At 37.6% G+C, this 72,089-nt stretch overlaps 2 protein-coding genes across 4 annotated transcripts; both read left to right on the top strand.

The window, feature by feature from the left end:
* The first annotated feature begins 18,408 nt into the window (after positions 1 to 18,408).
* On the top strand, positions 18,409 to 26,655 carry LOC131329178 (serine/arginine-rich splicing factor SC35-like). 2 transcript variants are annotated; one of them, XR_009200663.1, is made up of 9 exons: positions 18,409 to 18,554; positions 18,661 to 18,739; positions 19,520 to 19,599; positions 19,729 to 19,795; positions 20,336 to 20,395; positions 25,220 to 25,420; positions 25,523 to 25,663; positions 26,092 to 26,224; positions 26,326 to 26,655. XR_009200663.1 is itself a non-coding variant. In XM_058362261.1 (8 exons), the coding sequence occupies exons 1-8, from the start codon at positions 18,479 to 18,481 to the stop codon at positions 25,728 to 25,730; spliced, it is 684 nt and encodes a 227-aa protein (XP_058218244.1). In that variant the 5' UTR covers positions 18,409 to 18,478; the 3' UTR covers positions 25,731 to 25,932. The 2 variants fall into 2 exon arrangements, 1 of the variants encoding a protein (XP_058218244.1); XM_058362261.1 differs by lacking the exons at positions 26,092 to 26,224; positions 26,326 to 26,655 and adding an exon at positions 25,725 to 25,932 and having other exon boundaries at positions 25,523 to 25,637.
* A 54-nt stretch (positions 26,656 to 26,709) lies between these two features.
* LOC131329177 (uncharacterized methyltransferase At1g78140, chloroplastic) lies at positions 26,710 to 55,565 on the top strand. Of its 2 annotated transcripts, none has more exons than XM_058362259.1 (9): positions 26,710 to 26,856; positions 30,105 to 30,332; positions 35,133 to 35,236; positions 35,432 to 35,572; positions 37,470 to 37,554; positions 38,441 to 38,634; positions 38,723 to 38,834; positions 46,267 to 46,374; positions 55,149 to 55,565. In XM_058362259.1, the coding sequence occupies exons 2-9, from the start codon at positions 30,144 to 30,146 to the stop codon at positions 55,287 to 55,289; spliced, it is 1,074 nt and encodes a 357-aa protein (XP_058218242.1). In that variant the 5' UTR covers positions 26,710 to 26,856; positions 30,105 to 30,143; the 3' UTR covers positions 55,290 to 55,565. The 2 variants fall into 2 exon arrangements, with proteins under 2 accessions (XP_058218242.1, XP_058218243.1); XM_058362260.1 differs by lacking the exon at positions 26,710 to 26,856 and adding an exon at positions 34,607 to 34,756 and having other exon boundaries at positions 30,196 to 30,332.
* Positions 55,566 to 72,089: the final 16,524 nt, after the last annotated feature.

A 72,089-nucleotide genomic window follows, 5' to 3' on the forward strand; every position in this document is an offset into this window, starting at 1 on the left:
ATGTCTCCGAAACCGCCCCGTATATATATACATACATACATATCATAATAAAAGGGTAATAAGGGTAATTCACGCATTGAAATGATGAAAACATAAGCATGCAAAGTAGAAGACATGAATTCTTATAAGGCATGGATAAAGAGGATGATTATTTAAATTTTCCTTACAAAAACTATAGAAAATAAGGATAATTGATATATACATTTTAGTTTACATTACAACTCTTAAATTTGTACTTTGTTAGACCTATTTTGTATTCTAAATAATCTTAATTTTAGTTATTTTTATGTTTGCAGGTATCAAATAAGGTTGCTTAATAAATTGGAATCTAGAGAGGAAATAATAAATAATAAACATGGAGTAATTTAGAGCATGTACTCTTGTAGCTCAAATGGCCAAAAACATGTTGGATAGATGGTACAGGGTCTAGAGTTCAAGACCTTGGAAGTGCATGTAAAAAGCTACACCGAGAAGCATTGGATAATTTCTCCTTATTGCATGAAGCGTGGAATAATTTTCCTGGTAGCATGGAGGGAGACATGGGTTTTCTGCTTGCTCTACAAATGGCAGACAATTTAATATGGGACACAATTTAATATGGGTCAGGATTGGATCCATTGGATGGATCAACAATTTCATTATCTAGACATTTGTTTATTTTACTTTTACATAGCTAGGGAGCTACGGCTCGACTCTATCTTTGTCTTCTGTTTCCTTTCCTTCTTTTGTATTGTAATTTCTATTTTGTTCACATTTGGAAGTAAGTTTGTTCTATTCAATCCCTCCAAGTAAGTTTTTTCTTATTTTCGTTGTTCTTTTAAATATGTTAGGCTAAATTAGTTGCTAGGGTTAAGATGAAATTACATGGATAAATATCTATTTTATTTATGTGACTTAATTTCTCTAAACAAAAGCATGGTTTAAATCGTTAAGAGTCCTTCTTGTTCACGTGCTTATTTTCATTGAACAATTAAAATTGGATTTTCATTGTGTTTTGTTGGATTCAATTTATGATTTGTGAAAATTGGATATAAATTGTATTTTGATGGATTCAATGAATGTTTTGATTTTATACATCTATTTGGCAAAAGAAGAACTAAAATAGTAAAAGTTAAGAAAAAGAGTTGTCTTGTATATTTTCCACAATAAAAGAGTTTTGCCGCCAACTTATTATGTAGAGAAATTAGAGAATTGAGAAACATAAATATTATAGATATGATGCATGTAATGGATTCCAATGCCCTAGTATTTTTATCATCACTTTTAGTACTTTTAATTCTTGTAAGTTTATTTTTTGTCAACCCAAACAAAATATTGTTGAAATAGATTAAGAAATTTAATTTGAGATTCTTAGAGTTATTCAACTGCGTTCTATCTGTAATAGTCCCTGTGGGTTTGACCTCTCACTTGCTAAACTATACTTTGGTACGTACGATTCATGCATTTGCGAGTACCATAAAATTTATCGCAACAATAACCGGCACCACAACCGGAAACAGATATCCCAACTTGGTTGGCACATAAGCTTCAGGACAATCATATGTCGTCCAGAACCCTAAGAGGGGAAAAAAAAGAAGAAGGAAGAGTTGGCCAAGAGCCAACCGTGGGATAGTTATTGGGACTAGTGGTGTTGGTCCAAAATCAACCCAAGAGGGAGGTGAATTGGGTTTCACACTGACTTTTAGCAAATTAAAAAACTAAATGAAAGATATAAACAAATCAACGCTGCAGCACACTTTGAGACAACTGAAGACAAAATCTACACAGTAAGCTTAGCAGATGGAGCTAGCTCAATATCAGAAAATACTGCAGCTATAGAAAACAATTCAACAGATTCTAAGACTACAATATAAGCACAAAATTAACTAATTATGCAGGCTAATTTATCCCAAGTCTGATTTCACAGACTTTTCAGTTTACTCGAGCAATTTAGATATGCAAAACCAAAAGTAAAAGAGTAAGGGAAAGAGAAACAAACACAATGATTTTATAGTGGTTTGGTCCACAACTTCAAGGCCTACTCCACTCCCCAAGTGTCTTACTTGGAAATTGCTGCACTATCTCTAATAGTCGTTACAAACCTCTAGCTTCGGGGGTGCTAAAGAACCTTACAACGAGCGATTACTCCGAATCCACTCCCAACTAGCTAAGACTCCGGCGCTAGTCACAAATCCCAAATGATTTTTTACCCAAAAACCACTCACAAATATGGTTTCAATCTCAGACAAGGGTGTGAAATCCCTTTTACAATATGGTTCAAAGAACAACACTCAAACTAGTGTAGATATTCAAGATGTAAGCCTAGAATTGAATGATCACTAGACAAATTTGCAAGTGAAAGCTCACTGGATTTTTCTTCAATAGTTGTAGATCAATTGTTTCCTCTATCTTCTCTTTTTAACCATGAAGACCCAATTGCAAGAAATCAGCCACAATCTTACCTTATTTGCTCCTTCATTCAATTTCTATATTCCCAGCAGATTTCTTCTGTCCTTACAAAGTTTTTCCGGCTGTTAAAAATTAGAAGGAGATTTTACTTAATCTCTCTCATTCTTTAATTTACTTGTCTATTGGAGATAGCAATTTGATGAAGAATATCCCTTCAATTTGAATCCTTGATTGATCCGAAAAACCCTTTGATTCTTCACCAGCCGAAAATCTCTTCCCTTTGATAGATTCCATTGCCGTTCTTGTTTTTATCGTAGAAGCCTAGGTCAGGAAAGTTATTCACTGTATCAATCTCACAGCTTGTACAACTTATACAAATGGGAATTGCTCATAAATCCCTTCAAAACCAATGAATAACATAATTAGCCCAATAAGAATATATCTCACCAATGAAGCCCAATTGACTAATGTAATTCTAATTAGGTCGTGTTTGTTATCATCAAAATCAAGAACCTTGAGGCTAACACATCGTATGTCATGTAGGAAAAAGTGAAAATTTGAGATTTCAACTTTGAATAATTATAGGAAATGGATGGATCCTCCTAAGTGCTCGCTTTGGATTGGACTGAAAAGTCCAAATCTTGACTGTTCATTTTTGCGAGTAATGGTTTGGATTTATTAATACTATGTTGTCAGTAATTTTTTTATCATTGATTGTCGATAGGAGCGGCCAAGATTTGTACTATTTCGTCCAGTCTAGAACTAGAGAGAATTTTTTAGTCTCACTTTACATGATGCGACAAACCAAAAACAAATTAGCTCTAAACAATGCGTCTTGGTCTAAGTCCAGAACTCATTTTAAGAACTTATTTTTGAAAAGGCAATTTCAAGCTCAAAAATAATGTATGTTAGTAATATGGATCTTATTTGATAGATCTCATTGAGATCTTTTGAATGGTACAAAAAAATCAAAAAATTATTTTTCATTTACGTTATTTTTGCAATTGAAAATGTAAAATAATTACTTATTTTTTAAGAAGGTGTTGTGGAATGGGCTCAAGGCCACAAAATAGCCACTTTTTATAATATTGGCCTGCATGCATGAAAAACGTTTTTAGTTTTTTTTTCTTTTTCTTTTTTGGTTGATGACCGAATCTCAATCACTTACCTTTAGGGAAAGTCTACAATTGTAATACCCGTCCCGAATATTAGAGTATTTAATTCATCTTTTAATTGAATTATATGTTTTTGGGGTTGATTTGTTTATGACGGAAGTTCGAGGGGCTTGTATGTGATTCATGGGTGGAGCATAAGTAAGTTCATGTTTCAATTGCATACAATAATTTTACCATAGCCTTTATCAAATATCCTGGGGGATATTTCTTCCCCTATTTTCTTCTTGTTCCTAACGTAGAGAGAGAGAGAGAGAGAGAGAGAGAGAGAGAGAGAGAGAGAGAGAGAGAGAGAGAGAGAGAGAGAGAGAGAGAGAGAGAAAGAGGAAGAAGAAGAAGAAGAAGAAGAAGAAGGAAAAGAAGAGAGGAGAGCTTGGAGGTTCTTGGTTGTCTAGGTTGTTAATAATCTAGGTAATTTCATATTTTAATTGTTGGATTTCATGTTTGGGTAAGTCTAATTTCATGCTTAAATAGTTGGGTTCATGCCTTAATTAGATGATGCAAGTTAACTTGGGTATGAGAAGAATACCTCTTGAATCTCTTGTGTTTTTATGTTTTAAGCTTCTTTGATTCATGGGGTTTGAGTTTCTTAAGTAGCTCTTTGATATACATGAGTTAAAGCATGATTTGGTGTGGTTTGAGGAGTTTTAGATGTGGTTTGAGTAGAGGAAAAGGTTAGAAATCGGAAGGAAATCATGCAGGATTTTCGCTGAAAAACCCAGTTGGTACCTGTACCACTTTTTGGTGGTACCTGTACCGACGGATCAGAGCTGAAACATTTGGGTCGATTTTGGGTGGGTACCTGTACTGAGTTTTGTGGTACCTGTACCTCTCGGATAACTTTTCAGCAATTGTTGTGGAACTTCGGACGATCATATCTTTTTCATTCGGACTCCATTTTGGGCAAATTATATATCAAAATTTGTGTACCAAAAGTGTACTTTCCATTGGTGGTGGTCTCAAGAGCTAGCTCTAGGCTAATAAGAAGTTATGGCCAAGATAAGACAAGTTGATCATAAGTTTTCAAACCGATTTCAAGAGTTATTTTATATTTGAACTTTATGCATGTTTTAGGACACTTCCAGGTGTTGACATGGACATAATTGTATTCGATAGTCATCGTTTAGCTTCTTGTTAGCTTTGTAACTTTGTGGCGAGTATTCGTGGAATTCGTAACTAATATGAGTTCACTTGTGGCTAGGTAAAGAGCCGGTCTTTCGGGAGGTGCCGAAATTTTAGTTTGGCATACTTTGGTCGATACGAAAGTGAGTGTGTTTGATATGATAAGGTACAATGAGATGTTACATGGTGGTAATTGTATATCATGCTATTTAGGATTTAGCTAATGATATATGTTTATTGGGTGTTGATTGTAACCACTAAAGGATTGTGGAGTGAGTCACACCATATCTTGTGCCATACCGTCTAATTAACGGTGAATGGGAATGTGGTGTGCGGGACACAATGCCTTGGTTACATGGGAATGTGGCAGACGTGCCATTGCGTGTGTGATGTTTATACATGTGGGTATATATATAATTGAATACTTATGTTGAGTTTGTGTGAATTACATTCTAGTGGGATATTCTTTCGGGTTGTGTGGTATTTTATTGAACGTATTCTAGATCTCACACACTCTGGTTTTCCTTTTTGGATTGCCAGGTCACAGGTGGCCGTAGAGTTGGTCCACTACCGGTCGACGTTTTTGGGACACTTGGATTAGTATCGAGTGTTGGTAGTTTTGGTTGTAATGGGTTAAACTCGTACATTTGCTAAACTCATTTTTGTGACTAATGTTGTCAAGTACTTTTTGACTTCAAGTTTGTAAATATGTTGGGTATCGTTTGTACAATGCAAGTTTGTAAATATCTTAGATACCTTGTTTTTATTATGTTAAGTCTTCCGCTGGGGTTTTACTCTATTCCTTTATTTGTTGTCGTTTAGTGTTAGTCTTTTGTGTCGATTGCCACGTGGCTGTGTCGGTTCGGGCCCACTCCGGGTGTCGTTCCGGGACGGGGCGTGACAACAATACACACTCCTTAAAAAGGTGTACCATATGTACCTATTTTATGGTTCATTCATAACGTTTTAGCGTGTTTCGTAACTGTTGTTCTATAATTTATAACTTTTCAGCAGTACGATTCGTAACATTTTTATTATGATTCATTACATTTTGGTGTATCTCATAATCTTCATACGATTTGTAACTTTTTAGCAATAGAATTTGTAACATTTTTCTCTATAATTCATAATATTTGGGGGGGGGGGGGGGGGGGGGGGGGGTATTGTAGTCTTTCCTTTTAGTCATTTAGTTTTGATGGTAAAATTTAGGGATGAGAAAGGAAAAAAAATGATGTTCCAGAAAACAGAAAGAGAGTAGAAAATATAGTTAAGTAAATGATACTTATAAGAAATGGATAGGATAAGTATATATCTATCCAAACAAATAGTTTCCCTTTGTTTGAAAATGGAATGATATAAGAAATTTTCGGTGCATATCAAAGATTCAACATAACGTGTATGAACTAAAGTCTTAATACAATTGACTTTCGCCAAGCAAAAAAAAAAAATAGCGTGAATAAACAAACCATACAAACGAAAAGAGATTGGTCCTCAGGATTAGTCAAGGTGTGCGAAAACTGACCCGAACATCTGAATTATAAAGTAAAAAAACTACTCCTATTATCATTAATTCGGCATGGTGATCAATTGCTATTGTCGGTGATAGTTGACAATATTAAACCTCTACGTTTGACCAAGACATAGCAACTCTCTTAAAAGAAAGAAGGATAGTGATAATGTCAAAACTGTTTTTGCTGATGTCAAAACTCCAGTGCATAAATGTCTTGTACACTGCACATAGTACAAGCCTTTTGTACACTAAAGTTTTGACACCAACAAAAACAATTTTGACATTATCATTTTCCTAAAAGAAAACCAAATAAGTCAAAGGATTAGAATTCTCTTTATATACCTTAAAGTTCCCTTCCAACAATCCAACTAGTGGGTACCAAAACCTAGTTGTTCTTTTGGTTTTGGAAACCATTACGAACTAATTGGCGTGTATATACCTATCCTATATTCCTATGGGCTTAGATTAGGGCTTGAATATTGAGTGCAATTGGAATTTTTTAAGGGCAAATTTCACTCAGACCCCCTGAGGTATCTAATAATGATTGACAGTACCCCTTAATTTTGAAAAATGACAAAGAGCGCCCTTGTTTCAAACTTCGGGTTTCCTTTATTAGTGAGAAAAGACGTGAGAGGGATGGAAAAGGACATGAGCTTATTCATTTGCTTCTACGGCTCTCTTAGGGCTCTCATCGAAAGTCATAAAGCCAAAAATTAATTATGACCTAGGATAAAAATGACAAAAAAAATAATATCTTCACACTGATTCAAACAGATTAAAAATTGGAGCACTTTTGTATCTGCTCTCCATTTAGTTTTACGGCTCTCTTAGGGTTTTTATTGAAAGCTCTAGAACCAAAAATTAATTATGACCCTTTAAGATAAAATGATCAAAAAAATAAAATCTTTGCATCGATTCAAACAAATTAAAAATTGAAGTACTTAAGTATCTATTTTCATATAGGTCTATGGCTCTCTTAGGGATCTTATTGAAAGTCCTAGAGTCAAAAGTTAATTATGACTCTTTATGATAAAATAATCAGAAAAATAAGATTTTCGTACTGATTCAAATGAATTAAATATTGGAACACTTAAATATCTAATTGTCATTTGTACAGCCTACCGTAGAACAAAATGAATAGCAAATACTCAAGTGCTCCAATTTTTAATCCGTTTGAATCAGTGCAAAGATGTTTTTTTTTTTTCATTTTATTCTAAAGGATCATAATTAGCTTTTGGCTTTAAGGCTTTCTATGAGAGCCCTAAGAACGTCGTAGAACTAAATTAAGAGCATATATTTAAGTGCTTCAATTTTGAATCTGTTTGAATCTGTGTGAAGATCTTATTTTTCTGATCATTTTATTCTAGAGGGTCATACTTAATTTTTGACTTTAAGACTTTCAATGATGGCCCTAAGAGAGTCGTAGAACTAAATGGAATTTAAGAGGTCGCCCACATCCTTTTCCATCCCTCTTACGCCTTTTTCGTCCCTTACGCCTTTTTCGTCCCTCTCACTAACGGAGGAAACCCAAAGTTTGAATCAAGGGAGGTCCCTGTCATTTTTCAAAACTGATGGGTACTGTTTGTCATTGTCAGATACCTCAGGGGTTTGAGTGAAATTTTCCCTTTTTAAAACCACTCGAATGTAAGTACTAAGACTGTGGGAGGGCAGTCCAAACCAAGATATTTGGCTCTTTCCCCAATAATAGAAAATTCTCACATATATTGCAACTGTAAATTTATCATACTCAAAAATTTTACACTTCTATTGTAAAATTCTTGTCCTTTTCCTAAGATTTGTCACTCTCATCATATAAAAATCTCACACAAGTAAGAGAAACGGTCAATATTGGCCCAAAAGGACTTACACGTTTATGAAAAATTAACTTGACCAGTAAAAATCTCAAACTTCCACTTCATAATTTTCACCCATTCACCATAAAATTTCACACATATACCCGGTCAACACAGTCCAAAACGGACTTATGCGTCCATGAAAAAATGCATGAGTAATACGCCCACAAATTAGGACGTGCAAGTAATGAAAAATGCATTTTCTCATATATCTTGTAACTAGATTTTCTATTTGAGCTAATCATTTGGGAACTATTATGTCTTTACTTATATATACTAGGTTTTTCGCCGTCGTGCAAGCACGAAGATTTCGTGCCCGTGGAATCTGTTAAAAAGGAGATTTTCTGAAAATATCGCATACAATGCACAATCTCCAATCACTGATCATTTTTGTGACAATTGCCTTATTAACGTCTATTTAGTTTCAATTCGGGCACGAATACCCTCAGGATACCTTTTGTCCAATTTCTATGTTCACGTAGCAATTCAAATTACAATAATATCACAAAATAAATATTCAGCCAAACAATTAATTACTACATTTAAAATTAAGTCTATTTCTCAGATTTAGAATTTATAAAACATTTTCACTATTTATCTATTTAACTACTATATTCTTATTCATAGATTTTAGAAACTAATTTTTATTCGAAAGTGCATATCACTAAATTTAGCATTTTCTTAATTATATTTTTTTAACAAAAAAATACAATAAATGTTTAATATTAAATCTTTATAATGAGTAATTTGGTCTAATCAATATTTATTAGGGTTAAATATTAACTAATATATAATCTAAAATAAATCTAATTAACTATACAATGAAATGAATAAAAATAAATAGTATATGAACAAATACTTGTGTTAATCCTCATATTTTTAAATAGATACTTTGTACAAATTTCATTGGTAAACATGTTTTTCTTTTTATAAAAAGTTCCTTCTACATTTCTTAATGCTATTTACTAATTAAAACCCCCCTTTTGTTTTTATATCATCTATTGATTCAATAAACCTGCACTTGTCCTCTTGCACACAATTCAACCACTTATCTCCGCCAGTGATTCACCATAATCTCGCGAATAATCAGCAATCTACGTATAAAAACATTTGCAGGCCTTACCACTGATTTTCTATCACAAACAGGACTAAATATTAATGAAAACAGGACTAACTAATAATTAATTAAATTCTGAAATTAAAAACAGGTTACCATCTTCAACAGGAATTAAGTTTTTGTCCAAACTCCATTAAAATACAAATTGAGTTACGGGTTTCCGGAAAACTACCTCAAATGCGACTCTAAGTCTGGTTAAGTGTTGCACGGTGTCTCTAGTTCGCTGTGGTGGTTTCGAAAACTTGAGGCGGTGTCCGGCGGAGCTTTGACGGGGCCCGCGGCGGCGGCGTAGGCATGAAACCCACTGTTTTTTTTTTTTTAGACCACCGGGGTGGAAACGGGTGGTGGTGAACGGAGGGGAGGGAGGTGGCTGCCGTGAGAGGTGGTGGTGATGGCAGGAGGTCGGGCCGAGGAGTGGCCGGCCGAGGTGGGGGCTCGGTGGGTCGGGCTCACGGTGGTGGATGGAGAACGTGGCCGGAGGAGGTGGAGGACGTGACTGGTGGTGCGGGGTGGAAGGAGCCGAAAACACCCCAAGCAGAACCACGGTTTAACGAAAACACCCCGCAGATTGAAAAGACCAAATTACCCATCATCACAAACCTGGCCAACCCCAATCCAGGGGCTTAATTGGAAAAATTGGACAAAAATGGCCAAACCCTTTTAACGTTCTTTTATTAACAGGTTAGATATATATATATATATATATATATATATATATATATATATATAACCTAGTAAATAATGGTTAGTTAAACACGTAATTTCACTAAATTAACTAATAGTCCCTTCTTAGGATTATGATTTTAAACCTGCATTTGGCTGGCAAGCATGAGCGGACTATAAAAATCAACGCTGACATTATCTACAATCTCGAGATCAAACTTTATAATTTGGGAGTGATTCGCTTCAAAAACTAAAAGGAAAAATACACCCTAATATATAGTACTTAGTAACTAAATGAAATGACACCAAGATTTTGACTCCGCAACTGTTTGTAGATCCACTCACATTGCATATGTGAGCTAGTATGCTGTGTGTGTGAAATTACACTACACTACATACTGACACTTCGTTTACAGTTGGGGGAAGGGCATGGAGTATAGATAGTGATGGCTTAATTGCTCTTTTACTACGCATTGTTGACCACCGCAATCCATTAACTAGTTATGTCGATTCCTTGAGAAGAAGGGTAAAATGGAGGGGATCTATCTATCCATCTACTCTATCTATTCTATTCTATTCTATTCTATCTATCAATATCCTATGGAAATGTGTTTAAACCTCTAAAGTCTCCAAACTTTAAAGGGAGCCTTGTTGATAAGGACACACTACAGGGTTCAACGTGCAATTAGTCCACCTAAACTTTTCATAGTAGTTCCGGTCCTTATATTGACACGTGTTCCAAAAATACCCAGCATACATGTGTTTCTGTCACCATCGCTGTCGTCATCATTGTAATGGAGTTTCTGCATGTGTTTACATTGTGATATTACTATCTCTTACTCTATCATTTGTTGTAAAATACAACCAGAAAATATTTTCAATGAGATAACATTATCTCTTTATTTAGTTTGTGAGATACCAACACTATTTATCTAAGATACTGTTATATCTTGCATTATTTTTGCCGATACACAATATTTTTGGCAAATAGAGTTGTCTCTTACTTTATTTGTGAATTGAATTGACTGAGATACTATTATCTCATCTGTTTTAACAGAAAAAATGACAAATAACATGTTAAATATTGTGTAATGAAGTATTTGCATGTGTTTACATTGTGATATTACTATCTCTTGTTTTATCCCTTGTTGTAAAATACAATTAGAAAATGTTTTCGATGAGATAACATTATCTCTGTATTAAGTTTGTGAGATACCAATACTTTTTATCTGAGATACTGTTATTTCTTTCTTCATTTTAGCTTATACACTATATTTTTGGCAGATAGAGTTATCTCTTAGTTTATTTGTGAATTGAATTAGCTGAGATACTATTATCTCATCTGTTTTAACGAGAAAAATGACAGAAAACATGTTAAATATTGTGAAATGGAGTTTTCGCATGTGTTTACATTGTGATATTACTATCTCTTGCTTTATCCCTAATTTTATTTGTGAATTGAATTGGTTCAGATACTGTTATCTCATCCGTTTTAATAGTATCTCAACCAATACATTTCAGCCAGTAAATTTCACAAAAATTAAAAGAGATAACGCTATCTCAAGAGGAATAACAACTAGAAGAGGAAGAAGAAAAAAAAAATGAGGAGGAAGAAGACGTAAAAGAGGTGAAGGAAGAGGATGTTAAACCAAAACATTTGCAGTACAGGTAACTACTTGGTGTGCCATTATACAAATTGTAGCACCACATTTGTGTTCTTTTTCAAGCTCGTTAATGAAAAAAATGATTTGATTTACCTAGAATTGCATGAACAAACCATTTACATTCATCTGCCTTAAAAGCACACTCACTGTCATTCTTGATTGGTCATTCTTCAAATACTTGAACCTAAATCCAACTTCAATTGCATACTTATACAAAAATAACCTAAAATCCTTAACACCACCTCTAAATTCTTGACCAACATGACTAATCAAATATGCCCAATCAGCAAAAAGTCTTTTGTCTCATGATGAGGACAAAACTTTTCAAGAGGATCCTCAACAATTTCAAAATGTGAACTACTAGTTACTCCACCATTTCCATTGCTACGACTGCTTTCACCGATGATCACAAACAGAATACAATAACCTCATTGATACCAAACCATTCCACTTGTTAGAAATACTTCCAATAATATCCTCAAATTGATAACCTTCTGTCTCCTTAACAACAAGACTATAGGATCCATATTTGCACAATAGAAGCATAGAAGAATCCATTTCAACTTCAAAAACCAGTTCAGTCTGCAAACAGATAACATTATATCAGAATAAACAAATCAGATACACGTATCTCAAAAAAGTAGTCTATCTATGAGAACAAAGCAATAGATAATGTTATCTCAATAAAAACAGTCTCAGTATCTACAAGAACAAAGAAATAAATATAATGTTATCTCAGCAAATAAACAAAAATAGAAAGAGATAACAGTATCTCAAAAAATACAGTTCACTGTGATACACATATCTCAGCAACGATAATTATTGTATCTACCAAAATAAATCAATAGATAATGTTATCTCAACAAAAAAACAATCTCAGTATCTACCAGAATAGAGCAATAGATAACGCTATCTCAGCAAATAAACTCTATAAACACAAAATAGAAGAACACAGCAAAAATCAAAACAAATACTGAGATAGAGAAGAACACAGCGACAGAGAAATATCAGCACAGAGATCGCGAACAGAAAACACTCTGAAGACAAAAGATCGTGATCCTGATCTGGAGAGATCGTCACAAAGGGAAACAAGATCGTGATCGCAATACAGAATCGAATTTGTGAAAGTGATCGTGATCTAGAACTGAGCTGTGATCGCAGGAAGAGAGAGAGAGAACTGAGCTGTGATTGCGGGAAGAGAGATAAACACAGAGAGAGAGAGAGAGAGAGAGAGAGAGAGAGAGAGAGGCGCACCAGAAACGAGCTCGAGCTCGTAATTGTGCTGCTCGAGAGCCAGAAATGGTGCCCTATCTAGTAATGACGCATTGGGTTGAAAGCAGCAGGGAACAAAATTAAAAAATAACACATTATGTATACACAAAGGCATTTTGGTCTAGAAACGGATTGTAAACCTAATAAATATTACAGTAATGGATCTTCACCACTATTACACATTGGGCTGGACTAAACACCCAAAAACACCTTCAAAACGGACTCTAGCCCAATTTACCGAACTTTAAATCCTAATTTTCTAGATTTTTGATTTTTTTTAAGAGAGAGAGAGAGAGAGAGAGAGAGAGAGAGAGAGAGAGAGAGTCCAAACTTTAAATCCTAATTTTCTAGATTTTTTATTTTTTATTTATAAAAAATAAAGAGAGAGAGAGAGAGAGAGAGAGAGAGTCTATCTATCTCCTATGGATATGTGTTTGAGCCTCCAAACTTTAAATCCTAATTTTCTAGATTTTTGATTTTTTATAAAAAAATCAAGAGAGAGAAATGGGGGATGGGGTACATGGGAGAGGGAGGGAAAGATTACTGGGGGTTGGATATGGAGGAAAAATTATTCTATGTCCCTGGAATACCGTCACGTGGTGTTTCAAAATTATTTTTCACACACGTCTTTCAATACATAGAATTAATGAGGGCAGTGCTACCGTGCATCTAACATGGGACCGGAAAAAATATGAAAATATCTTTTTTATCAACTAGCGTTGTGCCCGTTTGATACACAGGGATCAAGAACCACCAATGTGATTTTTTAAACCCGTGTATCGACCGGGCATAACCCTAGTATCCCATAATAGGAAAGGTGGCTTTAAACAAGGCTCCAATCGTTGGGCCAGCCCATTAACATATGTCCTTCCTGATTATTTTTTTTTCCCCCTTATTTTCATCCATCAATCATAGTGAGTTTTTTTTTTATCAGCTAGTCAGTCATAGTGAGTTGCTTCATGTATATTTATGCTGAGGATCGCAAGAGTTCAACCAATCTTTTATGAAGAAACTAGGCCTATGCAAAAAATCCATCCACTCGCGGACCCGACCCGATCCGAAGGGTTTCAAGCGGGGTCGAACATGTGATTCGGACGGATGCGGGTTCATTCTTTGTTAAAAATTAGATTTCGATTCGGGGCTCAAATTGATGCATTTTTTTACCCGACCCGACCAAAAGAATTGGGCTTGCGGACGGTTCTTACCACCTGTTTGATTTGGTTTCGGGCCTAAAATGTTGTTACCCGACCATGTTGGATTGGGTTCAGGTTCGGGGTCAAACCCGACCCCGCCCGACTCGTGCACATCCCTAAAAGAAACCATAAAGAGTTCATTAATATACTATAGCGCGTCGATTTTCCCAAATGACTTGCACTAATGATTTCAATTTTAGCTTCTCTATTTGGACTTTTTTTTTTTTCTCTCTCCAAAAAGGAGATAAAAAATAAGAGTGTGATGACATTTTTCTCTTTGTTTAGCTAGTGAACAATGGTTGTTAGATGTGTAATTTTTGTATTTAACAATCCCTTTGAGGATCATTATTTTAAAGTCTGCTTTTGGCTGGCACAAGCAGACTGTGAAAATTATTTTTGATAATATTTGTAAGTATAGGAAATAATTTAAGGAATATTTAAATATCCATCATTTTTATCTATGCCATGCAAGAATTCATTCCGCCCTTTTTTCATGCTTATGTTTTCATCCTCTTAGTGTGTGAATTACCTTTCTTACCATTTTCCCTATGATATACATATATTATGTTATATTGCTTTCCTAATCTAGTGGGATTGGTTGAATTGTTTCCCCAATTTAGTGGGATTGGATTGAATTATTTTCCTAATTCAGTGGGATTTGGTAAATTTAAATATGATTGATACTTTTCTTTTTCTTTTTTTATCATTGAATGTTTTTGAGGAATTAATTTTATTAGGAATATGACATGATAAGATAACCACATCTTTGCATGTTTTCTTCATTCTTCGAGTTGGCTAACCAGACAATAAAAAGTCATATTTTTCATTGATCTTATTACACGGAACATGGCTAAATTACCATAAAAAAAGAAATAACATGACATACTCAAATTGTTACATGGTTAAATTACCATGACATTACATGGTTAAATTACCATAACGATTACAACATATAAATATCCCATGATTCAAACAAAAATTTCATGGTAAATAATTCAAATATGGTTAAATTACCATCAAAACAGGTTATCGTGATTAGCGCTTCATGGTTAAATTACCATGTCGATTTCAACATTTCATGATGATTCATATAGCGACAGGAACCCAACTTCCAAAAAAATCCATCTTGTTACAAGGAAAACAAATAATGCCTATTTAATTTCCAAGAAAAGGAACTCAACATTTTTAATACCAATCGGAAACCCATCGAGTTCAGACTATGGCCATCGAGATCGAATTCGGACGTTTGACGTCGCCGTTGAGTTCGATCTTGGCAAACCCATCATCTTCTGCATCAATCCATCAAACCAACCATGGGTTGACGGAGCCGGTCAGGGATGGTGAGGCGAATGACAAGAAAAACGGAAGATGGGGACAACAGAGAATGGAAGATGGCGAGGATGGAGGATTGCAAGTTGATCCCATTCATGGCGAAGGAGGTGGAGCACCGATCCACTCCCGATTCTACAACAAGTGGGCCACCATTGCCAGGTTCCACAACGGCCGGTCGAACAACGTGATCAAGAATCACTAGAACTCTGTGCTCAAGCAGAAGCATGCGACGGCATCGATCGACGATGTCAAGGAGCGCGGCAGTCGGAGAAGCCGTTGTCTCCAAAATCTGCAAATATGGAAATGGGATTTGGGGGATGAGGGATGTTGTTTAATGAGTTTTCTAAAATTTATGGGATTTGTTAGGAGATCATTTTGAGATCTAAAATTTCTGGGATTAGAACGGAAATCGTGGGATTTGTTGGGATATGTTTTGGTCCCGCTCTTCCGGTGCTATATATATATATATATATATATATATATATATATATATATATATATTAATTATTTAGGGGCATTGTTGGTATTAAAAAAAACAGGGATGAAAACATAACAGTTCAAAAAGTGAAGGATGAATACTTAAGTTGGATGAGGAATGAGGATGGATTTTTAAGTCTCCCACAATTTAATTGGGTTGTTTTGATTGAGGGGCTAAAAAGGAAAGAACTTGATATTATTGGATTAGTTAGTCCCTGAGAGCTCAAAAATCTTTATTTCTACGCATTATGTGAATGGAAGATGATGATCTCTCACGTGGTTCCCCATGTGACGCAAAATAGAACCGATCACAGGCTCATTTGACGATCTAAATAGTTCATATTGTAAGTTTCAATATGTTTTAACGTCCTTGCAAGTCTCATATCTAGTTGAACGAATCATATTTGCCATAAATGAAATATTAGACGGTTAGAGTCTCACAGTTCTTGATGTGTTTTAATGTTCATTTTGTAAGTCTCATATCTAGTTGAATGAATCATATTTGCCATAAAAAATAGACGATTAGAGTCTCATTGTGTATTTCACTTTTGACAAAAATTAATGAACCAACCTTTACCGATCTCCAATCAACATTAGTTTTTGCATAGACGTTAAACACATCGAGACATATTAAATGAATGGTTCGGATCCCGAATTAGGAATGTAATGAGTCCCGTTTTGAATCACATCATGGGAGGCCTCCCAGCTAACTGCCTCCAATTATTTGCAAAAATAAAGAAATAATAATGGCTGCTAATCACTCTTGAATTGCTCTTTAGATTGCTTCCTCGTGGAGTTTAACTTGGTCTTCTTGGTGGTTATAATTTCCCCTTGATTCTAGTCCATCATCCCATAAGCATGTTGCAAGAATTTCGATACAGTGAACCAAAAATGCTACACACATAATTGTTGTGTCGGTTGTGCAATTAATTCTGACCATTCAGATGTGTTTGAACGGTGCAGATTAAAAATAATCTATTAATTATTTATAACCGATCATAAATAAAATGAACCCTGACCATAATTACAACAAATGGACGATCAGAAATTGATTGTGTAACGAGTTTTGCACAACCGTTGAGCGTGTAGCATTATTGTGAACTGTGTATTAAATTTGATTAACCCTTGTTGGACCACAATCAGCAATGAGATGTTTGACCTGGATTTCCTCAAATGCTGCCCCGTGTCTCATATAAAGCCATCTACCTTTTGGACCTAAAACAGCCTTACTTTCACCTGCCTTCCAACACAACGGGCTTGGCCCAACCACAATTAGTCCAATGACCCAAGTAAAATATAAAAAGGGAAAATGACGGTCCATGACGTATTTTGATAATTAATACCCTTCAAGGACATGCTAAGAACAATTGTTAATACTGAAAATATCATTGGCGGGTATTAATTATCAAAACATGTCATTGGCTGGGCCTCATGCAATATGGCCCAATAACCCAGCAATTCAGGGTCTTCTGGGTTGAGAAAATGCCAGGTTGATCATACTTTTCACTTTCATAGCCGACCAAGTTTTATGCACGATATGTGTGTTTCCTTACAGATCATGTGGGTGTAATTTTACAAATTTACCCCAATCCCTACCTCTATAAATACTTAAACCTAAACCTAATTATTTTCCTCTCCTCTTCCCAAAGATCTTCCTAGCCATCGTCGCAACCCTCTTGCTGCCGCAGCCCTTCCCTCTCGCCTGCGCCAATGACGGTGCTGCCACCATCCTCTCCTCTTGCTGCCGTCACCACCCTGATCTCCTCCTCCTCCTCCACCCCGATCTCCTCCGCAACCCGCGTCCCCGGCCTCGCCTCCGTCCGAATCTAGATCTCCATCACTGGCCATCGCCGCCATCCTCTCCTCTTATTGCCGCCCTCCTTATTTTTATTTATTTTTTGGTTTAGATCTGTGTTTTTGTATATGGAGCATGTGGTTTTTGTAAATTGAGCATGTGAATTAACAGTTAACACTGCTACTTAATAGTAAAAAAAATCAGCTTTTAGGGTTTGGGGATTGGAAACACTGGTAATTAAAAGTTAAAATTTAGCGTTATGGGCTAAAAACATAGCTAATTAACAATTACTACAAAATTAGCAGTGTTTTTAAGGAGCTAAATATGTAAATTTTGAATATATAAATTTAAATTAAAAAACTAAAAAACAAAAAGGGGAGAAAAAAAGAGAAGAGAGAGGATAGACAGAGATGAAAGGGTATTTTGGAAAAAATATATGGCCAGGACCTAGTCAGCTATGCATTCTTTTTACAACAATGTTACTGATACAACGATACAAATACAACAATTTACACAACTTCTCATATACATGTGGGGCCCACACATAGTAGTATATGTGAATCCCATATGTATGTGAGAAATTGTAATTGAATTATTATGTGAATATCATTTTTGTTCTTTTTAATTTGTGCGTTAGGACTTGACGAAAAAAAATCCACTCTCATCTCATGGGACCGGCTGGCCGGGAAGGACCGTCAAAAACGGGTACAAAGTACAAACAATACCCCAACCACTCCAAAGGATGGGAATATTAGAGTCAGAATCTATCCCAGGATTGGCTGTCCCTAGACATTCTATCCCACTCCTAGTCCTGGAATTATAACTTGGCTTTCAGATATCGTCCCCAAATCCAATGAACCCTAGCCTCTCCGAACCCTAGCAGGAAGTAGGAACTCTTTCTCTCTCTGAAGGAGAAGAAGATGTCGCACTTTGGAAGAGCTGGCCCTCCAGACATCAGTGACACCTATTCTCTCCTCGTCCTCAACATCTCCTTCCGTAAGTACCCCTAACTCTTCCCCTCAATTTCGTATTCGTTCTCGTTTCCATTAAATTACTTGCATCGACTATCCTGATAACTATTTGTTTGGTTTTGTTACAATAGGAACCAGCGCAGATGATTTGTTCCCTCTCTTCGACAAGTATGGCAAGGTCGTTGATGTCTTCATCCCCAGAGACCGAAGGTTTCATACTATAACCCGCCCACATACACAACTATAGTACAATGTAGTTGAATAAAAAATCCCCTGGAAAATGAAAACTTTCTAGTTTTTGAAGGGCTTCTCGGTTTTATTTTATTTTTTTCTAGATAGTTTTCTGAAATAAAAAAACAAATCCTATGGTTTTTATAAATTGTTTGTTGTACGATGAAAAAAGAAGTCTTTTTTTCTCTTCTCTTAAATTAAGGAAAAAACATTTTAACCAGAGAACTATACATGTCTCTAGATGTACAATAATTTATACCAATGAGGGGTTGGTTCAGTGGTGAAAACTTGGACTTGGTTGGTGGACAAGGCCCATGTTTGAGTCCCCATAGCACCTTATTGGCTAAACATATATCAACACCATCCATACATAGTGGGACCTTAGCTTTGGTCCCGCCGTAGGTGCGGTGGGGTCCTCTACAGATAGTGGTATGGTGAGAGGGGGCAATACTCTTGGTAGAGGTGACTGGTGCCGTACCAGCACTTCCATTTGTTGCACCGAAAAAGAGATTTATGCTAATATAATACTATGGGGGTCTTGCTTTAAAATTGGTATATTGTAGTTGTTTCTGACTTGTAATTTTGGAGGGCTGCTATATGTCTTTCTTGTCATTGCATCCGTGTCAATATGATTCACTTGATAGTTAGCTTGCTTGATTTTCATGAAACCAAATGGCAATTGCAAACAAGGCAAATGGTGATAAAAATCTTGTTCGATGTAGCACTTGTCAATGATTTCTATGAAATGTATTGATTCAGGACCAGTGATTCCCGAGGTTTTGCATTTGTTCGGTACAAGTATGCTGATGAGGCTCGGAAGGCGGTTGACAAGCTTGATGGTGGGTTCTGAAAGGGAAAAAAAGTCCCAAAAAACATCATCATCATTATCAGCAGTGTTTTGTTTGTAATAGCATTTAGGGATAAGTCTGGAGGTGGGTTGTTTATACATTGGTTTTTTTTTTTTTCAGGACGAGTTGTTGATGGCAGAGAGATAATGGTTCAATTTGCTAAGTATGGACCAAATGCTGAGCGAATGTGAGTCGGAATTGTAGTTAATATTATATTTCTCTTTGAGTATGTTTAAAAGACCTTATGGTTTATGGATTTCTGAGTCATGGGTCAAGGTGCTATAAATGTTGTGAGTTCCTTTTCTTCAAGAATTTTTGCATTTCGAAAGTGGAACAGCTGTGTTGCAGTTAAGTGATGAAGTTGTCTGTGGTTTGTTGGCTTCACTATGAATTCTACTTCGCAGGGGCTTATTTTCCCCATAGAGGACCATGTTACTTTTATTCCATTTACTTCAACATTGTATCTTTGTTTGTCACTTGTTATGGCAAAGTTTTCGACAAAGTTTTCTCGTGCTCTGTATTACTCCTACTGCACAATGAAGTTCACCAATCTCAGATGTGAATGAACATTACCCCCCACATTAAGGGAGAACCATGCTATTGCCTTAACTAACCTTCACCTTTACTTCTATAAATGCTTTGAAGTTGTATATTTCATGCTTATTGTGATTACATATGTTTTCTCTATTGAAACTCTTTGACCAAGTGACATAGTTTTGCTTTCCAGCCATAAAGGGAGGATAGTAGAACCAGTATCAAGGTCAAGAAGCCGGAGTCCCAGACCAAGGTATGAGTATATTTTTCTCGGGGGCTATGATCCTGATGATATGTGGGGAATTGCATCTCTTAACAAAATTGCCTGGTGCTTTTTTTTACATGGAAACAACCTTGGGTATGGTTGATTTTGCAGCAATAGCTGTGAACTAATATCTCTGAGGATAATAATTCCTAATATTAAACCCGGGGTAAGGGGGTACCTTGTCCTTACTATATTTTCCACCAATGTGGGGGGTACTTATCTGTCTTTCTTAATATTTTATGATGGCAACGATGTTTATCATTGTGCTAGCGAACTATGGATGCTTTTTTTATTCTTCATCCCTTGACACAAGGATGATTATAACTCCGACAGTTAGTTCCACAAACCAGTACTTCAACAGGTAGTTTGCACAAGTATTGTGGAAACATTACCTTTTATGTTAAAGATGTAAATTCAATGGATTCATCCTCTTATCTAACTTCTAAGCACTGCCCTCAACGATTGGATTACTCTCTCAAAAGCTTCCCACATCCTGTTTGACTGCCTCATCAAATAATTGGAATCTACATGGCAAATAGAGTGACCTGCCACTCCTTATCGGGCTACATACATTCTACGGGTCGTTTCTGTATTTTAGTTAATGAGAATTATTTTGAAGATAGTTCTCTCACTCTCTCTCTCTCTCTCTCTCTCTCTCTCTCTCTCTCTCTCTCTCTCATTAGTTGGTCTATCCCCAATTTCCTCCATAATCTTACCCACTTTTTGGATGTTGAAGTTGATATCATTTGATTCATTTGTGGTATATCCGTATATTTATAAATCTTCTTCTACATCTTAGCAAATATTTAATTATAAACTAATACGGTAGATGCCTTGAGGAGTGTTTTCCCTATGTTTTGTCTCCAGCTTTGAATTGTTATTTTTTCCTGCGCTAATTTTTGAACCAAGTAGTGGTCAGTTTATGGGTCTTGGCCTTTGGTATACTGCCTGCTTGTGAGAAAGATAAATTTCATTTCCCAACCTTCAACATACTTTGGATGTTAAGTTGACTGTTACAGAATTTGTTTTATCAGTTTCGTCCTTTAATTACTTTCCCAATTTGATTCAATTGCTAAGCTTTCCCAACCTTTTAGCGGTTCTGTCATGCCCGTCTAACTTGATTACACATGAAGCACATGTGATGTTGAATGGGTATTGTTGGGTTGTGGGTTTTTGGAAATGAAGAATATTGGGTCTTCGTTACGAATTTGGAGATTTTTCCCTTTGCTGACCCACAGTTAATCTACTATTATGAAAATTCAGGTTTTTGCATCTAAAGATTTTTTTAAAAGTTTTTGTTCATATTATCCTAGCTTGAGAGAGACATTTAGACAAGGACCACCTAAACTAGTTTAAAAAAATTAAACTTCGGAAAAGTTAATACTAAAAAAAAGCTTCTTATCTAGTGATTGAAAGGTCAATATCCACTTAGTTGGAGGAACATCCTATCTGAGTGGTGAAACAACCTCATAACCTCTCTCCCGTGCTTGCAAGTTAAAATCTCTTGGGAACTTCGTTCACATCGAGAAGCCCGCTTCCAACTAGGATAAAACCTCTCAACCATGTAAATCTCAAGTGAACCAAAAGAAAAAATATTAGGCAAGAAAAAATATGAAGTAATGGTAAAATACTACAATAACATTAACTCATATTTGTGCTAGTACTTGATGTAAACATGATTTGTAGTGATATTTATTTAGCACGGACACAAATACAGACATGAACATGGGACATGGTAATTCTAAAAAAATGGGGATACGGACACGACAGGGGGACACGCCACGTGTATAAATCAATAAAAAAATAAAGATATATAATTTTTTTTTATGAACCATTGTATATGAATAATTTCACAAAGGGTAAATTTCACTTACCTCCCTCTGAGGTTTTTGACAATTACAGACACCTCCCCAAGGTTTTGGAAATTGCACTTACCTCCCCTCTGGTTTAGTTGTTGGCTGCACATACCCCCTACCGTTAGTCAACTGTCACTAAAAGTGACAGAAATTGGTGAGGTCAGCCAAAAATGGAGATTCATTTCCCATTTTGCCCTCATCTCTTGTCTTTAGCCTTTTATACCCTTTTTTTATTTCAAAATATGCAATAAGCATATACCAAAACACCACACGTTCTACACCAACAATAGAGAATACATATTCAACATTTCCGGCTAACCAAAAGTGACTTTTTTGTAGTTTTTTGAGAAAATTTCAAAATAGCAGATGACCTTTTGCACAAATCACACACAGGCACCTGACCTTTTAAAATTATCAAAAAAACACCTGACCTATTTAAAAACTCATCAATTTTACACCCGCCGTTAACTTCCCATCCAAAACAAACGGAAATGCTGAAAATGTGCATTTTGGCATGAATATTGGCAAAACAAGATTAAGGCTCATTTTGGCAAAACACAATATTATACTCATAAACATGATTAAGGCTAGATTTGGCTTTCAAAGTCAATTAATAACTTAATTTTTTTCTTTATTCAAAAGAAAAAAAGTGCATTTGTTAGTTTTAAGCTTGACAAAAAACATAGAATAGTCATGGATAGGTGTGAAAAGTGACAAAGTCATGGGTATTTAATTACTAAATTAAGCTTGATGATTCTATATTTTTTGTTTTTGCCTTTTTCCTTTGTTTAATACAGAGTAATCTTATTTGGCTGCATAGTTATGGGTATTTAATTACTACATTAAGCTTGATTCCTTATTTAGGGTGGATTTGGATTGAAAAGTTAAGTAATTTTTGTGACTTATTGATAGTCTTGACGCAAACTAACAAATGCATTTTTTTTTCTTTTGAATAAAGACAAAAATTAAGTTATTAATTGACTTTTAAAGCCAAATCGAGCCTTAATCTTGTTTATGAGTATAATATTGTGTTTTGCCAAAATGAGTCTTAATCTTGTTTTGCCAATATTTGTGCCAAAATGCACATTTTCAACATTTCCGTTTGTTTTGGATTGGAAGTTAACGACGGGTGTAAAATTGATGGGTTTTTAAATAGGTCAGGTGGTTTTTTGATAATTTTAAAAGGTCAGGTGCCTGTATGTGATTTGTGCAAAAGGTCAAGTGCTATTTTGAAATTTTTCCTAGTTTTTTTTAAAACTTTTTTAAGTTTTGGGAAAAAAATTATTACTTTTTTATGGTTTCTCTACATAAGAGGAATCTAAGAAGTAGAAAATATGGACCAATTTGAAAATTTTAACTTAAAACAAAATAAATGAAATAAACAAGATAAACCAGCTTATTTTGATTATTTTGGGCTTTTTCTAAAGTTTAAAAAATATGGTCCATGGTGTTTTAATTTTTAATTTTACTTGTTGTGATGAACCTAAAAATTAAAAATAATTGCCTCAAAGTTTAAAAAGGTTCACTGCCGATGAGAAAAAAGCGAAGAAAAATAGTAAAGTTTTTAAATTTTTAGGGTCCATAGATTTGTAATAAGTGAATGGGTGGTTGGTTCTTAATTATTATTCAACTACTTATTTATTTTTTTGGTTCAGGCTACACATAAACATATATAAACTTGTGTATGAGTCTTTGGCATTTACGTGAAATTAAGCTTAGTTTGGTATGAATGAAAATTTATTTCTTTGTGTTTTCAGGGAAAAAAAAAAACTTGCTTGTATCCTCGACTTGTATAAATATAAATAAGTCTCCGTAAATAACCAAACATAACCCTTTTAAAACCCATCTTAAAAACTCATAAGTATTTAACTTGTTTAAGCCAACGAAAAAATAAAAATAATATTTGGCATCTCAAATTAATTTTTGCTTCAAAGACAAAAAAAAACTACTAGAAAAGGTTTTTAACTGTCCAAAATAATATTTGGCATCTCAAGTTTTTTATTTCTCTGTGTTAGGGAACTTTTATTATCTTCAGTTCAATTTTATACTTGTCCATTGAATGACTAAAGAAATTCGTAAAGAACTAGATAACAATAAATGAATATAAAAAGTTTCAAAAATTTATTTTTTTGAGATTCCATATAGAGGAGTGGTGACTGGTCAAATGTTAATGTGGTTAATTTTGTGTTTTTTGAGTTATTTATTTATTCAAATAGACTAACATTATAGTAAGAAATTTTTTGAAGGGGTAAAAAAGTAAAAAGCACAAATTCTGTTAGCAGAAGTTACCCGACAACTCTGACAGGGGAGGTAAGTGCAATTTTAGAAACGTGAGGGAGGGGGGGGGGGGGGGGGGGGGGGTGGGGTGTCAGAAACCTCAGGGGAGGTAAGTGAAATTTACTGTACAACTTTCTTTCAAAGGCATAATTACAGTTTAACCCAAATATTTTGAAAAATTTCATATTAACCCTCTAAAATTAAAAATGTTACATTTTGACCCCCAATCGTGTCCCCGGCGTGCCCCATATCAAAAAATAATAAAAATTATTGGACACACCACATGGCATGTTCAATACGTGTCCCCTCTGTGTCACCATGTCCAATACGTGGACACGGCGCCCTTTTGGAGTGTCGGTGCTTCATAGAATTTATTATTCACTGAAATAATGTTTAGTGGTATATGTTCCTGAGTAAAAATTTTGTGCAAAGTACTTCTATGTATGTTTCAGTTCATTTTGTTTCTTTGTAGTGAGGAGTAAGTATTAATTTTATTTCCCCAAACAAAGAGCTTCTATGATCCTCTGCTATCCACACCCCGACCCTACTCCCGCCCCCGCTTCCGCTTCATGCGACTAAAGCTCTTAAGAGCCCACCCCCACCTTAATAGTCCCAGATAAAAGATTCTGTTGGATATTTATCCATCACATGTTTAGTCACGCATCTATTTTGATAGCAGTTCTTGGTACAGGGATGAATACAGGGACAGGGATTACAGGAGGAGAAGTCGCAGCAGAAGTCGTGGTAGGTATGACAGGGGAAGAGAAAGAGATTATCATCGTCGAAGCCGGAGTCACAGTGGAAGCCCTGATTATCGCAAAAACCGTGGGTGGGGTGCATATGATGATGAGAAACGCAGTCGTAGTCTGTCTCCTGGAAGGTACTCTCTCTCTCTCTCTCTCACACACACACACACTCACACATATTGAACTGTTCGTTTATCTCAAACATATTTCTGATTTACTTCTGTTGCTCATCGTAGCCCTCGTGGAAGTGTTGATGGACGCAATCGCAAAGAGCGCTCACCTCTACCCAAAAGTGTTTCACCACGCGGCAGATCTGATTCACGAAGCCCCTCTCCACGTTCCGATGCTGATGTGAGCAATTAAACTCTTTTTTTAAGGTTGATTTCTTCTACGACTAGAAGTGTGGGTTTGATGGGTTATTGGGGCTTCCCTTTGTAGGAATAAGAGAGTGCTAGACCATGGAATGGATCTTCAGCTCATATTCTACACTCCATTCTACTGTTTTTAGGTGCAACTGTTGTGGAGAAGACATCTTGAGATTTTCTATGTTGTCAAAGATGCTAGAATCAATTGCCTGGGCTGATTTTTAAGGTTGACTATTTTGTTGTGGTGTGTCCTTAAGTTTGTTGGTGCTTCTGCTCTCTTATATCAGTGGTTGGCTGCATTAAACTTTGCTTACTTCTTTCAGTTTTAAGATCTAAATAATTTCGTTTGTGTGCTGGTTATATCTGTGCAGGTTACTGATTTTTTTTCTTTTTAACTTGTGATGGACCATGTACTGGCTGTCTATATTGTGTCCGGCAAGAGTGAATGTGGTTGATTGGCCGATGATGTAGCAGCTGTTGATGCTGTGTTTACCTTGCGGTTGGGTTGATAGCATTTCTTGATGGTTGCATAGTAAGATGGTTTTGCAATTTTCTGTGATGATGTCATCATTGGTAAGGTTAGAACTTGAATATTTCTGAAGTCCTATTGGGATTTGACTTTTCACCTGACGATCCTTACTTTTGTTTTTTACTCTAAACTTTGGGTTCGGAAGGGAGTCTTAGTAGCTGTGATGACTTAAAAGATGGTTGCTGTTCACATGCCTTAACAAGTAGCTGATGCGGTTAAAATGTTGAACCAGATATAACAACATAATCCTGATTCTAATATGAACCTGTGATTTGACAGGGTAACAGAGTGGTGTACAATATTCTGTTACTTGGGTTAGATTCTGTCTCATCTATTCTTGTCTATTAGATTGTTGCCCTATTGTTGTAGAATGTGCCAAGACATTTTGGTACAAGCACCAATGAATGTGGTTTTTGGCTGATTATTGTGCATGTTGTTTCAGCAATTGAGATCGTGACTTCAGCTTGAAGTGATAGCCAATATCTTTGTAGATCGGTTGTTGCTGCACTTTTTGCTGATAACTAATGACTCTGGTCTTACCATTATTCATGTTGATGAGTGATGCTTGGTTTGGTAGCTGTTTGCTGGCTGTGGTGTGTTTCACTGCCTACCAGTACATCTTGCAGATGCCAAATTTTAGGTTTGGATTCGATAATCCATTGCATTGCTTTGAGAAGTATTTATGCACTCATATCCAACTGTCCTTCCTATCACCTGGTTGCTTGTCTAATGAATCCTGAATTTAAAGATGCCCTCCCATGAAGAATCACTCTATGTTGCTCGGTGAAATTTTTTCTTTACTTCTCATCAAGGACTCTAGCTCAAGAAAATACTTTTCACTTGGTTAAGCCTTCACGTCTGTAGGCATAGTTGGCTTTTTGATTAGTCTATGTGCTCTCCTTTCCTTTCCTCCTAACATCTGTTGATGCAGAATTAAGTTCGACTCCTGCTTTTAAATTTTTCTTGGGCATTTACATTTGCCCACAGATACGGTTTAAGGTGGGGAACTCTTTAATTTCTGGATTGTGCTGAGCTAAAAAAATTTCTGGATTGCTGAACTAGTCTCTGGACTGCATGTGTCCAATCTTCTTTCATTATTGCTGATCTTCATTGCCATCTTGTTATTGGTCACTGTCATAATATTGGTCACTGCTGCAACTCTCTGGTGCTGATTGAGGAAAATAAGCAGAGCATCTTGTTAAATGGAGGGCAAACTATGGTTTGGATTCCCGGGAATCCCTATTGCTTAGTTTGATTGTGGGGGGGGGGGGGGGGGGGGGGGGGGGGGGTTAGAGCCTATTAAGATGGATACACTCACCCATCACCCATTGAAGGTGGTTTAGTATGGATATGTTGGATAAATCCATATGATTTGCTCAATCTTCTGCATTGTAAGAGATATCATCTCTTTCACTAGTCTTTTCAAGTATCGATGTGTCAATATGGTCAGTGGTACTTATGGTTTCAGGAACAAAAAGTCTAGGTACACAACAATCCAACCACAACACAATCCATAACCCCTCACATGCATGTGGGGCCTGCACGGTTTTTGCCTATTCATCACCGGCAAACCATATGTTGGTCCAATCCACCACTGCAGAATCAGAAGATTTGTTATGTAGAACTCTGTTGGTTGGTGACTTCATGAATTTCTGCCGTACCAAAAGAAAGAATCAGAAGATTAGAGTCATTAGACTACTGAATTCAGACAACTGTGAGCAGCTAGAGTGTTCGGGTCAACAAAATCTAACCATAGACTAATTCCAATACTTACTCCATGTTTTTGCAACTCCACTTAACTACAGCCTCCTTAAAAGTAAAGGAAATAAGGACCGAAATTGAGTTCTTACGAAAAAGGGACCTAAATCGAATTATTTTGAGTAGTTGCCAATTGTAAATGCCTGGGCGAGCGTTGAGGTTTTCGGGGTCCTAAACGAGTTTAGAAAATGGGCCCGTGTTTGTTTCCTTAACAAATTATTACACATAAAAAAGTTGACTTATTAAAGATAAAATTGTCATGAGAAGTAGATAGCATAAAACCATGTATTTGTTAATTCGCATTTAAATTATTTAATTTTTAAAATAGTTCTTAAAGTTTGGCTGGAGTAAATTTAGTAAATTTATTATAAAAAACTCATAAAAACGTATGTTTAAAGTTTATGTAGCATTTATATTATTAATCACACAATTGGCAAAGTCACAACTTTGAGATGAAACGTTGTCATCGGGTTATATTTATTATTCAGTGACCCTTTTTATAAGTCTTCAATGATAGAAAAAAGAACTTCAAAAAATATGAACTGTATATAAAGTCTTATTATTTATTCTGTTAAATATGAACCACTTTTTAAATATTTGAATTAACCTGGACCAATAGAAAAGGTTTTAAAAAAATTTAACTCCAAGATTAGAAATTATGAAATCATAAAAGTTGCTCCATTCTTGTAAACTTAATTTTCTTCTTCTTTGTGTGTTTTGTTCATTTTTTTTGAATTTTTGTTAGATTCACTTGATATTTTTTTGGACTAGTCAGCCGTCTCAATTAGAGGAATTTTAAAAGTACAAAATTATGAGCGAAAGCCAAAAAAGTTCACTAAAGATGGAAAAAGTATCAAACAATTATTTTATTTATCTAAAGTGTCCTCTTATTTGAATTTTTTTAACATCCCTCCACATTTTTATAGATGAATTAAAAAAGTATATAAATATGGACCGATGTTAAAAAAATTCAAATAAGATGATACTTTAAACAAATAAGACAGCTGCTTGACATGTTTTCCGTCTTTAGTAAATTTTTTTTGCTTTTGATCATAATTTTATACTCTTTAATCTTTAGACTCTTCTCGTCGATACAGATGATTAATTTAAAAAATATCATGCGAATCTAACAAAAATTCAAAAAAGACGAACAAAACACACAAAACGAAAAAGGAAAATAAGTTTACAAGAATGGAGTAGTCAAAGACTACCAACTTAAATTCTCTCTTAACGGTTGAGCGTGGCATATGATTGTCAAGGGGTAGGTGGCAACATAGTTGGGACTTGGGATATAGTCTCCTTCGTTGTGATGCTTTGTGCGCTTGTCATTTTTATCGTTGTAGTTTATTTCGATTACTAAGATTTTCTTTTGACGATAAAAACAAAGACACTACAAACTTAAAAGAGAAAAAGTCTAATAAGGCATAGTTTCTACCAAACTTTTTGCTCTACAATTTTTTTTCAAAAGTTAAGTTGCTTTCACTAATCTAAAACATTCAACACATTTGCTTCCATTGTACTTAATCATCCAATACATTTCTACAACTTTTAGTTTATTGAAAATAACTTAACTACAAATAACTATTTTACGGGATGCCACTAAAAATCTTGTTAAAAGATACCCAACTCTAACATTACATCATGCTTCTTGTCACATCGGATAGCCTCATTCAGCTTAATAACCAAATTGCTTATTTTTTTTTATCTTTATTCAATTTTTTTCGTATTTATTAGTTTTTCATCATTTTTTTTGAGGATTATTGGTTTGTCATGACGAGATGAATATAAAAAGTAAATAATTAACGATCGAAACTCTTTTTTAAAAAAAAAGATAAAAACATTGGTTTATTGACTTATTTTTGTTTTTATTAAAAAAATTGAGTTTTAATCGTAAATTTTATTTTTTAGATTTCTGATGAAGTAATAATATTTAAAAAATTGATAAAAAATTAACAAATGTAAAAAAAATTTGAATTAACAAAAAATTATTTGGCTTATTAAGCGGAATGAATAGTAATTATTTATCCAGGATTTTAAGAATCACAGATTTGACAAATTTTTTCTTGAAAGGGAAAGATTTGATTAAAAAAAAAAAAATGCTTGAATAAGTTTATGGACACAACTTACTGTTCGGATTCTTTCGTCCTTTTCTCGTGGACTTGCTAGTGGAGTTTGAGAGCGAAGGAGTTTGAGAGAGGAGTCTCCATGGCAACAGTCAACTTAAGCGGCTTCTCAGCAGCGGCGGTGTTGAAAACTGGTCCTAAAATCGGTCGAAACTTCAGAAGCTTTTTCTTCAAGCCCTTATTAACCTCTCCCTCAGCGTCTTCAACCGTGAAGACCACTTCCGGGGGAAAATTTCTTGCCTCTTCGACCGCCGCCATCGTAACAGAGCCGGTATTCTTCACCCTCTATCTCTGCAAAAATTACACGGATGAATTTGATGTTTTTGGTTTCCTTTTAGGAATTTGACGCGTTTGGTAATTAATGCTGTGTGTAAAGTCAGGCCATCTCTAGATATTGGGTCAAATTACTTTGAGTAAAAACTGCACTTCATACCTCTTCAAGGGGATAAAGAAAAGTTAACAATAGTTTCAGCGAACACTTGGTGCTTTTTAATTTTGGCTGATTTAAGCCTAATTGGGCGTATCAAGTATAACGAGGCTCAAACAAGAAAATGGCAGAGCACAATATTCAAAACAAGAAGCAGCTTTGACAAGGAATAGCATAAAAGAAAGAGCTATTAAAGCATCCAACTCAAAACTAATTGGCAATGAGTGGAGAGGCCGTCCAGACTCATATGCTAGTTTTAGACTAGTTTTGGAGGAGATAATTAACCAATGTGGGACAAACTCCAACACTTCCTGCACGTGCGACCCCCGACTTGCACATGGAGAGCTAAACAACGGATCCATAACGTATGGATCACAACAAATAATGGTGCACTTATGACATAAACATAGAGGAATAAAGTCTTTGAAACCCTAGCTCTGATACCATGTTAAAGCATGCAACTCAAAACCAATTGGTATTGAGTGGAGATGCTACCCAGGCTCATATACTAGTTTTAGAGGAGATAATTAACCAATGTGGGACAAACTCCAACAAGAGCAAATCTGAAAGCCTAGAGCTATTAAGCACAGGTACCGGTACGTATACGACTACTGGTACAATACGAGTATGTCGGTATCGCAAAGTTAAGAAAAGCAGGGTATGGTACGACTAGGGTGTGTCCTTGAATAAACACTTTTACACTTAGAAGAAAGGCATTATGTATAATAATAGAAAATTGAACCAAAAAATTTAGTTGAATAGCTTAATTGAATAGCATACAAATAAAGGTACAAATAAGAACTAAATCTCAATGTATATACAAACTACACTATAAAGCTTAATCCTTAGAGCATCCGTTGAGGAATAACCAAAACCATAAGGTTGCTAAGGTTAGCAACATTTGTTAAAAAAAGAGCTCACATTGGAATAACCAAACTTAGCAACCTCTTAGTAACTCATCAAATTTGGCCCTTGGATAATCAAAACTAACAACCTTTTGCCAATAACAAAATTTATTGGACCCCACACCTTCTCAATCAAGTACAACTATCATGGGAAAGTGAAACCCACTCTCCATAAAGCAAATGCTTTATTGGTAGGTGAAACTCACTCTCCACTTTGGCAAGTAGTTGTGCATTTAACAATATTGATCACTTTATGGATTTTAACAAATGCTCTCTACTTTTACTTATTTTACTAAAATGCCATTCAATGTAGACCATTAATTGAAAAGAAAAAAATTGACTGTTAGATTTGAATTTTTGCCAACTCTTTTTGATTTAGGGTAAAAAATAATCACTGTGAAACTTGACAATAATTGACATTGCTAACTTTAACAAACTCTAAATGGATAATAAAAATCTGATGTGACAAGTTTTGATTATTCACTTTTGCTCATTCCACTATGGATGCTCTAAAGCATGATAAGCATGACAATAAGCTCATCAAGCTAATTTGTATCGCAAAGAGTATTACTTTGAGTGGGTACGTCTCTGTTTTGTACTTGGTACCTTTGGGGGTATGGAAAATCTAAAAGGAAAAACATGTACACTTTACACATGTGGAAGTACCATGTCAAGTACTGGTACCCAACAAGTACCTTGTAAGCATATGCCTTGTTTTTTGCAGTACCCATATGTACTTCATAGGCCCTGAGACTAGGCCAAGAAAGAGAGGAAACAAACCCAAGAATACGGACCCAACACCACCTTCTACTTCTTAGAATAACGCCGTCAAGACTTTTTAGGTTAATAGGGAGGTTAGTTTTTCTCTAGCAAGCTTAGGATCAATATCGATAACTTATACCCATATTTATTCCGATACTACAGTATAGAACCCTTCACCTATGTAGCCTAACACTCCCATGGGACTCACCGACACTCCCATGAATAAGTTTGTGAAAAATGGAGGATACGACACAACACATAAACACATACTTGCAGAATCTTTATAAAAATGTGTGTTGGAATAAAAGAAGCAAAAGATACCAAATAAGGCGCTGTTGATAATAACAATACAATTCGTTTATGTATGCCATTATGTTATTCATTCACGAAGGTGTTCAATAAGGAATGCTTCATCATTCACAAGTGTCTTTATAATCCATTTGTGACCATAGTTGCAGGAATCACCTACTTAGAAGGCGGTCTTGACATTTCACGTGTTGGAGTAAGAAACAAGATGAGAGTGCGTTTCCCTTGAGACGGGATCGTGCTCATATGGGAGATGGGAGCATATGGAGACCTGCTGCTAGATGACTTTGACGGCAATCGATGTTGCTGTTGTTTGTTTCAACTCTAGGGTTACATTCTTTTGGACTTTGCCCTTTATTTTTAGATTTGGGTCTCTTATATGGGCTTGGGCCATCTTTATTGTTTAAGTTGGGACAAGAACTTTCAAAGCTTTGCTTTGTCAAAACTAATATTATCTAAAAAAATGACAAAATATATATTTTTGGTATAATATAAATAAAAACTTTAAAAACATATATAAAATAAAATATACATAGGCGCTCCCAATCTTAGGAGCTTTTGGGTACCTCTGTTCCCCCGCTCCCGCCCCCGCTTCATGCAACTAAGTTTGTGACATTTATCATCAAAAGTGGACATACCTATGAGCCTTCTGTCCTGAGCATGTTTTGGAGTGTTCAAATGAAAAAATTGAAAGCCTATCAGACACTATTGTTTGGAGTGTTGGGACAAGTGTCTGAAATCTCTAAAATCGCGGCGAAGTGTTCGTGCTTCATGTCCTACATGCTAGGGACTCATAAATGAGCACATATTTATGAAATGTGGAAATAAGCATTGTTTAGTTTTTATTTAATTATGTCAAAACATTAGAATTGAAGTTTTTGAGCTGTAGAAATATAGAAGGCCAATAACTCCCAAGGGGAGTTATGTGCTACAAAATAAAGTTTAGGTGGTCCGTCCGCACATCGACCAAACAACTGGGGTTCTATGTGCAGATTGTTGTTTGCCTAAAATAAAATAAGAATTCTAAAGAGATGGGCTATGTAGCACAAATACGCTCACGAACACGGACACAGATACGAGATGCGGAGTTTCTTTAAAAAATGGGGCCCGTACACGACAAGGACACGACAATAATAGATGAACTAATTAGTCATATTTATTCCAAACTAGTGAAAACATAGTTATATGTAGAAGCATGAAGCATCAATTTGTATGTACAAGCATCATATATGCACATCATATTGCCCAATTTTGATTGTGAAATTTTCCTTCGTCAATCAAATATATATACATCATATTACAGTTTTAACCCACAATATTTGAAGTAGTACACATTTACACCCAACCCATGCCGTGTCCCCATACGTGTTTTCCGTGTCTTGGCTTGCCCTGTGCCCCCAGTGTTGGACACGGATCTGGCAATCTCTTGGAGTTCATTGGAGAAGGGATCTCGTGTAATGCATTGTTCATTTTAGTGTCCTTTGAATGAGAGAGAGAGAGGGGTTCTGGTGTTCACATATTGTTAGGACTGTATATGGGTTGTTGGGTGATTGCTTGAGAGCATCTTGGAGTTCCCTTTTCTTTCTTTATGTTGTTTAAGGAATCTGGCTCTTTTGGGTTCATAAGTTTTTTTGTTTTTTAAACTCTGAACTCTTGGAGTTCCCTTTGTTCTTTCTCTATGTTGCTTAAGGAATTTGGTTCTTTTGGGTTCACAAGTTTTATTGTTTTTTAAACTCTGAATGTGTTTCACTTCTTTCTCTATGTTTAAGGAATCTGGCTCTTTTGGGTTCATAAGTTTTTTTTGTTTTTTAAACTCTGAATTCTTGGAGTTCCCTTTGTTCTTTCTCTATGTTGCTTAAGGAATCTGGTTCTTTTGGGTTCACAAGTGGCTTTGTTCGGTTAACCTTTTATTTTTAGTTTTAGTTTAGTTTTCAATCATTACCCTATTTTTTTCTCCAATCATTATCCTATTTCTCCAATTATTACTTTCTCATCTCTCTCTATCTCTCTCCAATCATTGCCCCTATCTTCAATTATTATTCTATATCTCTCTCCACCCACTACCAAAACTAAACTAAACTAAATTCCCAACCAAACAAAGCCAATTCGTTTTTTAAACTCTGAATGTGTTTCACATGTGTCTAGGTGATGGGCATGTGTGATCCCTAGTGTCTGAGCAGTGTCAAATTTTAAAATGACAATCTGATAGGACACATTTAAACAAGTTAAATGCCTATTGGAGGTGTCCACTCGGAGACGAACACGAACCTTCTTGGAAGTATCCCTGCTTCAAAGGTAACTATTTACGTGCAAATCGAAACATGGAGCTTCACCTAGATGAAGTTGTATAAGATGAAGTCTGGTCAATAACCTCTATTGGGATGAACTTGTAGGGAATCTCATTAGAATAAGTGATCACCTTTACAAATGAGAAAACGGCTATATCTTGTGGTTTATCACGCATGTTCACATGGACATGCATGTGCATGCAGTTGATGGAAGGGTTAATAATAGTTGAATTTGATTTCCTCTTTTACTCAGCTGACATAATTTTCTTGGTGGAAGGCCTTGGTTAATAGTTTTAGCACAATTTGTATTAACTTCTCCATTTGCCTTATTTTTCTTCTCTTCTCCACACATGTTTGTTTATCTCTTGCATTTTGGTTTTCAGGATTCCATTTCAGATGTACAGGGTGTCAGCACCAGCAAGAATATTTTAGCTTGTCCAATTTGTTATGTTCCATTGATTTGGAATGGTGATCCTGTCTTATCTGTGTAAGTTATCTCTATCATAACTTATTAGGATGCTTCTTGCTTGATTTTTTCCCCCTCCAACTCCATCCTTCATCTATATGGTGAATGATGCTATTTCCTAATGTTGGTCATCTTAGCTTTCTTTTAAAAGTTGCATTCTTGGCTTCCAGTGTTCTCTAATGCTTATTATATTTCTTTGTCATGAATATGTTACAGGGACGCTGCACCTCGGTCTAGTTTGCAATGTGGCACCTGTAAGAAATCTTACTTTGGCAATGAAACGCATCTTGATCTGACAGTAGGTAGTGGGGCTAAAGAGTATGGGGAAGCTAAACCAGCTTCCACTGAGATTTTCAGGTACCAATATAGACGTAGCAGATGCTGGCATATGCATCTCACGTTTCAATAGATAAATATGGGCTATTCAATTAAGCATCGAAATAACAATAGAACAGAACGAGGAACGTACATATTCTAAAATGCTGGAACTCTTCCACTTACTGGAGAGGATAAGTAAATTTGAAGCAGAACGTAAAATGGTACCAAAACCGAGAAGTTACATGACAAACCTTTGAGACTATGTTCTTTTTTTAGCCCAAAGATAATGACCGATTTGCCATGATATCCGAGTATTCTAAAGGAATAAATGATGGAGATTGCTCTGTTTGATTGCAGAGCAGTGAAGGAAAAAAGAAAAAGTCCTGAAAAATTTGGTAACTGAAGGTCCAAAGCAGTTATTATACATCTGTATCTGTTTGAAATAGAAGCAGTTACCAATCAAGTAATGTGGGTTAGTTGGATTTTGCATGTCTGGCCTTACGGTTATAGAAGATAAGTTTTGTGTGAAATGTAAAAGACAATGTTTTAATGTTGGACTACTATGGAATAGGCAAATGTGAGGCAGACTCAATTTTGAGTTCACACCGAAGCGGGGTTGGTTTTATACAGTAGTACAGACATAAGCATATTGGTATATTCACAAAGTAACCCTATACCTAGACACCGGAAAAAACGCCACCCGAAAACCAAAACCAAAGAAAGGCAGGAAGCCAACCGCACACCCTAAACAATCCTGAAACCTACAACCAAAAACCAAACCAATGCAAAAAAAAAAAATTGAAGGGACATAACCTCGAAGTTAATTAAAAAATGATCACCTTTCTATCCAGCAACTAACTCTTCACGCTTTTATGGACTTTATTTTCACTAAGATAATCTTCTTATAATGGCTAAGTATAGAATATGATGATGGAGGGTTGGAATGATTTGCATCTCATACGTTTTTGCATCTCATTAAAAAAGAATAAAACCTATCGTTGACTCTTTCGGATATTGAAGTCATGTCATCCAAAACCACCCTCCTTTGTCTTACCTTTTCTTTTTCTAGTTTTGGCAAATGTTAACGTTGTTAATCTTCGCACTTGTTAATTGTTTAGTGGTTGAAATTAAATGGATAGTAATTTTGCTCAGAAGATGATATTCTGACATGGCAGGAAACTTATAGGACTGTCCATACAATATCCTAGAACCAAATCTTGCAATGGTTGAAATTTAAGTGTAGAACCAGTCTTCAAGTTTTCATGACTACAGAAAGGTGGGGTTACAATTTTGGTATCTTTCATGTTACTTCTGTATACATTCTGCCAAATGGCCTTACGGAATCCCATTAACTCGACATCCCGAATCTAAAACTGCTCACTATCTTGAAAATAAAAATTTGGGTGGCTGGAGAAGTCAATTGCTTTGTTTGACAACAAACTTGGATTATTTTTTGGCTTGTAGCTTTGAAATTGGCGAGAATTCCAGGTTCATCTCTGTTTAATTAGGTTGTAATGGTGATAACCCGCACTCGACAAGACCCGTTCCTAGTTCAGTATGATCATAGACTGATTCCATGGGGATGAATCATGCTCTGATTAATTGATGCATTTGCACTGCAGCTGACACTACTGTAGAAAGCTACAGAAACTTGTCTTGGAGCAGAAAGATCCACTCTTTCAGAGAATTATCAATTTATCAGTAGTTTTTGTGTTAATTTACCTCCAGCAAACTGTAGTTGCTGCTACATTAAGTTCTCTTGCATTTTGTAGTGCGTAAATTAACCAAGTTGTTCCCACATTAAGGCTCTTGCATGGTGCGGTGTGTGAATTAACTTGTGTAGGGAACAACTACAATTTGTGGGAGATAGATTGACGCAATGTATCGGATTTCCGTCTTTAGTATGATAGATAATCATAAGAGTGCATTGTTACAGGACTCCTCTGGTATCATTTCTCTATGAGCGGGGCTGGCGACAAAGCTTTTCAGTATGGGGTGGGTTTCCAGGCCCAGAGGGGGAGGTAACCATGTTGTATATAATTTTCTTGAAAGTATTTATCTAAATTTCCTATGTGGTTTCTAATAATTTGTGCAAGTTTGCTTTTAGCCTTGTATAATCTATGACTAGTAGCAACTTTACTTTGAATTAGAAGCGCACTGTAATTTTACTGCCTCTGTCCCAAATTGCTCTACCTCTTTGGGTAATCGTGCATTTTGGATGCAAAAAATAATGTATTTATGAGATTTTTTTAAAAAAAAATTGTACGCCAAAAAATTCGTGCATTTTGAATTTTTTTTAAAAAATTCGTGCTAATACATATTTTTGCGTGCTAAACGAACAGTTACCTAAAAAGGTCAAGCAATTTGGGAGGGGGGTAGTATTTAAGTAAAACAGGGGGTTGTCCCTTCAGAATAATCAAATGTTCTGCTTGCGTTATAGTTCGAAGATAATTCGATTATAGACAACCAGCACTGTTGTTTATGACATGACAACAAAGGAGTAACATATGAAACAATTCATCCCATGATTTCCTACGTTCTCCCATCTTAAAAGATGTGCAGGTAATTTCTGCCTAAAATATGATCACTCATTTTAGATGCTGTGTGAAGTCTACCGCTATAATTGAATTTAATCAGCATCCATTGACCTCAAGTAGCCACCATATAAATCACATATAGTCATTGGTATTTTAGATGCTGTGTGAAGTCTACCACTATAATTGAACTTAATCAGCATCCAACGACCCAAGTAGCAACCATATAAATCATGTAGAGGCATGGGTATTTAATTTGGTCCAAGTAATATGTATTTGTTGGATCTGTCCTGTTTATACATGCATATTCTTACATTTCCATAATGTTTGAATCGCTAACTATTTAATTAACTATTTATGATATTGAATGCAGTTTGAATTAACAAAAGAGTACCTTAAGCCAGTCTTAGGTGGCAACATAGTTGATGCAAGTTGTGGCACTGGGCTGTTTTCAAGACTTTTTACCAAGAGTGGACTGTTTTCTCTTGTTGTTGCTTTGGACTTTTCAGAGAATATGCTTCGGCAATGCTATGAATTTATTAAGCAGGAGGAGAACTTTCCCAAAGAGTACGTAATTTGATCTATTAAGCTACTTCTCTGAGTTTGCAACTTATTCTGTAAATTGGATTCTATTTCTGAATGTATTCTTTTTTAGGAACTTCATCTTGGTCAGGGCTGATATTTCTAGGCTTCCATTTCCTTCAAGATCTGTAGATGCTGTACATGCTGGTGCTGCGATACACTGTTGGCCTTCACCATCAGCAGCTGTAAGCATTTACTAATTTTATCTTTTACTTTTAAAACAAAAAGTGTTTAATCGTTTTACTGTATCAGGGAGAATATTTATTGCCTACTGCAATAGAATTCTACACTGCTGGTATAAAAGATTGCATATACTAATTTAAAGGATCTAAGGGTAACAGAACTAGGTAAAATTAGGGCGGAAATGTATCACAGCGCTGTAAGTTGTGATTTCTGTCCGAAAAGGCGGAATATCCTAAGGGTTCTATTGGTACTTCCACGTACTTGTGACTTCTACTTTTCCTATAGACATACACACATTTGTGCCGTAGCATATTGCAACTACAATGTAACTCTCTTGTTATTCTTAATCACAGTAGCGACATGGTCCACATGGACATAGTTACTCTTGATTTTTAAATTTTTGTAATTCTTTCTACGTGTGGATTCGCATAGATCCTGTGTTAGGTTCTGTATTTTCCTAACACAATGTTGCTTCTGGTTAAATTTCGGATAACCTGATGTATTGGGTAAAGGTTAGATAACCAGTTGGTGGTCGTAAGTTAAAAAAAACCCACCCACACACCCCGCACAAACTATATCATTGAAGCTTGCTTTTGCGTTTAACAATTGGAGCCTTGTCCTCATGCTTGTCTGTTGAGGTTCCTAACCTTTAATCTCTGATAAGTGGCACTGTATGCAGCACTTACACAGACACGACACTGACATTCGGAGACCAAATTTTAAAAAATAGGGACACCTAGGGGACAGGTTTTAAAAAAATATTAATGTACTTAATTATATCGAATATGAAGAAAAAAAGCTCTAGTTAAAAATTTGGTAGTACGATATATACTTTTATATCTTATTTATCATTACGTCATTCACACAAGTATTCCAACAAAAGCATTTCATCATCTATGTGTCTTTGTAATTAGTAAGCTATCACATGTCACACAGGAAAGAAAAACTTTTGTAGTTTTGACAAGATTCTACTATTTTTTTAACACCGATTGTGGATTGCGGATATCCCGAGAGTGTCCGGCGTATATTTAAGACTGTCCCTGGAGTGTCCAAACCAAAAAATGTCGAGAAAAAATAGGAACTTCAGATTTGAGTTTCGTACACGTGTTTGGTGAGTGTCGGTGTCTGAGAAGTGTGACACCCGTACATGGCCTCCAACGAAGTGTCCGTGCTACATAGGTGGCATTGTTAACCAAGGAGATAGTTTAAAATTGTGTGCACCATGGTTTCAAGCAACTAACTGGTTTTTAATGGCGACAGTCTGACAGAGAACTCCATTTGATTTGTCTCGTTCAGCCGTTGCTAGATTGTGTCACAGGTCTCTGAGAATTTTTTTTACATGGAAAGAGCTTTTTGGCCTGGAGAAGCTGCTAAAATCTTCACTCAATGTAGCGAGGGCTTCATTAAATGGAGAGAAACACTTTGAAAACACACTTATTCCTAACAAAGTGGGCCTTGTTGTCAAATATGCCCAAAGATTAGTTCTCTCTTTGAGGATGAAGAAGTATACTGAAAGATGTGCATGCTGTTTTTGTTGTTCCCCACTTGCATAGTTAAGGCAGTTAAAGATTTGAAAATATTCCTTGTATTATCATTTTCCAATCCGTGATTAACTTATTTAATTTCTTCAAGTCAAGGTAGGAGGATTGTGGATTTTGGAAATTAGGACCCCGTTCGCTTAAGGGTTTTGGATTCTAATCATTATCCTATTTCTCTCCAATCATTACTCTCATTTTTCTCTCTATCTCTCTCCAATCATTATCCTTATTTCCAATCATTATTTCTCTCTACACTCATTACCTATAAATCCAAATCCAAAATCCCAAAATGAATGGGGTCTAGGGGATTTCTATGAAGTATAAAAGCAAGAACTACGATTCTTGACAGTCCCAACATCATTCTGGTCCTTATTTTCAAATTAAACTCCCGCCTGCATGAGTCGTAATAAGTTTAGCAAACTTCGAAGCTCCTAGTGTTGTTGCCGCTCATAATCATTACTAATGCAGTGTCTAGGGTTTTAATTTAGTAGATTCCATTTAGCATGCTCCCTAATATTTCAGCTTATGGTGTTTAAGTTATGGGCTTATATGTAATTAGTTGTAGTTTACATTTAATCTCTTATGTAAGTAGATTAGGAGATAAGGTTCTTAGGTGAAATTACTGTTTACATTTGTATAAGTACAACGTAATGAGAAAATAACCCTAATCGTTTTGGGTTCCCATTCTACGTCTCTCTCTTCGTTACAAATTAACATGGTATCAGAGCGGTAGAACTGAGACCTACCTTGTCGTTTTTTTCCTGTTGATCAATCGATAATCGAGACTCAGCAACTTCCAGCCACCGTTGAGTTTTTTTCAGATCTGTTCGAACACCCTAGGGCACTTGTTTTTGATTTCGAACAAGACCCAACGATTTCGAGTGTGGATCTGTCGAACCCAGGTCCTTCACGCAGTTTCGAGCAAGACCCAGCCTTTCTCGATCAAGACCAAGCAGTTCCAACCAAGACCCAGTCGATTCTGACGCCGACGAGCATTGACGTGTGCTTGTTTTTCACTGCTCCTGCAGATTCTGACTGTTTTTGCCCTATTTCAGTGCTAGAACTCTTGATTTGGTACTATTCCAGCAGTCGAAACAGGGGTAGGAACCTTCAACGTATTTGGTTTGTGTTCTGCTCTTGCTGCCTCTGGATTTTTTTTTTAAGGTTTGCTGCAATTAGTGTTGTTTTGCAGCCCTTTATTGCTGAGTTGACTGAGTATTGTGGATTTGGAGTTGTTCTACTGTTAAAATGTCATCAGAGGATAAAAACAAGTCTTCCGCTAGTACAAAGGATGAGTTGAGTCGCATAGAGACTCTGGATAACTCTCCTTTGGATATTTTTCATATTAAATTGGATGGTACCAATTATTTGATTTGGTCTCATACTTTTACTTTAGCTATTGAGGCCAAAGGGATATCAGAGTTCATTGAGGGTCCTGTTACTCCACCTGTTGAGACTGTTGAACTTAAAAAGTTTAAATCTCAGAAATCGTTGGTCATGATGACCTGGTTGTTTAACTCCATGAGAGCTGATATTCGCCATACTTTCCTGCTGCTTGATACTCCGCATTAGATTTGGACTACTGCAGCCCAGACCTATTCTCAGCAAGGTAATGATGCATAGTGTTTTGAGTTGATGAAGAGGCTCCGTACATTGGAGCAAAATCATCGTTCTGTTGCTGTGTATTTTGCTGACTTGATTGGAGCTTGGGGGGAATTTGATTATTATCAGGGCTTTCAGGCTGTTTGTGCTGTGAATGCTGCTAATTGGCTAAAAGGATGGAGAAAGAGCGTGTATGACTTTCTTGCTGGTCTTGATCTGGAACTTGATCCGATTAGAGTGCATGTGTTGGGTCGTGTTTCGTTTCCATTCTTGGGAGAGGCCTATTCTATTGTTCAGCAAGAGGAGAGTAGGAGGGGTGCTATGTTGCACCCTTTTATTTCTGATCGTTCTGCCCTGGTTTCTACTCCTCAGGGTCATTTTGGTTCTAATAGTGGGCCTATTCTCCAGGGTGGCAAGTCCCAGTCTGGTACTAGCAGCGGGCCTTCTGATCGTGCGTTAATCCAGTGTGATTATTGCCACAACACTGGTCATACCAGAGATTTTTGTTGGAAGGTACATGGCAAGCCCTCTCGTGGGCACGGGGGTAGATGTGGTGACCATGGTCGTGGTCCTGTGCATTCTCGGGCCCAGACCCATGTTTCGGAGTCTACAGTTGGCACATTGCCTGATTCTGGGTTCAATTCTGGGATTCAGGCGTCATCTGATCATGTTGGTGGTTTCTCTCAGGCGGAGATACAAACTCTTAGGCGCCTTATGGCTCGGGCTGATTTTCCATCTACTATAGCTTCCTCTTCCATAACAGCTCCTACTTCATCCTACTTTGCTCACACAGGTATCCCGGCTAGTGCATTTACTGCCTCTTTCCTTGGATTATAGATTATGGTGCCTCAGATTATATGACTGGGTGTTCCTTTGTGTTTGATTCTTATTCTACTTGTTCTGGTAAGGATAAGGTCCGAATAGCAGATGGGTCATTCTCTGCTATCTCAGGGAAAGGTTCCGTTCGCTATTCTCCCTCTATTTCCCTCTCTTCAGTTTTACATATTCCCAACTTTGCCACTAATCTTATGTCTGTTAGTAGCCTTACTTGTTCTGTAAATTGTTCCGTGACATTTTTCCTATTCATTGTGTCTTTCAGGAACTGGATACGGGGAAGGTGATTGGTAGTGGTAAATCACATGGTGGCCTTTATTTTTTGGAGTCTGCACCTCGTCCACCCATGTCATGTGGTCTTGCTCTGCAAGCAGATACGAGTGCAGCTCTTACTATGTTACATCAATGGCATCGTAGATTGGGTCATCCCTCCTTTGAAATTTTAGAGAAACTTTTCCCTAATTTAATAAGGCATTGTCCTAGGAGTCAGTTTTTTTGTGAAACCTTTGAGTTTGAAAAACATAGGCATTCATCTTATGCACCTATTAATAAACGAAGTGCGTTTTCTTTTACAGTTATCCATTTTGATGTTTGGAGTCCTTCCTCTGTTACCTCTCTTAAAGGTTTCGGTGGTTTGTCACTTTTATTGACTGTTATTCTCGTGCTACTTGGGTGTATTTACTTAGGTCAAAAAGTGATGTCTTTTCTTGTTTTAAATATTTTTATGCCATGGTACGCACTCAATTTGGATACGAATATTAAAATTCTCCGTAGTGACAATGAGACTGAGTATATAGATAAGAATTTTAGGGCATTCCTAGAAGAAAATGACATTCTTAATCAAACAACTTACGTTGACACTCTACAACAACAACAAAATAGAGTTGCTGAACGCAAGAATCGTCATCTTGCTGAGGTAACTTGCTCTCTTTTAGTCACCATGAATGTTCCCAAATTTTATTGGAGAAAGGCGATTTTGACTGCTACTTATCTTATCAACCGTATGCCATCTAGTATTCTTTAGTTCAAAACTCCTATTGAGTGTCTTCCTCACAGTTCTTGTGTCACCGCTCTCCCACCGCGGGTGTTTGGTTGTATGTGTTTTGTTCATGCCCCTCATCCCTCTGGGGACAAGTTAGGTCCTAAAGCCTATAAGTGTGTCTTTATTGGGTACTCTCTTACCCAGAAAGGCTATAAATGTTATGATCCTCACTCTAGAAAATTTTATGTCTCTACAGATGTTACTTTTTGGGAAACAGTGTCCTTTTACTCTCCCTCCACTCCATCTCTTCAGGGGGAGCATCAGCAAGAAGAGATGTTTACCTCTTTTTATAATCATGGTGAGGGAGAGAGGAAACAATTTAGAGAGGAACCAATATCTACTGAAAGAGCAACTCATGACATTGGTGACAATATTGAGGAACTACCACAACGGCTGAAAGGGTCTAACTTAAAGACCTACATTAGAAAGAAGACAGGAAAGTCCTCATGTGTAATACCACCTTGTCAATTACAATCCCCTGCTCCAGTTCCGGATTCCTCAACTAACTTATCTGGTAATGAATCTTCTCCTATTGAACCTCCCTTTATTGAGTCTGATAATCTTCCTATTGCTCTTCGGAAAGGTGTTAGGTCATGTACTCAATATCCTATCTCCCAATTTGTCTCTTATGATCGTTTATCTCCTTCGTACCATGCATTTGTTTTGTCTCTTTCTTCTATATGTATTCCACAGAATTGACAGGATGCATTCAAAATACCTAAGTGGAAAGGAGCTATGGTAGAAGAGATGACAACTTTGAAAAAGAATGGTACTTGGGAGCTAGTATCACTTCCAGGAGGAAAGAAATCATTAGGATGCAAGTGGGTTTTCACTGTTAAGCAGAATGCTCATAGTACAGTTGAGAGATACAAGGCAAGACTTGTTGCCAAGAGTTTTACTTAAACTTATGGTATTGACTATGAGGAGACGTTTGCACCAGTAGCAAAGATGAACACTGTGTGAGCTCTGCTTTCTTGTGCTACCAATTTGAATTGGCCCCTTCACTAGTTTGATATGAAAAATGCATTCCTCCATGGTGAGTTAGAAGAGGAGTATATGGACGTACCACTAGGTTTCTCTTCCTCTGAGGCTGAAGAGAAGGTGTGTAGATTGAAAAAGGCCCTATATGGGCTGAAGCAATCACCTAGAGCGTGGTTTGACAGATTTTCCAAGGTTATATTGGGGTTTGGATACAAATATGCAGATCATACTATGTTCATTAAGGGAAATGCTGGTAAGATTGTTGCCCTTATTGTGTATGTTGATGATATAATAATGATAGGCAATGATGTGAATGAAATTCTTAATCTCAAATCTAGTCTGACTTAAGAATTTGAGATTAAGGATTTTGGATCACTAAGATACGTTCTTGGCATGGAAGTGGCAAGGTCTGATAGAGGTATTTTTATCTCCCAACGGAAGTATATACTTGATCTTTTGGAAGAAACAGGTATGTAGGTATGTTGGGCTGTAGACCTGAAAATTCTTCTATTGAGGTGAATCACCATCTTAGTGGCAATGTAGGGGAGTTCACTGACAAGGAGAGATATCAGCGATTTGTGGGTCGACTGATATACTTAGCTCACACTTGACCAGATGTTACTTATGCAGTGAGCGTTGTTAGTCAGTTTATGCATGATCCTCGTACTTCGCATTTGGATGCAGTTTATCGTATCTTGAGGTACCTCAAATCAGCTCCAGGAAAGAGAATTCTATTCTCTAATCATGGTCACCTGCGATTGTAGACATTTACTGATGCTGACTGGGCTGGTTCTGTGGATGATAGACGCTAGCTATTGTACTTTCATTGGGGGAAATTTGGTTACTTGGCAAAGTAAGAAGCAATCAGTGGTCGCCAGGTCTAGTGTAGAAGCTGAGTACAGAGCTATGGCTCATGGCATTTGTGAGCTCTTGTGGCTCCAAATTGTGTTACTTGATTTGGGAATTACTAATAATGGTCCTATGAAACTCTACTGTGACAATAAAACTGCCATCAACATCGCTCATAATCCTGTTCAACATGATAGAACGAAGCATATAGAGATTGACAGACACTTCATCAAGGAGAAGCTGAGCGCGGGATTGATATGTATGCCTTTTGTGAGATCTGAAGATCAATTGGCTGACATATTCACAAAAGGGCTTGGTAGCAAGAGTTTCCACCCCATTGTGTTCAAGTTGGGCTTGATTGATATCTTTGCACCGACTTGAGGGGGAATGTTAAAGTTATGGGCTTATATGTAATTAGTTGTAGTTTACATTTAATCTCTTATGTAAGTAGATTAGGAGATAAGGGTCTAAGGTGTAATTACTGTTTACATTTGTATAAGTATAACGTAATGAGAAAATAACCTTAATCGTTTTTGGTTCCCATTCTACGTCTTTCTCTTCTTTACAAATTAACATATGGCTTTACAGGTGGCTGAGATAAGTCGAGTTTTAAGGCCTGGAGGTGTTTTTGTTGCTACCACCTACATTCTGGATGGTCCTTATTCTGCACTGCCACTTTTGAGGCCTCTGCGTCAGGTAGGTTTCTTCAACTTGAAAATGCTTTACCTTTTTGTGCGTTATTCCACAAAATAACGAAGTGAAAATAAGGGCTTGATTCTTGTAGTTTCCCCCCTTATTGTTCCTGTATCAAGCCCCCCTGGAAGCTGATTTTTAGTGGTTTTCGTTTTTGGTAGCTTAAATTTTATTAAGCAACCGATTACAGGAGCAAAGGGGCTCCCCAGAAATTGTCCACAAACAATAGCAGTTGTAAGACCATAAGCCTAAACCGAGATATGAAAGGAAAAGTCCAGCTAAAGACTGAGATACAAAAGGAAGATTCCAGCTTAAGACTAAGAATTGCTTTTTTTTTTTTTTGATAATGACAACGAAACTAAAGACAGAAAATTAGAAACAAAACTTTTCGATGGTTCTGAGAATAGTTTATGAAAAATCCTCCAATGAATACACAATAGCCTATTTTCATCAGTCTTCCGTATCTGCCAAGAAGTGATGCATGCCCTGATCTCAGACTCAATTCTGCAATCTGTCTTTTGTTATCAGACTTTATTAAATAGTTTTTTGTTGTTCAGTGGTTTCATTTTAAATTTTTTATGGGGTAAATTAAATTTTATTGACAAACCCAGATACACAGCACAGGAGCATACCCCAGAATACAAGAAAACCTTCAAAAAGTAAAAACAAGGATCAATCTAGTATCCTAAGGCAACAACCTGTCCACTAGGAAACTAGAAAGCAACCAAAACAAAGAAAGAGCAACAGATTATAGAGCAAACAAATTACATCTGACCAAATATTCTAGCTTGAAAACTCCATTTTGAACATATGGCCAGATTGCTAGTTGTCTTCTTAATCTGTCTCCAAGCACTAACACATACCCTGGTATCAGTCATCACTGATCTCTCCAACTGCTAGACCTGCACTCCATATCCTTGAAAAATTCTTCTATTGCGCTCCCCCTAATGGGGTAGATAAGGGCAGGCAATGAGATTTTAGACACCAAGCTAGAGGTGTCAAACGTGCGTGTCGTGCCGTGCCGTGCCATTCAACTTCCGTGCCAACCGTGCTTCGTGCCGTGCCGTGCCGTGCCCGTTTACTTAAATCGTTTCGTGCCGTGCCGTGCTATTTTCAATCGTGTCGTGCCGTGCCGCGCCCATTTACTTAAATCGTGTCCTGTCGTGCCGTGCCGGGCCGGGCCCATTTACTTAAATCGTGTCGTGCTGTGCCGACCCGTTTTTTAATAGTGTCTTGTCGTGCCGTTTTTCAATCATGTCGTGCCAGGCTGGGCCCATTTACTTAAATCGTGTCGTGCCGTGCTGGCCCGTTTTTTAATCTTGTAGTGCCATTTTCAATCGTGCCGACTGGGCCCATTTACTTAAATCGTGTCGTGCCATGTTGACCCATTTTTTAATCGTGTCGTGCTTCGTGACGTGCCCGTTTTACTTGATTGCCGTTTTTAATCGTGTTGTGCCCATTTAGAGGTGTCAAACGGGCCGTGCTTCAAACCCAAGTTCCATAGGACTTGGGTTTGAATCACATGGAGGTTTTTTTTCTTTAAAATTAGTTTTTTCCTTATTTATTTTTAGTTGTTCCAATTTAAAAGCTTATTTTTTTATAAATTATGAAACTAAAATGCCTTGTTTTGTAATTAAATTTTTTGTCTTTTAATCACATTATATTCATGAGTCACAAGTCAAATTAATAACTTTTTTCCCGTGCCTTGTGTTGTGCCCGGCTAGAACCGTGTCGTGTTGTGCCCAGCCAAAACCATGTCGTGCCGTGCCCATTCAACTACCGTGTCGGGCCCGTGCCGAGCTAGAACCGTGTCGTGCCGTGCCGTGCCCATTCAACTACCGTGTCGTGCCGTGCCGTGCCAGGCCAACTTCCGTGCCGTGCCCGTGCCGTGCCTGCCCACTTCCGTGCCCTGTGCCAGTCTGCGTGCCCACTAAAACCGTGCCGTGTCATGCCGTGCCAGGGCACGACCGTGCCCGTGCCCGTGCCGTGCCACATTTAACCGTGTCGTGCCCGTGTCGTGCCGTGTCGGCCCGACCCGTTTGACACCCCTACACCAAGCAAGAAAACTGGTCACCATTACCATACTGAACCATCCATCCAATAACCTGAGACAGCTCATCAAAAGGACAGCAAGGGTTTTGACTGCTTTGGATAGATCTCCACAGTTGAGAAGAATAAGCACACTGAGAGAACAGATGTCCATGAGTTTCAGTTGACTATTGGCAGAGCACACACTGGGCATCCCTAATCACTCCCCATTTTTGGAGCCTATCTCTTGTGGAAAGTCTGCCCAAGACAGCCATTCACTGTATGAGGGACCACCGAGGTACGGCATGCTTCAACCAAATGACTTTGGACCAAGGAACTGAGGGTTGAGGATTCGTAAAAGCATTCCATGCAGACTCTATAGACGTGGGAAATCCATGTAGTCAGTGGACTCAAATCTGAACAAGACACAAGGGTTGGTGCCGGAGAAGATTTTAGAGGTAAACTGTTTTCAGGCATTGAAGCAAGGGTATAGAGCAGGGTTGAGATTGGGTTTACCGACGGTTTTGACGAAGAGACATGGACTGAATCAACCATTTGCTGAACTACTTTTTGTTTAGTAGAAGAGGGAGTTGATGAGGAGGGGGTAGGTGGAGGCGAACGAACCACCAGTTGGCGAGTTGGTTTTCTTTGGGGCTTTAGATAGGGCAATTTAGGTGGAGAGAGTCTTTTAGGTGGATGAGGGATCGATAAGAATGCCGAATAACCGAACATGCTTGACTCACCAATGTCTGGATGGGCGGAGAAAGTCAAAGGCTGAGACATGGGGGGATAAGTGGGAAAGTTTGGCTGAGAAGAAGAGGAAAACAGATCAAAGGAGCTTTGTGGCTGAGAGTGTTGCTGGGCTTGAAGGATTGAAGTTGTATTTTCAATGCTTCATTTTAGCATATCCTTTTAATAACAGGCTGCTGAAAATGTTTGATTAGCGTATGCCATCTGGAGAAGTTCATGATGAATAGACTGAATTTTCTGCTGCAAATCATGGATTTTCTCTGATACCACAAATGCAAACACAAAGTAGGTACAAATACAAAATAGGGAATAAGGATATCTCGAAACACTCCAGAATTTTATTATTAAGGCAAGTCTGATTACAATCTTGAAGGGCCTCTCCTTCTATAGACATAAGGAGAAGCATAGCTTCACAACAAAATAAGTATAACAGCGGAAGCAGCATGTCCAACAATTCCTCGGGACTTCCATCACTAGGAGTCCCACCACCACCACCACCATTTCCAAGAGATGGGTTGCCTCCAACCACATTGTTTCCACCATCATTTGGGTCACGATGGGCATCCAAGAATAAGCAGAACCAAATTAAAATTAAACAACCTACAAAAAAAAGAATCCAATATACAATAATACCATACTTCATCCTTCTTTTCCTTCTTTAGTATAATCAATCCATGTGTGAAAAATTGGTTTGCAAAGAAGTTATACATTCCAAAAGCAAATGAGGGAATGAAGACTTGAAAGATTGACAAAACAGATGAAACTCCATAGCCAAAGACAACAATGGAATACCATGTGTGGAATCATAGTTAACTGATGATATGCATGGATGGGTATCAATAACAACAAAACCATTGTTGTTCCAATCATTTTACCAAGAAACTGCGGGGGGTTGTTGAGCAAATCATGAATGGCCACCCGATACCAAGCAAGTGTAACATATATACCCCACTCCAGTAAACCACACAACAAACATAGACACAGTTGCTTGTGTAGCATGGTGGTGCACTATTAGATAACCAAGAATAAGGCCTACAGAACTGCAAATATGTAGGATAATCCAAAAGATGACATGAGGCGAGTCTCTTTTTACCGTAGAGTTTTGGGTGGGATGTTGAATGCCAATCGATATGTTGTGAACACTTGAGACAGAAGTTTCACCTTTTTCTCCAGTAGCGGAGGCAATGATTGGGGGCTCGAGAGACTGGTTTACTAAGGCACCTTGGGCTTGTGAAATGATTCTTCCTGCAAATAAGGAGGAAAATCAAACAAACACATCCTAAGTAAGATTCCTGCAAATAAAGAGGAAAATCATACAAACACATCCTAAGTAAGATGCCCAATTATATGGGGAAGAGAGGTTTAAGCCTCTTACAAGGAGTTGACCCATGGTGAAATTTAGAAATCCAAAGTCATTCTTAGGTTTTATTTGAACACTCCAAAAAAGTTGAGTGGATATTATGAAACCAAAAGTTACTCCCGCAAATGTCACTTTAAGAGCAGTAGAGGTGTGATCTTGAACTAAAGTTCTATAACCAACCATCTTTCTGGTTCAAAGGAGAGAACATATGACTTAAAACGTAACATGTGACTCCAAGGAGACCACATGAAACATAACTTCCTAAACTGGCAATAGAGGGGATTTATAGAGGATTTTCACTAGTTAGGAAACCCTACTTGCTTTTTCTGGTTCACCTCTAAGTCTAAGATACTCCTCCCTCTTTGTGCAATGTGCATGCCTCCAAGGCTGTTTCACCAAGGTCGGATTCTCTTTCTCTCTCTCTCTCTCTCTCTCTCTCTCTCTCTCTCCCTCTCTCTGTATATATATGTGACTTAAGTTGCACCACTAAAGTAAGAAAATAGCTTCAATTTAATCCTCTATGAATCCCCCTACAACGATTCTCTATAGTTTAGCCCTCTGCCTTCAAAACAAATGGCAACAACCACTCCACCTCAAGTGTTTTCAAACAAATTCTACAATGTTCTCACTAACTTCATCGAAACAGTGACCAACATGTCCAACGTTGTCACCACCCAAAGACAAATCTATGAATTTAACTTACCCTTGAATAAAATTTCTTCAAACTAAACCCTTTACTCATTCTCATAGCCTTTCTTATCTCTACCTTACTCATTCTCATAGCCTTTCTTACTTCTACCTTATCATGTTCTTTCCTTGAAGAAACCCAGCTTTAACAATCATTTTTTGGGAGAAGTTATGTTTTAAGCCACATGTTATGTTTTGAGTAATATGTTCTCTCATTTGAACGAGAAAGATGGTTGGTTACTGAACCTTAGTTGAAGACCACACTTCTACTGCTCTTGAAGTGACATTTGCGGAGTAATTTTTGGTTTCATAATATCCACTCAACTTATTTCCGTTGAGACTACGTGGCATGCGTTCGGGGTCTTATGCTCAGTTTTCATTTTCCTCTTAGACAAGTATCCTACTCATGAAACCTAAGAATGACTTTGGATTTCTAAGTTTCACGACGGGTCAACTCCTTGTAAGAGGCTTAAACCTGTCTTCACCATATAATTGGGCATCTTACTTAGGATGTGTTTGGAATTTTGTATGATTTTTCTCCGTTATTTGGCGGAAGAATCATTTTCACAGGCCAAAGGTGCCTCGGTAAACCAATATTTCGAGCCCCCAGTCATTGTTTCTGCTATTGGAGAAGAGGGTGAAACTTCTATCTCAAGTGTTCACAACATATCGATTGTTGTTCAACATCCCACCCAAAACTCTATAGTAAAAAGAGTCTCGCCTTATGTCATCTTTTGGATTATCCTATAGATTGGCAGTTCTGTGGGTTTTATTCTTGGTTATTTAACATTGCACCACCATACAATACAAGCAACTGTGTCTATGTTTGTTGTGTGGCCTATTGGAGTGGCTATATATGTTACACTTGCTTGGTATCGGGTGGCCGTTCAGGCTTTGCTCAACAACCTCATGCGATTCCTTGGTAAAACAATTGGAACAACAATGGTTTTGTTATTGATACCCATCCATGCATATCATCAGTTAGATATGCTCCACCCATGGTATTCCATTGTTGTCTTTGGCTGTGGGGTTTTATCTGTTTTGTCAAATTTTCAAGTCTTCATTCCCTCATTTGATTTTGGAATGTATAACTTCTCCGTAAACCAATTTTTCACACATGGGCTGATTATATTAAAAAAGGATGAAGTATGGTATTATAATTGTTGGTATACTGGATTTTTATGTGTAGGTTGTTTAATTTTAATTTGGTTCTGGTTGTTCTTGGATGCCCATCGTGACCCAAGTGATGGTGAAAACAATGTGGTTGGAGGCAACCCATCTCTTGGCAGAGGAATTGGACATGCTGCTACCCCTGAAGGAGTTGAACATGCCGCTCTCATTGCAAGAGTCGAACATGCTTCTCCCATTGATGAAATAGTTGAAGAGGGGGAGTTTTGATAGCGGATTGGGCTGGTGATGATTTAGCGTAGGTTAGGGTTTTGTTTTGCTTTGGGTTTGAGGTGCTTTGTGGGCGGGTCAGCAGCAAGGTTCTTGGTTGATTTGCAAGTGGTTGATGGAGGTGATTGGAGGAAAGGTTCTGTGGTTTTGGTGGCAGCTATTTCTGAGGCAAGGGTGTTGTCATGGAGGAGAGGTTTCATTCAGTTGCAGTTTAGAGGGGCAATGTGGTTCTGATGGCAGCACGACGGGAGCGGATGAAGCTTGTGCAGATCTGGGGCAGCAACAGGGGTTTGTTCCCTAGGTTCTGGTGGCGGCACCTTGGCGGTCATCAGGGAGGAGCATCGGTGTCACGTTGGGGCAGCAACAGGGGCAGGTTCCTCAGGTTTTGGCAGTGGTTTGGATGTTCTTTCCCGTTGGGTGGTGTTTTAGGCATGGGGGTTTTGGTTTTTTAGGTGGTTTTGGGTGTTGTCAGGGAGGAGCATCGGTGTCATGTTGGGGCAGCAACAGGGGCAGGTTCCTCGGGTTCCGGCAGTGGTTTGGATGTTCTTTCCGGTTGGGTGGTGTTTTAGGCATGGGGGTTTTGGTTTTTTAGGTGTTGTTTGGTCTCGGACCAACGTTTGGGTCTTGGGTAGTTTTGGAGATTAAGTAATTTTAATTTCCATTTGCCCTTGTCCTTTTAATCTTTGTAATCTTGCGGAGATTAATAAAATTTTCTTTTGCCGATCAAAAAAAAAAAAAAATAGTTGAGGATAGAGATGAAATAGTTGGGGAGAGTGATCAAGTTGCCGATGGGAGGAGTATTGTGGGAAATCTCGATCAACGAAATATTGATTGAAAAGACGACAAAGTTGGAAGATCCAGCCACATATCAGAACTCTCCCCTGGTGCTTTTCAGCTTGTTTGGGAGATGCTCTGGAGTAGCTCGCAGCACCTAATGCTATTGGGGTGTGGCAGCTTTGGTGGTTTTCCTTTTTTGGTTGTTTCTAGTGTTGAGGCTCTGAATGCTTGTGATGACGGACTAGGAATGTCTACAAGCTTTGGGTGCTATATGTTTGCTTTTGTAGCTTTTCTTTCAACATTTGGTTGGATGGTTTTTGGCTTTGGCCTAACACTTTGTCTCATGGTTATGTCATGAAACATCTGTTTTGCCTTTATCCTTTTATCCTTGATGAACCCATTGTCGAGTTTATATATTTATATATTTTTGCTGATAAAAGAAAAATCTGATATCTTTTCTAGATGAACTCAGCAAACTCTTAGTCGCTTATAGCATCTCCAACACTACTAGGCAATTTAACTAGCCAAAAGTACAAAAAAAGAAAAAAGAAAAAAGAGTACACTCTTTAGTTTGCCTATCCACTTTTTCACATATGCATTCCAATACTACTCTATCGTATCTATCCAATAAAACTAACTTAACCGACTTGCAAATGTTGGGTTCCTCAGTTATGGTAAACCAGAAGTTCAACCCTCGAAACACAACACAACAAAAGAAGATCTAGGGTGAATACATCATGAACAGCCGCAGATTCAATTATTTGTATCATGGCAGATATCATACAGAGCTAAAGAAGATAATAATCAAACACCAAAAGAATTGAGAATCATGATTCATGTGCACATCAACACTAGTCAAAATAATGGAAATGGGAATCAAACACCAAAAGAATTGGTCAACAAAAGATTGGCCCAAAATGGGAGACTTGAGATAAAACACTTTCGTGGGGGAGGACTGAAATCAAACACCAAAACCCAACTGAACACTTTCATGAGAGATTCACTGTTTAATTTGAAATTAAAACCACATTATACGAAACAAGCTATGCTCAATCAGTTTCAATTCAAAGTCAGAGTCGAAGACCAAATAAACACAAACAATTGATCCTTACAGCACACAAAACCCAGTCTGAGATTGGGCAAAAACAGGAACATCCAAAAAACGCAAATAAAACCCACTTTGAAAAAGCCCTTCTTTTTTTTGTAACTGGATGTCCGCATTGGCATCAGAGGCGGACAATTGCTATACAATTGAGAAATATGTACAGGCTAGGGCTCGATTCAGTGAGTCAAGTAGTTTGGCAATCGCAATCCAAAAACCTAGGGTCCCGATTCGAAGCCGAAACTGAAGCCGAAGGGGATAAGCTCTGAAACGATGACGGTTTGGGAGAAGAGAAGTGATCTCCTTGTCTTAACCCTCTTTTCCCAAGAAAGTAACCTACTCGCTCCCCATTGATGACAACGGAGAACATAGCAGTGGAGGCACCCTGTCTTGCCCAGTTTATGAACTTAGCAGGGAATTCCATGATCTTCATGACTTCGTTTCATTTTTATTGTTTTCAAATAAAACGAATTTACTTTTTCCACACTCAATCTCAGAGTACCCTATTTACTTGAAACTTCCATTTTCACTTTCACTACCCTTTGTCCATGCTGCGGGCTGCAGCGCTAGAGAACAGCAAAACACTTGCTCAAGCATTGATTTTTGAGTTTTTTCAAGATACAGATTTTTTATTCGTCGTTGACAATGGGTAATTAATTGTGTTTCTCATTGTAGAATATTGGGCAAATCTCTGGCAGCCATATCTTCCTAGATGAACGTGAACTCAAAGATCTTTGCGATGCCTGTGGTCTTGTGGGTTTTACATGCACCAGAAATAGACGTTTTGTGATGATTTCTGCCACAAAACCGAGTTAAGCATTCAGTTTTCTTCTGTTGGTTTTATTTGTTGTTTTTGTACTTTCGGACCGGTAGTGTCCGCTTTATTGTATTGTATTTTTCTTTTTGTTATATATAAATCAAGTTTAATTCTGGTAAAAAAAAAACACACCACAGGCAATGTTTATTATTATTTTTTTTTCGGTTCATGGTGTACTACTCTGGAGGACAAAACATTCTTGATGTATATAGAGAGAAAAACTTACCCAAATATTTATTAAAATGAGATTATTCTACCGTCCTTAAAATATAAAATCTTGAATCTTCCTGCCGTGTGTTGCTATTTACTCATATCATGACTAGTTGTGCCTCAAGACGGTGCTGTTTCGCTTCATTTTATTTGTTTTAAACCCAAGGCTTCCAAATAGGAGTGATCAACGAGCAAAATGAGTCGGGCAGGAAGTTGATCAAGTTTGGTTTGAAAATTTAAGGAAATTTAAAAATAAGCTTAGGTTTTTTATAAGACGAGCCGATCTTAAATGAGCTTTAATCAAGCCAAACACGAGTTGATCTCGAGTAGTTTTAATTATTTGTACATAGTGATCCGTACAAGCCAAGTAGTAGTTCTTTTTTTCTTTTCTTTTTCCCGTAAATTGAGCCTAGTAGTAGCTTGTTCAAGCTTGGATTGAAATCTGAATGAACTTCAAAAAAAATTGTTAAAACTTGGTTTGTTATTATGTAACAAACCAATCTTGAACAAGCTTTCAATGAACGAACGCGAACTTAAACTTGAGTAGCTTGGTTTGTTTAGCCACCCTACTCCCAAATGACGCTATAGTTTTAGGCGCAACCAACCTTGCTATGAGGTTTCTCACAGCAGGGTTGACCCTGAATCCAGTTGAAAAAGAGGTTGATCAGAATTGCTCTTCCGAGGATTCTACTGCTCGCATTTTGGAGGTAATGGATTCCCATATCCTGAAGCTAGGATGGAGTAATTAATGGTGTAATTTCGTTTATTTCATTAGAGGCTACTTTTAGGACCTCATAATTAATTATTTGGTTATGTAAGTGGAATGACTACATAATGCCGTAAATCATTGGGGACCAAATCCCAGAGGCAACTTGTCAAAAAGAATGATAATCCTTGTGAATCGCATCATCAAAATTACTTGAAAATTAAGTAAACTCTTTTATCTTGTCATCACAAAGAGAAGTTGTGCTGGATCTGCCTGCTAGCTAGATACCCTTACTTTTTTGGCTATTTTATTTAACTTCAAATCAAATCAAAGGTGAAAAAAGGTAGAAAATCCGTGAATACAGCTTTTGCAGCAGTAAGATAGACCCGCACCACACATTTGATGAAAAACATTGGGTATTAATCATTTTCCAAGCACAATGTTTTTGCAGTGCTTCAACACGAATATGATGATGTCTCCCAAGTCCTATCATCAGTTACTTTAAATTGTGGATTCTTAATTGTGAACCAATACGGATCGAATACTCCATTGGCTACCGGTACACCTACTCCGATCCTGCTTTATTTTCCTTTTTACCGCGCCTCAAAGTGGACTTAACTAAAATTCCCAGTAAATTACCATTACAAATTACCCGAATTTATGGGAATATTGAAACAAAAAAAATAAAGTTTTTGATCGTTAATTTGCGTATGTAATTTAAAAATCATGTGCCAGATTCTTGTTTTGCTTTCATGTTTTCTCTCAAACCAAACATGAGAAAATGATTTTACCTTCCTTTCTTTTCTAAGGAAGGGAAAATTACTTTAAATCATTTTTGGGGGTTAGTTTGCAAAAAAATTATATAGCTTTCCGTTAATTTTTCAAAAAGGAAAAATGCTTTGGGATATTCCGAAAGAAAACAATAGGCAAACAATATGGGACGGAAAAAGTATATGATTCAACCAAGCATTGATTAATGTCTAATCGACGTGATTTTTTAATGGATGGTTTGTAGGTTAAGATCAATTAAATGATTGTCTTTGAACGCTAAATGGGACCATTGTGGGTCATATTTTGCTGCACACGAGAGATCATCACGTATTAAAACCTTTTTGGATAAGCTTTTTTCTAAAACAGTTTCTGAAGAAAAGATATTGAAAGGGAGCGTTGTGATTGTTGCAACTTTTACTGAGGTACGATATTGGCTAAAATCACATTTCATTTATATTAAAATTACTTCATCTGGTATGAATTTACTTTAAATCATTATTTTTCTAAATTTTGTGATTCATCATGACTCTGAGAATTTGTAAATAACAATAGACATAGACTAGATTTGAAAAGGTTAAAAAATAACTAAAAGAATAAAAAGAAGTTACGGCGTATTTTTTTTGGGCTTTGGTGTACTTATTTTGAACAATGCATAGCTTCTAGTTGTCTTTTTACTTTTTAGTAATTCTCTTATGAAAGATTTATTCAACTTTTTTTTTTTTTGGATGACAGGATCTCAGGGGTTAGTTGTTACAACGGGAGTCGAGCATCTCCTCCATAATACTCGAACTTAGGATCTCTCTCTTAAGACGAAGAGTAAGGGCTTGTTTGATAACCTAAATTCAGCACTTAAAACTGAATAAATTAAGTAACAAATGATTCAGTAGGTTTGATAACGACATTATACATTACTTAACAAATTAAGTGCTACTTAAAATGTAGGCTAAAAAGTTAAAAAAAATAAGTAGTTTTGAGTTACTTAATTCTGACTGAATTCTTGTGTACTTACATTTAATAACCATACCCCACCACAACCACTCCCACCACCACCACCTTGCCACCATCACCACCACCACCACCACTTCGCCACCACCACCACCACCACTCTTGCTACCACTCCACCACCACCACTTCACCACGTACCACTACCACACCGTCACCGCTGCCACCACCATAATGCCACAATTGTACAACTATCACTCCACCGACACTATTTACTGTCACCATTACCCCATCACTCTACCGCCACCACCACCATTACACCACCACCACCACCACCACTCACTGCCACCGTTACATCACCATCACTCCACCACCACCATTACACCACTATTGCCAGCACTCCAACACCGCCGCCACCACTGCTGCCACCACTCCATCACCACTAACACACCACCACCATAATCACCATTCCACCATTATTATAAGTACATTGTGACCATTAGTAAATTAAGAGAGAATTGGAACTAAAATTAACTTATCTTTTTTTAAATCAATATTTAATATATTTACCAAATAGCTTTTCAGCTTAAAAAATTTCAGCATTCAGCTTTCAGTACTTAATTTTTCAGCATTCAGTTTCAGTTTTCAGTTTTATCAAACAGGCAGAAACCAACCACACTAGGTGGTCTTCCAAAGATTTATTCAACTTAACGACTCCATTGTTTGGCTCATAAAATCAAAACGATTTGCACCACACAAGAACTTTTTACTAGAAAACGAAACAAAGTTTTTTACCAAGACTTAAAAAGAGTTAAAAGGTGACAATAAATTTTCAAAATATTATTTTAACATGAAGTGAAGAGTAAAATTATTCTGTGGTCATGAGATCGCTAGTCGCTTTTAAGGATCTTTATCCATCACATAATGATACTCCGCACGATTAATTTCAGAAAAAAAAGGAGTGATTTTTGCACTTCTTTTTTTACTAACCACACTTTCCTTTTTATTTTTAGTGTATGAAATTACTAAAATGTCCTTAAACTTTGTAAAAAAATCACTATATATATGGATAACAACAAAAATGAATGTTTGAAACCGAAAGGATGTTTAGGTAATTTCACTTTAAAAACAAACAGGGTGGGTGTGGTTCGTAAAAAAAGGAGAGCGGAAATCACTCAAAAAAAGAAGAAAACTTTGCATGATTGTATTTTTTATTTGGGTATTTTGGCTAAATAAGATACTTGACTTATTTTTTTATTTTTATTCAATTTTTTTTTGCATTTTTTAGTTTCACGTCAATTTTTTTGAATTACTAGTTTATCTCAACGAGAGAAACAGAAAAAGTAAAAATTATGATCCAGACTCAAATATTTTTAAATAAAGACAAAAAAATAACATTTTGGCTAAGTTATTTATTTATTTTTTATTCATCTCATCAAGATAAATCAATAAATCATGAAAATTTGATACAAAATTAACGAATTAAAAAAAAATAAAAAAAAATAAGTTAAGTGACTTATTTAGCCAAAACACCATTTTTAGAGCACTACATGGACATGTCAAAGTGACTTGTAGCAAAACACAGGGAAGTATCACCATCGTAATCTATTGCGGGAATCGTGCCAATGGGACAACCTTGTACGGTAGGCTTATGTTCCTCAATAATTTTAATACTACATCTATTTATACATCCAAATATACATTCACATTCACATGAGTGATGGGTTTCGTACACACTAACACTTCAAATATATGTGAGACTCACCACTCATGTGAGTGTGAATGTGTGTTTGAATGTGTAAGTAGGTGCGGTGCTATACAAGACCCTTCTTTGTATAGCACCTTCCTTGTATAGAACCGCCCCTCCTCTTTCATTGTCAGTGGGGTCCACAAGAAAACTAGTGTGACGTCGCACCAAATATTTTTTTTTTAACAGGAGATAGAGATGCCCACGTGGGTGAATCCACATCGGACCGTACACGTGGATTTCCGCCCTTAAATTGTTGCGCATTCTGCCCCGTGCCCCGCCCCAATTAGCACCGTCAGCATTTTAAGCTTTACTGACGTCTTTCTATTTCTTTTCTTTTCTTTTCTTTTTTTCCCATCGTTAATCCTAATTTACTGACGTCTTTCTTTGCGCTTACTGCATATGTCCACCGTGCGATATGTGGGGCTGATTTCGGACTCTACAAAATTACAAAAAAAAAATTTAAAATTTAAAATGTTTTGTTATGAATCCTGTAAAAAATTAGTTTTAGCAGGTATCAGTAAGTATATTTTCTGAATTCGCAGGGATGGAATGAGCAGTTAAGCATTTTCGCCTCTGCGAATTCAGAAAACATATCTATCGATATCCGTTAAAATTGATTTTTTATAGGGCGCAATAAAAAATATTTTAAAATTTATAGATATTATTTTTTGTGGTTCCTGGAATAGGCTCCACATGACGTGCGGTGGACTTGTGCGGTGAACGTAGCATTGTTGTTTTCTTTGCGTTGTTAATTTGTAACTTAAGGTGTGTTTGCGATAGTGGTGAATACATATTTTTAACTTTTGCTTCAAATTTTGCTACATATTTTAGATTTTGAGTTTTACTACAAATTGAGAAATATGTTTGCTGCAGCTGCGAGATAATGAGAATTTCCTTTTTTTTTTAAATTTGTGTTGCATGGGTGATGGTTTCGGCCTTTTAGGTGGGCTTTGTCCCAAAGGATGTCCTTGATTGACTTCTTGTCAATCATAGATTTGGGTCTCGAATTGTGTAGAAGATTGCTCTTTGAGCATGGTGCTGTTTTCTTTCCTTTTTCAGGTTCTTAGAAGCTGTAGATTCTAAAAATCGGTTTTGAAGAATTTTTGGCAAACATTCTAAACTGATTTTTAAAAGTTAGAATCTAAAAGTCTGTCAAAAAAAAAAAAAATCGCAAATACTCACTTATTCTCTCCGTCCCCATTTAATATCACTCATTCTATTCTAACTAGATATAAACTAGTTATATGTTTAAATTAGTAATGAATTTTATATCCAATATGGATCTTGTTTGATAGATCTCAATTAATTATATAAGACAATATTTTCAAAATCACATAAAATATTATATATTACAAAATAGAATCAATTGAAAAATAGCATGAACTCCTAAAAGAGACTATTAAACGGGAACAGAGTGAGTACTTCTTTTTGCTTAATTACTCTTTTTTTTACTTACTTACTTTCCTCAATCCTTTCAAATTCTATACAGCCATTTAATTCCTCCATTGTTTATGACTCCCAATAAATAATACTTCCTTCGTCCCAATTTGTTTGTTCATTTTTTGGATTCCAACATTTTAAAGGACACAATGATTACTCTTGAAAAGCTTAGCTTTTTCAAAAACACCCCTCACTTTTTAGCATTAAATGAGAGTGCATACTTTCCCATGCGCAATACTTTTACAAGAGAAGGGGCATTAATGGAACTTACATGAGTCAATTTCAAATTGACAAACAATTTGGGACATTACAAAGTCAAAAAAGGGACAAACAAAATATGACGGATGGAGTACTATACAAGTACAACAGATGCTTCTAGATAAAATAAAAACAAGGAAAAACTTCAGAGGATATCCTGTAACAATGGTCGGGAATATGATTTATGCAATTTGAGAAAATTAATTACTACATATATTTTTTTTTTTTTGGTACATGATGTTAGCGGTTAATTGTTAATAGTTATGATGAGAGTCGAACACCTCCTCTATGAGGACTTGAACGCAGGACCTCTCCCTTAAAGTGAGGAGAGTAAGGAACCAATCACACTAGGTGGTGTTCCTTACTAGGTATATACTAGGGTTTGATATTCACACTCCCTTTTTTGTTATTCACATATATTGTTGTCTTTTAGACAAAATAATACACGCACTTTTAACACTAAAAAACAAAAAAGAAGTGTGGATAATAGAAAATGGAATGAATGTTGTAGTGGCCCCGTAAATAGGGCTCGGACCATTCTTGAACCAGGTGCCCTCGAGCCCAACCAGATTAGCCTCGTGGGCATATACGGAGTGTGGCCCCGTGTGTCACTGTAGAGTCTCAGTACCCTGTCGCCATATCGCTCGATATTCTGGGCGGGACCAAACAATTTGGAAATGAGGGTTTATCCTCATGTGCTCGAGCCCCGTGCATCATCATGACGTGAGTGAAGACGGTTATGACATTGGAGCCCAGATAACATGAGCCAGATGTTTCTAATGTCATTTGCCTTTTAGTAGGTTCTTCGTCCTTTTCCGCTTCTGCAGGGTTAACATACTACCATACCAGCCTTGGTGGTTTGGGTCTGCCATCGGAGTGAATGAGGCATTCAGGAGCCCTAAGCATGAGTGCGATTACGTGTCGCGGTTGTTAGTTCGATAAAGTTTTGACCATGGCCCCGTGTGACTAGTTGGTGGTTCCGTCATGATGAACAAAGGAGTGAAGCCTTGGAAGCATAACACAACTCTGGATTGAACGAAGGCGATGACATAAAGCCTTTAACTTGGTCGAGGTATACGGGGGTTGACATTCCCCCGGAGGTACAATTTTTTGTTCTTTCCCTCTCAATATTGTTGTTCTCCATGCTATGAGGGCATAACATATTTCAAGTTAGGGGGAGGGATATATATGTGCTATATATATTGTTATTTGTTTTTGGTAAATGTTTTGTTTTTAGTAAAACAATCCTTTTGTTGTATATAGTTTTTGGTATAACACAACTTGGCGCATGCTCACTGAGTTCTTAATTAGCAAGAGTTCGATGTAATCTTGAGTGTTTCTCTACATCTTAACTCATTTGCATGATTAAAGGATGGATGATCTAGGTGTTGAGTTTGTTTTTAAGTAAGTTTTACCCATATCCCATCGTTTTATTCTAAAGCTCTTAGTTTAGGTACATAATCTCATGTTCATTCCTAGTTGTGTTTGATATCTATGTTGAATCGTTTTGGACTCTATGGCATACTTAGGAAGTGATACAAGACATTTTTTGTATGATTAAACCACAAATGTGTCTCCTCGTCCTATGTTGTATCCTAGTTTGTGTCCTACACTTTTCTCATTAACCTAGGGATCCGGATGTTCGGAGGGTGGGTTGGAAGGTGTTTTACAACGTTGCAAAGTGGTTTGGAGGGTGTTTTGGGTGAGTTACAAGTGGTTGGGTGATAAGCACCCGATTATGCAAATAGAGGGTGAGCTAGTTATTTAGTTTTAGTCAATTTTATTGCTTAAACTTAGTTGCTTTGATTTCTTTCTGCTCGCGAGGTGTGTTGGTTTTATTTTGTAGGAAATCCCCTAATAACAAAGTTTTAAGACCCGATAGCTAAGGCAAGATGACCCGACGGCTCGCTATGGCCAGGCATGGCCAAGGCAAAAAGAAGACCGAGTGCTGAAGCATGGATCTCGGCATCGATGGACCATCTCAACTTCCATCGGTACCGACCTCATTCCAACAGTAGCAGATAATTGCCTCGGCATCGATGGACCATCTCAACTTCAATCGGTACCGATCAATCCATGCTCAACTCCTAACTTCATCGGCATCGATTGGAAGGAATTCTTTCCATCGGTACCGAGGCCATTAACGCAGTAGCTCAAGGCCTTTGCCATTGGTACCGAGGACCTTAGAGGTGGATTTTTGAATATCCTGAAGAATATTCCGTGTGCGTACTTGGAGGATATAAAAGCCTGTGATGTCATTGTACAAGCAAGTAGATAGATTTTGATTGCATCATTTTCAGATCTAGATCTAGATTTTGAATTGTTCTTGGTTGTTCTTCAATTTCCTGCTTTGAATCTTTATTTTTCTATCATAGTTAGTTAGTTTTTGATATTGTCGTCTTTATTAAAGTTGTAGTAAATTACTCGATCTATCGTTTAATCCAATTTTCTTCTAGTGTTGTTAATTCAATTATGCTAAGTAGATTTTTACTTGCTCTTATCTCAATAGATATGTGTGAGTAGTGTGGGGGGATGAAAACAATTGATGCTTCGGATCACCTTGGATTGCAACAGCTTATTCATGCCTTTTCACCGGAACCCTAATTCGTCGTCGGAACCCTAATCTGCAAAACAGACAAGGGGTGAGCGCACCTCTGCCTTTCGTGGCAAAGGCCCTCCGATGCTAAAGTTAGTATCACGTACTAGAGAAACCCTAATTATCAATAGGTAAAACGTATGAATATATCGTATTGCGTACCTTTATCTCTAGGTTTACCTCATATTTATAGATTCATGGATGCTTGCTGCCCAAGTATCCGTGTTGCACTAGGTTTCCTATCTCGTATAGAAAACCAGAATATCGTGGATTCTTGTTCCCTTATCAGTCCACTTAGAACTCTTTTCCATAGGTGGTTGAACATCCCATTCTCGTTGGGTATCTTTTTCAGATCCTATATTCTCGGGATCTCATCCCTTAGAGGATAGGACTGTTCTGGAATCTTCTAGAGCGTTCCCACCGCCTTAGCATTCAAGACCGCTTACTTAATAACTCTTTCCTTGTTCGGCCATCTCATTGCCGAACAGTGAATCTGGACTAATGACCCCACATGTCACTGGTCCACATTCTTATGCTTTTGGTAAATGACTTCACGTGTCTTTTGTCGAACAGACTATATGGGCTAATGACTCATCATGCCAATGATCCAAATCGCCGTTCACCGCCCTTCCCGGCTAAGTCCTACCATATTTACCACGTGCCCTCATAAACCATGTGTTCGGCAACTAAATGTATCTGTTCGGGAATACCTCCCTACAAGTAGTTTTCCAAGGTTAGGTCATGGGGTGATTAGCACCTCATGGCTCAAGTAGAATTGCGTTTTTCACCATAAAGTTTAAACCATTGGTTCGATCATCGATGTGGGGTTCGGGTTTATTTGTCAAAAGCTAAGGTGTTAATCTCCTTGATCATGTGTAGGTAAGAGCACCGCCTATTTACCACATATGATGCTTGGAGCTCTGACGCACGAGGCATTTGCTAAATAAATTCTAGAGCTAGCTTGGTAATCGAACCATTCTATTTTCCAATTTGGGAACCTTAATTGTGTATCCTGAACCACGTATTTGGGTGAGAAATGCAGTTTAACTTGAGTCGTGAGTGTTAATAATTCCTAGACCTAACCTGCCTTTTATCTTAGTTTATTCGCTTTTCAATTTAGCCCCTTTTAATTTCCACTACACACATAAAACTAAGTTGGCTGTCTAAAAGCCGAAAACCCGAGCTTACATCTACAAATCCAGCAAAGCCATATTAATTATTCCCGTGGGTACTATCCCGATCTTTCGGATTATCATGCTTCAACTGACGTATTAAGCCCTACGCTTGGGGCATTATTCCATAATATCGGAGTGAACGAAGCATTTTTGGCGCCGTTGCCGGGGATTTCTTATTATGGCTTTCTTGGAGGTTCGACAAACCACTGTAAGTATCCCGCTTTCGTCTAGTAGTAGTAGTAGTAGTTTAGTAGGTTATATGTTAGTAGTTCGTATTTAGTTTGGTGGATACCTCTAACTTGGTTATACCAGACTTGTGGTGTAACGAAGCCAAGCTAAATATCGAGTTTGTTCTTAGTTAGTGTAGTTAGCTAATTTAGTTAGTTAGTTTAAATTTGATTGCATTGCTTAGCCGAGGTGGTGGCATAACCCCTCGCATATTTTGTTTGTTGAGTTGAGGTGGCGGCATAGCCCCTCCAGTCTGGTAGTTTGTTGGTAGTTAATTAGTATTTGTGTTAGTTTATGTCTGTTTATCGAAGCCCAATTTCCAATCGGCTTCATCGTTCTTCTTCGTCGCCAAGAATCCGTAGCATTGCCAGGGCGTATCCTGCCCACTCTCCGCCTCGCAAACTAAATCACAATCGCAAAGGCCCAATGGCCGAAGAAGTTCCAGTTCGTACTCTACGTGATTATCTGAATCCAGAACGGGCTCTTCAAGTATCTCTTATCGTTATTCCGACTCCGACCGTTGGGAATGCATTTGAATTCAAAGCTGAGTATCTTCGGATAATTCAAGAATTTCGGGGGCGAGAATTGGAGGATCCTTATTTGCATATCCGAGAATTCGAGAATATTCTACATTTTTTTGTTACAGTTCCGGGGCAACTTGATCAAGCCCACCTGAAGTTGTTCCCATTCACTCTCAAAGACAAGGCGAAACAATGGTTCAACTCTTTGAAGCCACAATCTTTGCGTAGCTGGGGAGATGTTCAGGATGCTTTCACCACTAAATTCTTTCCAGCCAGTAGGATGAAGTTACTTATCGATCAGATTTAATGTTTCAAGCAAAGGGATGGAGAGACTTACCACAAGTATTGTGAGCGATACAAGGACTTGCTTATGTCGGTTCCTCATCACAACCTTCCATTGTATCTCAGAGTTAACTATTTCTACACAGGGTGTTCTCAATAGAGTAAACAGCTTCTGGATACTATAGGTGGAGGTGATTTTATGGGGAAGACACCGAAGGATGCTTGGGATTACTATGAGTCACTAGCTGAGAAGACCCAGTCTTGGCAGTTTGCAGATCCAGGAGATAGAGCGATGTTCAATCAAGGTCCTGCAGGTTCAGGGAAATTTTTTATTGCGGAGCATACAGCTTTTGAAACTCGATTGGAGGAAATTGCTCGGAAACTTGACAAGTTGGAATTAAAGAGTGCTCAATCTCAAGAAGTGAAAGCAGTGCGCCAAGTGGAGAAAGTTCGTGTTATTTGCGAGATTGTGGGTCATTCTACCAAAGCGTGCCTCAACATTCCTGGTCTTAAGAACGCGATTAATGAGATTGCTCCAGAAGAAATACATGCAGTGCAACGTTTTGACCCTTATTCTCAATCTTATAATCCGGGGACAAGGCAACATCCAGCTTTCCGTTGGAATCAACCTAATGAAGGGAGTTCTTCTCAAGTTCCACCCACCGTTCCTCAGTTACCTTGGAAGCAACCTCAGAATGCTTTCCGTTTCCTTTAAGCTCAAGGTCCGCCTGGTTTTGCTCCTTTTGCTCCGTTCCCACATGCAAACCAATTTCAACAACCACCTGCCCAGTTCCACCAACAACCACCAAAGCGTTCTTGGGAAGATCAATTCAGTGCTCTTTTGCAAGGTCAAACTGCCATTAATGAGCAACAAACTCAGATGATGAATGATATCAGAAACCAGTTGGGAAAGTTGACAACTACGGTGGGTTTGTTACAACAAGAGAATGGGAAGTTTCCTACTCAACCTCAACCTAATCCGCAACCGAATTCTAATCCGTCTTCTCAAGGTCTTCACTTTGCTAGCTCTTCGGTGACTTTCCCCGAGCAAGCAAAGGCTATTATTTCTCTTCGAAGTGGCAAGAAAGTGGATAATCAAGTGGTGGTGCCTCCAGAACCTACCTTGTTGCCCTCGCCTATCGAACGTTCAATTCCAACCCTTGGGGAATCTCCCAAGGAAGCAAGCAAGGAGACTCTTGAAGAAAAAGAAAAGGGTAAAGGCAAAAACAAGGAAAGTGTACCGGACCCTCAAGTTATTCCAACACCGGCTCCGTATCCTAATCGTTTGAAGGCTATGGCGAAACCAAATTACAATGCGGAGTTGCATGAATTATTCAATCAAGTGAAGATCAACATTCCTCTCATGGATGCAGTCAAGCAAATTCCCTTATATGCCAAGTTTCTTAAAGATTTGTGTACTCAGAAGCGCAAACTTAATGTTCAAAAGAAGATATTCCTTACTAAGCAAGTGAGTTCTATCATTCAAACGAATATCGCACCTAAGTACAAGGATCCGGGGAGCCCTACTATCGCTGTCACAATTGGAGGAAAGTGTATCGAACAAGCCTTACTTGATCTTGGTGCTAGCGTTAATCTACTTCCATACTCTGTTTATCAAGAGCTTAGGTTGGGAGAGATGAAGCCTACTCGTGTTACACTCCAATTTGCAGATCAAAGTGTTCGTGTACCAAGAGGAGTAGTGGAAGATGTTCTAGTCCAAGTTGATCAGTTTGTTTATTCGGTGGATTTTGTGATTCTCGATACAAATCCGACCGACTCTTCTGCTGCTTCCACTCCAGTGATTCTTGGAAGGCCCTTCTTAGCCACGGCGGATGCAGTTATCAACTGTCAAAATAGACTTCTCATTATGACCTTCGGTAACTTGAAGATGGAGATCAATGTTTTTAATGTGGGCAGTCAAATGGGAGATGACGAGAACGTGAATGAAGTGAGCCTTATTGATACTCTTGTAGAAGAACACGTGGATGAGTTGCTCTATAGTGATCCTTTGGAAGTTGCTCTTGCAGCCGATGAGGTCGAATTTCTCGAGTCTTCTGAAGTGAGTTATTTGTGTTCATTGCTTGATGAGGAAGATAAAGCTTGTGCTATAAATTCTTGGACTCTAAAGTTTGAAGAGTTTGAGGTGCTACCACCAATTGAGAAGAAGGTTCTCCCATCTAGTGTTGAGCCACCAAAATTGGAGTTGAAGCCCCTGCCTGACACCTTGAAGTATGTTTTCCTTGGAGACAATGAGACCTATGCTGTGGTTATTTCCTCCTCTCTTGGGAATCTCCGAGAGATGAAGTTGATTACTTTATTAAGGAGACACATGAAGGCTATAGGATGGACCATTGCGGATATCAAAGGGATTGATGCTAGTCTTTACTCTCACCATATTACTTTGGAGGATAATGTCAAGCTGTCCCACCAACCCCGACGCTGCTTGAACCCTATTATGAAGGATGTAGTTCGTGCTGAAGTTTTGAAGCTCTTGGATGTTGGGATCATTTATCCCATCGCTGATAGTAAATGGGTGAGCCCGATTCAAGTTGTACCGAAGAAATTCGGAGTTACAGTTGTGCGTAATGAGGAGAATGAGCTAGTGCCAACACGTGTTCAGACGGGATGGAGAGTTTGTATTGATTATCAAAAACTTAACGCAAGCACAAGAAAGGATCATTTCCCTTTGCCATTTATTGATCAGATCTTGGAAAGGATAGCCGGACATGCATTCTATTGTTTCTTAGATGGATATTCCGGTTACAATCAAATTGAAGTTGCTTTAGAGGACCAAGAGAAAACGACTTTCACTTGCCCCTTCGGAACGTTCGCTTATAGTCGTATGCCTTTTGGTTTGTGCAATGCTCCGGGGACTTTTTCACGATGCATAATGGGGATTTTTAGTGATATGGTCGAGAAGATAGTAGAGGTTTTCATGGATGATTTCTCTGTTTTTGGCGATTCGTTCGATTCATGCTTGGCCAATTTGGAGAAAGTTTTAACAAGGTGTGAAGAGAAAAATTTGGTTCTGAATTGGGAAAAGTGTCACTTCATGGTCACTCAAGGGATTGTCTTGGGGCATATTATATCGTCGGAGGGTATCACGGTAGATAAGGCAAAGATCGATCTCATTTCCAATCTCCCGACTCCAAAATGCGTGAAGGATATTTGTTCATTTCTCGGGCATGTCGGATTCTATCGACGTTTCATAAAGGATTTTAGTGCTATCTCTCGACCCTTGTGCCATCTTCTTGCCAAGAATGTACCGTTTGAGTGGTCTCCCGCATGTGAGCAAGCATTTGTCAAGTTGAAGGATAGTCTCACTTCTCCTCCTATCGTGCAACCACCCGATTGGAGCCTCTCGTTCGAGCTTATGTGTGATGCAAGTGACTATGCCGTAGGTGTTGTTTTGGGGCAAAGGAAGGACAAACACCCCTATGTGATTCATTATGCAAGCAAGACGTTGAATGACGCGCAGATGAATTACACTACCACAGAAAAGGAGTTACTTGCTGTGGTGTTTGCTCTTGATAAATTCCGGTCATACTTGATCGGTGGCGCTCCTATTACCATTTATACGGACCACTCTGCTCTCAAGTATTTACTCACCAAGCAAGATGCCAAAGCTCGTTTGATAAGGTAGATTCTACTTCTCCAAGAATTCAATTTGACCATTAAGGATAAGAAGGGTGTCGAGAACGTAGTAGCCGACCATTTATCAAGGTTACAGTTCGAGGATCCTACTCCGAGTCTACCTATTATGGACACGTTTCCGGATGAACAATTGTTTGCTATTTCGAGTACCCCATGGTTTGCAGACATAGTGAATTATTTGGCTACGGGACTCTTACCGCTACATTGGTCTCCTCAAGAACATCGTCGGTTCCTTCATGAAGTACGAATAATCTCTTATGATAACCCCTATCTTTTTAAGTATTGCCAAGATCAAATAGTGCGCCGTTGCATCCCAGATTCAGATCAACAAAGAATTCTTGAGTTTTGCCACTCAGAAGCTTGTGGAGGCCACTTCTCTTCTAAGAAGACTTCTGCCAAGGTGCTACAATGTGGATTTTATTGGCCAACCTTGCACAGGGATGCTCATCACTTCTGTGTCGCTTGTGAACGTTGTCAAAAGCTTTGGAGTGTGTCTCGGAGGGATGAAATGCCGTTGACTAACATTATGGTGGTTGAGATCTTTAACTATTGGGGTATAGACTTCATGGGACCGTTCCCCGTTTCTTTCGGCAACTTGTACATTTTATTGGTGGTCGATTATGTTTCAAAATGGGTAGAAGCCATCGCAACACGTACCAATGATGCCAAGGTAGTGGTGGAGTTTCTCAAGGACAACATTCTTTCACGTTTTGGGATGCCGAGAGCAATCATAAGCGACCAAGGCACTCATTTTTGCAATCGCGTTTTTGGGGCCTTGATGAAGAAGTACGGTATCACCCATAAAGTCTCCACTGCTTATCATCCACAGACGAATGGGCAAGCTGAGTTGGCAAATAGGGAAATCAAGCATATTTTGGAGAAGACTGTAAACCCTAACCGAAAAGATTGGAGTCTTTGGTTGAATGATGCACTATGGGCTTATCGCACAGCATACAAGACCATCTTGGGAGCTTCGCCGTATCGTTTGGTTTTGGAAAAGCATGCCATCTTCTGGTAGAGCTTGAGCACAAAGCATATTGGGCAATCAAGACACTGAATTATCGTTTACCGATCGCCGGGCGCACAGAAAGCTCCAACTCAACGAGCTGGAAGAGATTCGGAGAGATGCTTATGACAACACCGCCATATACAAAGCAAAAGTCAAGGCTTACCACGACAAGCAAATTCACCGGAAAAAGTTTGAGGTTGGACAAAAGGTACTCCTATACAACTCTAAGCTTCATTTGTTTCCTGATAAATTACGTTCTCGTTGGGCTGGCCTTTTTATTGTTGAGCATGTTTATCCTCATGGTGCTGTTGATGTGGTAAATCCGTCAAATGATAAATCTTTTAAAGTTAATGGTCAAAAGCTTAAACCGTTTCTTGGTACTTTTGAGGTTGGAGAGCCGGATGAGGAGTTAATCGATCTAGTTTACATAAGTTGATTAGCTTGTTCTTCATATTTGCACGGTGAGCGAAGGCGTAACCGCTGAACTTAACTGTTTGTCGGACCCGGCCCGCGGGTAGGGGGTACCCTCCATTGACTTGGGTATATGTAGCTTCGCACGCTGCTACTAAAAGAAGGATCGTGTGCCCAGTTTCGGTTCGAAGGGCAAAAATATTTGATATCAGTGACATAGGGTTTTAATTAGCTTTTCTGATAGGAGTAATTCACAGTAAAACACTCACGTCTTCCAGATTAGCCCCAACGGGGGCGGTATAGATCAATAGGTTAGGCCTTGATATTCCCGTGTTAACGCACTTGGCTCTATCTTGTTGCTTGCCTGGTTACGATCTTAGGGGACGCTGGACTTCATTGTTTGGCGGAGTCTAGTTGTGATTTTGACGCTCCAAGTTCTGATATTAAATTGTATATATTGTACATATTTGTTTTTTCTTCTTGTTTTGCCATATTTTGTTTAGTATGCATGTTTTGTTTGGTTATGTTATGTTTTTCTTGTTTTGAATAAAGTCTTGGAGACACCTCACATGCAAAAGATTTCACCAATGTGTTAGTGTAAAAAGGGCTTTCATTAGTTCTTCTTGGTAATAGTTTATCGTGAATGATCCATGCTCTCCGCGATTGCCCCTAATCGGAGGCAACTTAGGTCTGTGAGTGAGGTTTAATATTGCCTAGAGTGCTCACTGGGTTGTATTGTATCTTACTTTATTTTGATCCTAGGGGACACTGAACTTAGTTGTTTGGCAAGGTCAAGCGATAAATTTTATTACGGGCGCTAGCATAACAAATTTTCGACGGTCTAGT

The sequence above is a fragment of the Rhododendron vialii genome, chromosome 6a (assembly GCF_030253575.1).
Source record: "Rhododendron vialii isolate Sample 1 chromosome 6a, ASM3025357v1".
Classification (NCBI taxonomy): domain Eukaryota; kingdom Viridiplantae; phylum Streptophyta; class Magnoliopsida; order Ericales; family Ericaceae; genus Rhododendron; species Rhododendron vialii.

Excerpts from the sequence above, each read along its gene's own strand:
- LOC131329178 (XM_058362261.1), top strand. The coding sequence starts at position 18,479 with ATGTCGCACTTTGGAAGAGCTGGCCCTCCAGACATCAGTGACACCTAT. Across the intron at positions 18,555-18,660 it reads CGTCCTCAACATCTCCTTCC|GAACCAGCGCAGATGATTTG; the intron begins GTAAGTACCCCT and ends TTGTTACAATAG. Across the intron at positions 20,396-25,219 it reads AGCCGGAGTCCCAGACCAAG|TTCTTGGTACAGGGATGAAT; the intron begins GTATGAGTATAT and ends TTTTGATAGCAG.
- LOC131329177 (XM_058362259.1), top strand. The coding sequence starts at position 30,144 with ATGGCAACAGTCAACTTAAGCGGCTTCTCAGCAGCGGCGGTGTTGAAA. Across the intron at positions 35,237-35,431 it reads GGTGATCCTGTCTTATCTGT|GGACGCTGCACCTCGGTCTA; the intron begins GTAAGTTATCTC and ends AATATGTTACAG. Across the intron at positions 46,375-55,148 it reads TTTTGAGGCCTCTGCGTCAG|AATATTGGGCAAATCTCTGG; the intron begins GTAGGTTTCTTC and ends TTCTCATTGTAG.